This window comes from Podarcis pityusensis (genome assembly GCF_964106645.2).
Source record: "Podarcis pityusensis genome assembly, chromosome: 4".
Lineage (NCBI taxonomy): Eukaryota > Metazoa > Chordata > Lepidosauria > Squamata > Lacertidae > Podarcis > Podarcis pityusensis.
Window position 1 is genome coordinate 44,009,960 of NC_138027.1, and position 72,089 is coordinate 44,082,048.

Genomic DNA, 72,089 nt, shown 5'->3' on the forward strand with positions numbered 1-72,089 from the left:
ACGATGGTGGCATGTTGAGTATAAAAGGATCCATGCTTTGAGAATGAGCTCACTATGAATGCATATGATACTTTACTGATTTTAAATTCTAAGTTACCTTTTTTGGGAGGGGGTGTTAAAGATTAAAAAGTGGGACATGAATTATTAACATAAAAATAAAATAAATTGTATTTGACATGTATATTCCATTCGATAATATTCAAGATGGAAGCAGAGTCTGACCCAGACACGGGGCCAGATTCAGATAAATAATTGTGCTAGTAGGAGCCAAACACAATGAGTCTCACTAACACAGCAGGGCTTTCCCCATTTTCATCCACCTATTCACCCTCAAATTAGCTTTTTGAGGGTTGGGAGAACCCCCAGAACAGTTCATGGGATGGGAGAAGATTGCTCTGTCAGGCAAGAGGAAATGTGTTCCATTGAGTTTAACCCTTCAATTCAATACGCAGAATGTGTTTTAAGAAGTCAGGATGGGATTGAGTTACCCTATTATGTCTCCATCCATGCAGATCACAATATATCAGAATTACGGCTAAAGTTTCCCATATTATACTTTCCCCCCATTTTCTAAATAAAAAAGGCAGTTACAATTCAATGCTTGTCACTTGCTACTCAATTTAGAAACTCAGCTGACAATATCATTTCTCTTAAATATTGTGTCCAGATCCTGTTTTCCTGATTACTAGTACAGTTTGGCTGTTGTGTCACAGAAAGCATACATTTTTGCTCCGTAGGATAATGTAGTATGTGTTTTTTGGGCACATTCCAGATAATAAAACTCACTTGAAAACATCCATGTCTATTTGGGAACAATGTGTGAACAGCAGTGAAAGTGACACCTTCCATGTTATCATACTGGCTCATGGGATTAATCTCAGGAGATATACAGTGACTGCTAAAACTTGGGCCTGAGAGAATTTTCTCAGAGAAACAGCCCCTTTGTGGTGCTCATTTGCATCCCTACTGCTCCCCAAGGTGAAGATGCTTCTTCTCTGACTGACTGGCACTCAACACTTGTTATGTACTTAGCTCTTTACACAGCAAAGCAATATGAACAGCCCACATGGGCACAGTTGTGTCCAAACAACTGTGTGTGTACTCAACATAAACTAGCATATGCTCTGTAGTGCTCCTAAGTTCTATAACAAGTGAAGGGCCTCCAGTTATGGAGCTTTCAAACTACCACGGGTGCTGAATTTATTTCTGGAGTGTTCACAAATAGCTAATTTGACATGTGTAATACCCAACACTATTTGCCACTGGCAGCAGTTATTTAGTATTAAGAAGGCAGTTTATAATTATTACTTTTATACCCCACCTTTCCTCCAAGGTGAGGTACATGGTTCTCTAAACTGCATTTAAGGTCACAAAGCCTTGTAGGCAACAGCTACCACTATAGTCTAGCTCTTTCTGAAGCAAGGTGAGAAGCAGAATGGAGACAGAATGAAAGCATGGTGCAGTCATTTACTTTTTGGTCAGTCCAAAATACAATATTTCTATATTTGGTGGTTGTTTTTTACAGGAAGTGAGGTGGCTTTGCTTTTTTTCCTCCCTTGCACAAGATGAAATCTGTCTGAAAAAATCCAAAGAGACAGACATTGTGTTTTTAGAGCAGACTTGTCCTGACATTGTCCCTCTATTCTTAATGTACCTGCCAACACTGCTGTTCATTTTGCCTTGATGAAAAGGTAAACTCTCAGTCTCTTGACCAACCACTGACACAGCATAAATTCCCCAAATCATGGAAGGATTTATCTTCCTGGGTAATGGTGCTAGAGAGGACACCAGAAAGTTCAGTCAGAGCTGAACTTTGTAGGCACAGTGGAAAAAATATCATGCCATTTCAAGGAAAGTGCTAAAGACTTGGGGGGATGGGACCCTTGATATTATGTTCAGCCTTTGTGGAAGCAGAAATGGAACTATGTCACTTGCATTGGCTTAGAGATAGGTGGTGCCAATAATTATCATTGAAATTCATTTCATACGAAACAGGTGAGTAAAAATAACAAAGAAAATAAACCAAAATGTAGTTGCATTAGCCTAAGAGAGGAAGTTCCAAAAGTTAGTTCAAAGTAGAACATTTACAATTCAGAGTTTTAGGAATGTAGGAAGCTGCCTTATATTGAGTCAGGCCATCGGGTCATCTGCTTCAGAATTGTCTACACTGACTGGTTGCAACTTCCCAGCATTTCAGGCTTTCTCCCAGCTGTACCTGATGCCTTGGATAGAATCAGCATGAAAAGCAGGTGTTCTACCATGAAGCTGTGGCCCAAATTAGCAGGGTTCACATGACTAGTGCCCAAAATTTCTTTGCTACCAGCAAGGCAGGAAGCATTGCTCTCACTGCTTCAGGATGATAGTGGTGATTGATTTTGTGATTTGAAGAATTAAGAAGACCTACGTTGGATGATCTGAAAGTTACCCTTTCACATTGCTCCAGTTTTCTCCTCAACTTTTCTTAAGTTCTGCTTTGTCTTGTCACCATTTCCTCAAGGGTGTCTTCAACCTCCTATGTTCTCCTTTTCCTCTAAATGCCTTCATTTGATTTACCATCTGATGGAGCACTTTGGAGCCACTTTATTTCAACTCTCTGAATGACAGCTAATGTTTTCATTACTTACATATTCATTCAACTGATGAAGTATTCTGCAATCATAACGAATTAAAGTGTTGCGCTTTCACATTTGTTTGCTTTCTGATTGGCAATGCAGAAGCAGCTTGTACTATAAAAGTGAAATATATAAGCACAATAGCAGAAAGATAAGAGTTTAGATTCACTGTCTTTATTTTTCTCATGTCAGTATGCTGTCATTAAGGATGATGAAAAATTCAACTTACTTGGCACTTAAAAGTGAACCTACATAATTCAACATTAAAAAATTTCATTTATTTTTATTTATTAAATTTGTATACTGCCTCCCATCTGAAGGTTACAGAGTGGTTTACAACATAAAAATACAAAATGAAAACACAAAATATATAATAAAACAAAAATAAAACTATTTTTATTTATTAAATTTGTATATTTTCAAAGCTGCATAACTGAAACAGCCATTCTGCAAAATTCACATTTCTCCAGTTTTTTGGAATGCAGTTCTCCAGCAAGGTAATGTGTACAGAAATGCATATACCAGGGCATCCCCAGTTAATCACTACTATTTTCTCATAGTACTTTTTTTTCTTTTTAGAAAAGTAACCTTTGTATATGACAGAACGTAAGTGTGCTGCATTTAAAGTTCTCAGTGAAAGTACTCGTAAGAAAGTATAACTCAATCACAGTAGCTCTTAACAGCAAAGCAAATATAGCTTGTTCTAAAAACTGGATTACACAGAACACTGGGGCCTTTTGATATTCTGGTCAAGTTTCCTGTTGTGTTTGATGGATTATCATAAACAATAGAGGTCAGAGTAAAGTGCCCCTCTATCTAAAGTTTAGCAATAATGTCAAGATGTTGACTTCAGATGAAACATCATTACCTTTTGAAGCACAAGTGAGCAGCATGGTGAGAGAGGTACCCCAGTGTCGTTAGCAACATCATAAACAGTCGGTTTTGCATTTCTTTTAATTAGGCCCAGGAGTCTGTTTTAAGCTGATAAAGAAAAGTTCTGTGTATGGTTTCTACAAATCATACAAAATATAGGATGATCAATGTCTTAACAAATGAAACTGATTTGTAAAAATGTTACATGGGGGAAAAAATATACGAGAGAGAGACATTACACACACTTTTGTAAGAAAATCTTTAATAATAATAATAAGAAGAAGAAGAATGTTAAGAAGAGCTTCCAGGATCAGGCCAATGGCCCATCTAGTCCAGCTTTCCTGTTCTCCCAGTGGCTGGGAAGCTCACAAGCAGCACCCGAATGCAGCAACAACTCTCCACACTTGTTACTCCCTGAAACTGGTACCCAGAGGCACATCCTGCCTTATTTCCACCCATGAACTTGTACAATCCTCTTGAAAAGCCCATGCAAGTTGGAGCAAATTCCTAACTATACGCTGTGTGCATATTACTTTGGAAGATGCTTTTAAAGACCACACTAAATTTTGCCATTATTTTATTTCACTTTCCCATGTCTGTTGCAAGAGAAGGGCCATATAAATGCTATATGTATGTATCAGATGTGGTTTAGTTTTACATGGGAGAATTGTTCTTATATATGGAAATTGTATGTAATTGTTTTTATCATTGGTGTTTTTCTGTGGGGGAGGGTACCGCAAAATGACCGAGAGACATTTTATGAGGAGCGGGTCTTAAAGATGAAATCAAATATAGTCAAAGTATAAATAAATGCACCAAGAGCTGTAAAAGGCTGTGTGTGTGTGTGTGTGTGTGTGTGTGATGAGGCAATATTTGGTAACAATTCAAGAAGGTCTAATATTGTGATTCACAAAAACAGACTGAATTAGGTACACACATTACACACAGAATTGGGTCCCAAACTCCTTTCCCCCCACAGAAACCCATGTTACTTTTGAAAAACTCTAAAGGTATGATATCACTTAATATGAGCAGCGCCAATTCAAGGTTTGCAGAGGCCCTTAAGCAGATCACATGCTTGAGTCATATCGTGGGACCACAACATGTGTATCTTGGTCAGAATCATTTCTCCTGATTGGAGCAAATTCAGTGCCAGAGTGGGCCCTAAGAAAAGCAATGGGCACTGACCTCACACCCGGCAGAAAAGGTTGAGAAGTGCATGGATACAGTATTGTCCAGGCTGCTCACTACAACCAGCTCCATTGCCTAAAGGTCAACAGTACTCTCGCTGCCCTGGCACTTCAGAGATTTTCTAATGGCTAGCAAAAGAGCAAGCATGGCTCAAAGGACCATCATTGGATTTGTTGGGTAAGGTGAGGATACTGTTGCCCACTTTAGCAAGAAAAAGCTCCAGGCACAAAGGGAGGAATGGCAGTGCCTAGTGGAGGCCTCCCAAAGGAAAGATTCTGCCACGTTTTGGAAAATAATTGCAAAAAGCTGGAGAGACTCCCCGATTGAAATCGAATACTCTATACCCGCTGGAGCATGGGAGGCCTATTTCCTCTCATTATATTCATCAAATCAACTGGCCCCAGCTCTGCTTCCTGCTTCAAGTGAATTTGGTAAGGAATGGCCCCCTGTAACTACAGAAGAAATTACTGGCCTTATTCAAGCTCTTAAATCAGGGAAAGCCCCGGGTGCTGACAATATCCCACCAGAAATTCTTAAGGCAAATGTCGAATGGTGGGCCCCAGTGCTAGCCGCCTTGTTCACTAGTATAAATCAAGCGGCTATTATCCCCGAGGACTGGGGTTTAGCCATCATCATTCCAATATTTAAGAAAGGAAACAGAACTGAGCCAGCTAACTATAGACCAATCAGTCTATTAAGTATTATTAGCAAACTGTATGCTGCTCATTTATGTGATAAATTAGTGGAGTGGATGGAAAGAGAGCATATTCTATCAGAAGCTCAAGCTTGTTTTAGAGCAAAGCGTTCAACTATAGACCAGGCCCTTACCCTTCAACACCTGGCAGACAAATACTCTAGAAAAGGGGGGTCTTTATATGCAGCATTCGTGGATTTTAAATCGGCGTTTGATCTAATACCAAGGGATAGACTCTGGGAAAAGCTTGGCGCTACAAACATAGATAAACGCTTATTACGCCTTATCCGTGGTCTATACGAAAACACCAGGGTGAGGGTAAGATGCGATCGGTCAGGCCATATAACTAAAGAAATTCAAACGCACTATGGGGCTAAACAAGGATGTGTCCTCGCGCCAACGCTATTTAATTTCTATATCAACTCTCTAGCAGTAAATATGGCGAAAGAAAATGCCCACCCTCCCAAACTGGCAGGTATTCCCATCCCGGTGCTTCTGTATGCGGACGACGCAGTCCTACTCTCCTTTTCCTGCGTTGGCCTGAGGAAGCTTTTGAGATCACTTGCTGACTATTGTCAAGCGGAACAACTATCAATAAATTACAGCAAATCTAAAATTATGGTGTTTTCAAAAAAAAGAAGGAAACACAAATGGAGAATTAATGGTCAACCTATTGACCAGGTAGCAACTTTCAAATACCTGGGAATAACTTTTCAGGAAAGGGTCTCGTGGCACCAACAGATGAAAAACGCCATTGCCAACGCAGGAAGGGCTAATAAAGCCCTTACAAGATTTTTTCACGGGAAAGGGGGTAAATACGTTCCGGCGGCCTCCCAGGTTTTTGCTGCAAAAATACTCCCACAACTCACTTATGGATCCCAGGTTTGCAGTTTTAAAAATTTTGCGCCTATGGAGGCATTTCAAACAAAATTCTATCGGTGTTTATTGGGGATCCCCCCCTGTGTATCTAATATAGCTGTCCGCTTAGAAGTTGGACAACCACCCGTTAATGCGCGGCTGTGGATTCTAAAGATACACTACTGGTTAAAACTTATTTTTTCCCCGGCCGGTTTGGCTCCTTTAACACTCTTAGACACCTTTCATTCCACCTGGAAAGCTTCCCTGTTTGAAAAGATAAGAAGCTTGGGATTCTCCCCGCAGATCTTGATAGCGGCAGGATATGAGAGAGCCAGAAGTCAAGTGCTCCAACGCATTAGGGACATAGAGCTGCAATGTCATATGGGCAAAATGGATAAACATGCCATAATTAGAGACTTTGGGAGAGGGTTCTCACCCGCAAATTATTTGGCTGATTTACAAATACCTAAGTACAGACACTCCTTTACCCTGGCCAGATTTAACGTTCTGCCCTCTGCCCTGCTGCTAGGCAGATATGAGGGCAAACCATATGAGTCACGTGTTTGCCCGTGTGGCTCATCGGAAGTGGAAACAAGTCTGCATGTATTGCTGCGCTGTAGTTACTACGAGGATCTACGTTTGACCTTTATTGCCCCAGTTCTACAAAAGCTTAAAAATGAACCAGAACTCCAACGTATGAGAGCCTTGGTAGAAGATAAGGTTCCTGAAATTACGATCAATGTGGCCAAATTTTGTGTAGCCGCTATTAGGCGCAGGAAACAAGAGCTTTCCAATGTCAATATGCAGGCGAAGGCAAATACTTAATTTTATTTATGCTGTCTAATTTTAAATTGCAGTTATGTATCGAAATTGTCCTTTGTTTTTTCCGGTGTTATGCTTCGCTGACTAGCTGTACGAGTTAATCTGGTCTGTGACCGTTTAATAAAATTTGATTTGATTTGACTGTTGCCCACTTGACACACTGGAGATCATGGCAAATGTGAGTTTCTGATGCATTGGTGAGGATAGTAGTGTCATCCCCACACTGAAACACTATAAGCTCTGGAGCATGTTTGATGCATAACATCTATGTGAATACTGCAGTGGATTGCACCATCTATTTCAAATGCTACAATCTACTTCATACTTATGGCAGAACAGAATGATTTCAATCCACAGTCTGTACAAACTTTCTGGAAGAAAGCCTAATGGTCCCACTCACTCCTAGTTTAAGAGTTCAGAGGATGATACTGGTCCTCGTGCCAAAAAATAGCATACTAGCATCTTGAACCTTGCCATTAGCATGTCTAAATGGTTGTGTGAGACAAACATTGTACTAGAACACTGTTCTGGGATATCTGCAGCTGCAACAAATCTTCAACTAATATATTAATACAAACTTTTGTTAGCTGCAAAGATTTGGCACAAACAAGGTTTGATGGAAGGCATGCATGACTTGGATCATATTAACAACTCTGAAATCAATACGGTCTGCTGGAATGCTGAGAAACAGATTATTTGCCCGCTTAACTAAAATCTGTATCTGCAATGTAAGAAGGTTCATTAATGCACATTTTGATAAGGAAACTATCCTGTATTGATTTCATTGTGTTTATGCTCAGAATGAAATATATTTTCCTCTACAACATGCTAAATTAGATGGCAGTAGGGGAAATGGCTGGCCATTTACACAACTGCCTTTCTTTGTAAGTGATATGATACATTTCAAGTCAATTACACCTGTGAGCAAAATCTGAAATCAGTCAGCAAACCAAGGTATTTTGAAAACATTTTTAATGATCTCCCTGCAGCAGTTCTAGTAACGATGAAAGTCTTGAAGGAATGTAGCAGAAGAAAAATGGGGGGGGGGGGATTACATACTGACAGTTACTGACAAATTCCTTATTGACATATTAACATGGTAGACATTTGGGTCATTTCCAAGGAAAATCTTCATTATTGCATAACACAATGGGGAAACAGAATCCGTGAATGAATATGCTCATTTCACTAGTTGATGATCACAATACAAAGCATGTTCTCCTTCATGGAGAGCACATGTTGCGGTGGGGTCTGCTGAGCCACCCCTCTGTTACCAGGCAGGGTCTCTAAAGATGGCCTGGGGCAGTAATTGGTTCACTGGGTTGCTGGGGTAAAAGTTATGTTGCAATTTTGGTGGGAGGGGTAAAATGTTTAAATACTCTGCACGCAGCCTGGAGCTTTCTCTTTGCTGCGTGCAACGGATCACCCGCCCACCCGCCCTTGAGTAAGGGGTTGTTGCATTGACCTTGCTATGCCTGTCATGGGGTCGTCTGCTGTTGGGGCAGGGGCCTGGTAGGAATTTTGTCCATCTGGCTGATTGGCTGGGTCATTTGGTTTTTGCCTACTGCGTAGCAAATCGTCACAACTTGTAAGGTTGTGGTTAGGCATTGGTTATTAATTGGTGGAGGAGGGGTTAGGATAGGCTGGGCCTGCCCCTCCATGGTTGCTGCGGAAAGGGAATTCCGTTAAAGGAATCCTGGGGCTTGCCATCTTTTCGTCCAATCCCTGGAATGGGACTAGGGCCGGCAAGCCTTCGGGGAGCATGCGGATGAGAATTGAGGGTCTGTGACTCAGCTCCATTTCTCCCCGACTTGCTTTCCCCCGCACTGTCTTTCGGTGGTGCCCGGAAGTCAGTTCTGTCCCCAGGCGGGGGGACAGATAGTCTTAACCAATGCCTAAACAACCACTCACGGTTTTGTATTTAAATAAAGTTGTGGCCAAAATTATGCCAAAAACCTTAAACAAAAATTAAGTGTGCGTTGTGAGTTATTTGGGGGGTGGCTTGGGGACCTCGACACGCAATAAGTGTATTGACGTACAGTGGTACCTCAGGTTAAGTACTTAATTCGTTCCAGAAGTCCGTTCTTAACCTGAAACTGTTCTTAACCTGAAGCACCACTTTAGCTAATGGGGCCTCCTGCTGCTGCCGCTCCGCCAGAGCCCGATTTCTGTTCTTATCCTGAAGCAAAGTTCTTAACCTGAAGAACTATTTCTGGGTTAGCGGAGTCTGTAACCTGAAGCATATGTAACCTGAAGCGTATGTAACCTGAGGTACCACTGTATAAATATCAGGAGAAGATCTTATAACAAGATATACAGATTAGGGGGAAAATCAAAGCATTGGAAGCAGGGCTTTCCATTTTTCCTTATTGTATTAAATAACTTTTTTTAAGGGAGATTTTTTTTTCACCCATCATGTTGTAAAATATAATCAGGCATACATTCCACAGATCTCTAAGCCTAGTCCATTGGTCAGTCCTTCACTTGTCAACATATTTCACCTTGAAACTTCTCCTTTCTACTGTGGTATTCCAAACCCATGCTTGCAAGAAGTCCAGTTGTGGAATGCATATTCCATTCCAGTTAAATCTCCCAGGGTTCTATAATGCATGGAGATTCCGCAAATGAAATGGTCTCCATTTCAGCCTTTCTCCTCACATATTTACTTTTCTCTAACTTTAACCTGAAGAGAGAGAGAGCACGCACAACCTATTACCGGTATGTGTCTGGATTGCTGCCACCTTCTGGTTTCTTTCTTTTTTCTTTAATAGTAGTTCATCTCTAACTTTGATTATTGTAAAGGTAAAGGTAAAGGTTCTGCTAAGATTTCTCTTTCTCTTTCCAATCAGTGTTTCAAATCCTTATCTCTCCACACCCCTGCCCATTAGCCAACTTTGATAGGTGTGCAGAACTACTCACCTGTCAATCCCCTCACATCATAATGATGATTTTTAAAATTTGTGTACCACCCTTCATCCGAAGCTCACTGGGTGGTTCACCACTTAAAAATATGAAACGAGAGCACAAAATACTAACAAAGCAAAAAAGATATCAGGCAATTGACCACTGCCAAAGTTCAAAGTGGGTCAGCTGATTGGTGATTACAGGGAGTGTGGGATGTAAAACTACAGTCAAGTACAACATTCCTACAGTGGACATGTTAGGGGATGTTTTGTACCATTCAGGAGAAGACTTCCTATTTCCTCCTGAGCTGGGACAGACTTCCACTACATGTGACTTGAAGAGGGTGTGGTCTGTTGTACTAGCATGGAGGAGCACATGGCCTCCATGTCCTGATCAGTGTGTGTTCTCCATTTTGTATGTTGCTGTGTGTTTGGAGAAGTGAAGAAGAAGAAGAGTTTGGATTTGATATCCCGCCTTTCACTCCCCTTCAGGAATCTCAAAGCGGCTAACATTCTCCTTTCCCTTCCTCCCCCACAACAAACACTGTGAGGTGAGTGGGGCTGAGAGACTTCAAAGAAGTGTGACTGGCCCAAGGTCGCCCAGCAGCTGCATGTGGAGGACTAACTTCTTTATGGAATAGTTCTAGTTGTTATGTAACGCTGGAGGAAACACTTTGAATTCAAGTCCAGTCCCAAAAGTGACACCCTAGTGAAGCCATCCCATCTGATGTCAGCTGATCATCAGTACTTGCAGGAGCCCTGCACCCCCCTTCAGGCCCCCAAGAATCAGTGGCAACTGCAAACTCCTTCTTGGGCCAGTTGGAACTTTACCTGTCCCCACACCTGATGTCGTGCATGACATCCAGGATGTGGCTATGGCCAAATGGCCAGGTGGCTGAGATGTGGGGAGGCCTAGCTCACCTAAATAGTACCACAGGCCAGATATCCCCCACATTTGCTTTAAGCTTTTAGGTTTCATTTTCTTCTTAAAGTTTCCTGGGTTGAGCTTTTGAGGCCTCTGTTACCTTTTGAACCTCCTGGTCAGAAAAGTCTCCAAAACAAGTGCCAACCATTTCACAGCAAAGAATAGGACACAAAATTGCCAGAATCGGTTCATTTTTTCACAATAAATTTCAAACTCAATATACTAACAATAATTTGAAAAGCATTTATTTTTGTTGCATAAACAACCTAAAGTTTTAATTAAATATATATTTGTAACATCTATATTTGCCATCTATATTAATGGCAACCCTAAATACATTCCGACTTAATGCAAAACATATACATTAAGGTAACCCTGATGGAAAATTGAAATTCATAACAGCATACATTTCTGCAAGTAGATCAGATAACTTTCAACATTCTTGTTCCCACTGGAACATAGCTGTTCCTCTTCATGCATATTTTATAATTTATTAATGTGAACATTTTTGCTGAGTGAATCATTTGCCAGCAATAATGTGTCTGACGAGTTTAGCTCCCCACGCTTGCCCCAATCCCAAATTATCCATAGAAAGAAATCAACTTTGTTAAATCCATTTTTCTTCCCAATATATGCCAGAATGCTGTGGTATGAGATACAAAATATCAATAACTTTGGCCAATTCACATGTTACATTTATGCAGACTTGTGTAGACTTTTATCGATATGATGGTGTCAACTGGTTGCACGTGGAAACCATGTGAGGATTTTGAGTAGTACAGATGTCAGACTTGGCCCACTGGCAGGACAGAGCCAGCCCATAGGAGGACCCTGAAGGTGAAGTCCTAAGCGACCACAGCAGTCCCAGAATCTCTCCTGTTTAATGGACAGGAGAAGAGTTATCAATACAACAGGTATCTTCTTACCTCCATCAACAGAGGCAGTATGCCCCTGAATACCAGCTGCTGGAAATCACAAGTCGAGAGAGCATTGCTGCAGTTAAGTCCTGCTTGAGGGTTAATTAATTAATATACTGCCCTATACCTGGAGGTTTCAGGGCGGTTCGCAGAACAAAAAAATAAATAAAAACCACAAATATATAATCAAAATTAAACAACTCAATCACACCCCCCCAAAAAACACCCCACATTTTAAAAGGGCATAGAATGTCAATCAAATCAACCAAAGGCCTGGTTAAAAAGGAATGTTTCTGCCTGAAGCCTAAACATGTATAATGTACGCGCCAGGCAAACTTCCCTGGGGAGAGCATTCCACAGACAGGGAGCGACTGCAGAGAAGGCCCGTTCTCGTGTTGTCACCCACTGGACTGCTTGAGGAGGCAGCACACAAAGAAGGGCCTCAAAGATGATCTCAGAGTCCAGGTAGGTTCATACTGAAAGAGGTGGTCCTTGAGGTATTGTGGTAGCCAGTGCAGTCGGACCAGGATTGGTGTAATATGATCAAACCATCTTGCTCCAGTGAGCCGCTGAATTCTGCACTAGCTGAAGTTTCTGAACCGTCTTCAGAGGCAGCCCTACGTATAATGCATTCCAGAAATCTAACCTTGAGGTTGCCAGAGCATAGACAACAGTAGTTAGGCTATTCCTGTCCAGACAGGGGCATAGCTGGGCCACCAGCCAAAACTGATAGAAGGCACTCTGGGCCACTGAAGCCACCTGAGCCTCGAGCAACAGCAAAGGATCCGGGAGTACCCCCAAGCTATGGACCTGCTCCTTCAGAGAGATGAGCACCGCAACCCCAGAGTCAGTCTCGACTGGACCTAATGGTCAGGGGTCCCTTTACCTTTAAATAATAAAACATGGGGTTCTAAAGCCATGAGGCTGAATGAGATCCAAGAAAGAAAGAAAGAAAGAAAGAAAGAAAGAAAGAAAGAAAGAAAGACTTCTTCACAAAATGCATAGTTAAATGATGGTCTTACTCTGAATATTCTAGCAAATTACCAAGCATTTTAAAAACTTAATTATCTGACTAAAGAAATGCTCCATGGATTTGCCAGATTATATATCAGTCTTCTCCACTACACTACCACCACCCTGAGTGGTGAGTCAGGGGTAATAATATGGTACTTTCACTGATTTTTGCTTTCTTAGAAACAAATAGCAGCATGCTGTTTTTGCAAAAATAAGAATATTAATGGTTAAATGCTTGTGCTATTCATTCTTTTCAAGAACAGACAGACACACATTTATTAGTCGTGGAATCACTATAGCTGTGGGAATCATTCATTCTAATTTTCTGACTTTTGTGCATTTAAATTCCCAATTATGGTGATGATGCCTATTAACATAACTTTCCTGCACAATGTTTCTTGGGAAATGTAAAAGAAAATGGTCATATATCATCATATTACATTCCTATTCAGTAATTCCTGCTTATTCCTTCCATCAGTTCCTGAAGGTAAACTGCTACAGATTATTAAGAAGGAAGAAATTGAATTTTTAATGGAAGTTACTGACAAACCCACCCACAAAACAACACACAAATATACACACCATTGTGTGTCATGATGCCCCATTGAAGGAGTGCATGATCAGCTGCTACATGACCACCCAGTCTCTTCATTAGAGTTTTTCAAATGCTACAGTTCACCCTCTCTCCCTTAATCTCACAGTGAATACATTAAATTTAAACTCCAAGTGTGGGTCAAGAAGAACGTTTCCCCATATCTAAAACTGGCTGTTATATATGATGCCTATTTTGCACTTTCTTTTCTATGGCCAGATTTTGCTACATGAAGAGAAAGATAATATAAGGAGAAAGTGCTGGATTAGGTCAAAGGTCCATCTAGTGTGGTCTTATTTTCAATCCCTTGTGTAATCATCCCTAAAATGGAATTTGCCTTTTTCACAGTTGCCAAACACTGAGCCAAATCTTCATTTAGCTCTCCAAGGTCTTGTTCCTGGTCAGTCACTGCCAGTTCAGAACCAATTAGCACATATGCGAAATTAGGACCTTTTTTGCTTTGGTGTCCATCACCTTACAAATGTTTATATTGAACTGCATTTGTCATTTGAACAGATCCTTTATAAAATCCTTGCAATCCCTCTTTGTTTTGATCATCAATTTGGTATTATCAGCAAATAAGGTCACCTCACACTCACCCCGAATTCTAGATCATTAATGAACAAGTTAAAAAGCATGCATATCTTGGAGGAACTAGTGACTGGCCAATAAGAGGAATCTTTGGTGGGCTACTTTACCCAAATCATTTTGAAAGTCTAAGCACCCAGTGTCAACAGGATACTATCTATCTATATGTTTGTTGATATTCTCACAGATAGATTTAGAATGGCAGATTAATAATTCTGCCAAGTTTAAATAAGATTGGCATAAGCAGCATGAAATTGTGATATCAGTTCACAACTTAATCAACTGCAGTAAACAATATTTAATGAACCCTTTCCATTGTAGCCATTCTTTCTAAAGAACCTTCTCTATAATCAAGGCGTTTTTCCTCTTCCATGAGTTTATCTTGGGTAAAGAAGACACATTTTTCTAAACTCCAAAGAATCTTTCTCTATAATGATGCTGAGTGGACCTTCTCCTTCCAAGTAGCTGAAGAAAGAAATGCACATCCAAAATCAATAAACCCGGAGGAGGATCCTTCAATCTCAGGAAATCATTCACAGCATGTTGAAATCACAGCATATTAATGCTTCTCCATTCAGTCCATTGTAAAAATTGAAGGACACATTAGTCAAAGAGAAAACATTAGGACGCTGCTTATTGCATCAATACAAAGAAATGGTCTTTGCCACTTTCTCCAGTCACTCACAAAAAGTGAGCTCAGCACTTTCCCATGGATAAGCCCAAATAAACCTTTTTAATTTCTTGTGGCACATTTGGACATTTCCTATTCAGAGGGCCTATAGAATTCTGACTTCTTCTTCATCGTCGTCTTCTTCTTCTTCTATACTAATGAAGTATATATTATCCATGGCATAAAGCAATACACTACTTGAGTTGGAATAGGTATCCTCTTGGCACAATATAAGTTTTCCATTTCTCTGACTTTTTTAAAAAAGACATGTCATTAATTCACATTTTCATCCTTGAAGTAAGATCCTGAGTGAGCTCTGTTCGTCTTTTAGAATTTGGATGTATTAGTAGCTGAGACACAATAAATCCAGCCTGTTTTGTTGTCTCAGGTTTATCCCTTTAGGATTTCACCTACTCCAAACCTTGCTCCAGAAAAGTTAGCCTTTCCACCATATGTGGTGTTAATGAGTCACCATTTGCTCTAGTTAGGCATTAGGATTCCACAAGCTTTGTGCAGGTTCTGACACCTACTGGATGGGTGTGTCAAAAGAAGAGCATCGCCACCTGCTTGCAGTTCTGCTTGGCAGACTTTGTATCATCTCTGTTTACACTTCACTCAATTATAATTGGCAGTTCTGTCACCATTTCTTCATCAGTTTTGGAGTGTATTGTTATAGCTGAATACATATAATAGCTGTCACTTTTCTCTTCTCAGCATTTAGTTCTATTTGTTATTTTCTCCTGCTTTTAGTAGCTTAAGTCGTGTCACTTATATTGCATATGCACTGACAGATTTTTGACTGATGCACAAATTAATTCAGAGGAAAAGAAAGGAGAAAAAAGAACAGGAGGTTTTTTTTGTCCTGACACTTTTATTTTTATCTTTGCATGCTGTCTTTGACAGGCTTTAAAAAGGTGCTTTCTTTTCTTTTTTAAAGCATTTTTAAATAAAGAGTGATTTGCTACATCAGAAGCATGTTGCTCATGCTTTTAATTCACCTGTTTGCTCATGGTTATGCGGAAAAGATGGCAGTCATGAAAAGTGAGTCTTAATGCCCAGGTTTTTGAGTTATTACTACTTGTTATGTATCAGAAGCCATTAAAGAAAAATGCCATAATTTCATATCTTAAGATACTTGTAACTGATTACATTCTTTCAAACAATGCACACCAGCTACATTATCTGAAGAATACAAAATGCACACAGTGAAAGCACAACTATACAATATGTACTGTATGTCCCTAAGCCTGGCTAAAGAGATAAGTCACCAGACTCTGGGTTACAATAGAGGGCAGAAACTTATCTTAAGGGATCTGCAACTTGATGGGTTTCTCATACTTGAAACGCTGTCACCTAGAAGAAGGCGAAGCACAGCTCTATTAAATGGGCTGCAGTTTCAGTTGATGGTACAGTATTAGCAGTTTAACAATGGAGCAAATAAACATACAAATCTTCAGGCAGAGATTGGAAAGCCATCCATGGCAGATGTTTTAGCTCAGGAACTCCTATATCAAACAGAGGACTAAACTAGATGGCCTACAAGGCCCCTTCAGTGTGATCCTATTTTTTATATTTAACCATCTTCCATCATCCAGTGTGCATGTTCCCCTTGGTATCAATTTATCAGGCTTCCACAACTCAGTACCCTCCAGATGTTTTAGACTACAATTCCCATCATTGCTGACCATTTATTATGTTGACAGTGGTTCATTGGAGTCGAATGTCTGCAGGGCACCACATTGGGGAAGACTGATACAGATGCTGGAGCCCTGTCAACTCCATTTCAAGCCTTCTTCTCTGTTGCTTTGCCTTCAGAGCAACAGAGAATTTGCGCCTTGTGCCTCCCCATGACCCACACATCACACACTGTTGTGAAAAGAAGCAGACACCAATAAATGAAGCTCCACGGGGCATATATGCATCATTTAAAACCAGTGTGAAGGAGGTAGACCTAATCCCATTTTATGAGAAGCAACGGGAGACGGGCTTGAATTGACATTCAAGATGTCCCTCGTCAGAACTCAAGTCAAACCTCATGGTGGACTTTGAATGGAGACACTGGTAAAGCCATTACCCCTATAAAAAATTTTCCCCATATTTCACAGAATCACAGAATTGTAGGGTTGAAAGGGATCCCAAGGGCCATCTAGTCCAAACCCCTGCAATTTCCCCATCCCAAAACTGTAACCATAAGTGTCATCAAGCTATCAGCCTTTGGTTGCAATAACTTCCTCACCCTTCTGTCTTAACAGGTAACAAACTTCATCTTCTTGGTCCAAAAACACTTCCTGCTCCTCTGGTCAGCAAATTTAATAAGAATAAATGACTGTCATATCACATAGAAAAAATCGCAAAAAAAATCCCAGGTGAAAACAAATGTGGGTGGTGTCCTCATAGCACCCTGAAGTGATAACCTAAAGGGACTATCCATCATCCCATGGCTCATTGTATATTTGGATGGCATTGAGCAGAAGTACTAAAGAAATATTCCTCAGATGAACACATAAATGAGAGTTATCTGGAGGTACTTTATGTATGAGAACTGCTTTTTTATTAGTGAGTCTCACAAGCTTGGAGTAATGCTTAAATGGCTCTCAACCACATGGGCTGCAGCAGATGACAGCATGAGCCCTGACCACAGAATTGGCACCCCATAGCTAGGGTAAAATTTAAAGGGCCCATAGATGCTACCATACCTCTTGAACAGGTACATAACAGGGCAAGACTGAGATGTTCAGTTTCTAAAAGTGTGTCCCCCTCCCCAGGAGAATATAGGGCTAGTACTTGAAGCTTGTGCTTCAGGTGTTTAAATTAGCATCTTATTTTTATTTTAATTGAAACATTTCTTGAATGCCTTGGAGACACCCTAATGAGTTACCACCTGCCTGAAGGAACTATTTGACCCTTTCAGATCATACTTCTGTTACTCTGGCAGCTCTCCAGCAGATGTGTCTTTTGTATGAGATAGTTCTTAGGATGTAAATCTAAATGATAAAGATATTCTACTAGTTGCCCATGTATATACTTTTCCAATGCATATATTCCAAGGCAAATTTATTTATTTCCAGTCAAGTTTATTTTATTTTATTTTTTTGGGGGGGGAGAACCAATTAACCCGGCCAGCCTCTCATTGTGCAAGGTATCTTTTTCACATTGTAGTGAGTAACCCTTTTCAACTCACTACAATGTGAAAAAGATACCTTGCACAATGAGAGGCTGGCCGGGCTAATTGGCTTTTGGTATGTTTATTTCCAAAATAAACTTGACTGGAAAGAAATAAATTTGCCTTGGATTTCCTATTCAGTGGCTTTGTTTGGCATTTATATCCCTTCAACATCCTTTCTAGTCAATATTTCCAACACAAATCAAAGTTGTTTGGAGTCCTGCTGCACACCTTCACAATGAAAAAATATCTATATTGCTGTCCACAAATCTTAGCTCAGCGTTATTCTGATCATCAGAGCCAAAACCAGGATCTATTTGTGACAAAATTGCTACCACCACTCTGCCCTGTAGTTCTAGTTCTTTGCTGTCTTTTTCTAGAATATAATAAGGCATGGCAATCCACAAGGCAATCCCTATAAACCTATTTATTATAGGCAAGGACCACTGGCCAATGTAGAACGCAGGGGAAAGAAACTCTCTGATGGTATCAGGATTGCTGGTTTGAGTTCCTTTCAAAAAAATGCTGCATTTGAAACCTTATTCTTTCATGCTAGCACATATCCCCCAAGGACTATCTTCACAAATCACACAGGATTTAGTCCCTGTGCCAAAAAGGCTAGAAATGAAAACCTTGGTTTGGGTTTTGTTTTGTTCCCTACATCTTTTGAACTTAATCTAAGGTTCCTGCTGTTCTTTTGGAAACTTCATCATACTGCCATTGATATGGGCCTTGACCTAAATGTACATAGCTGCTTGTCACTTTTTGATGATATAAAGCACAGCTGTCACAATCTTTTATCCCCTGTTGCTGTAGACCTGTTGGTGTTTACAAAAGACCATACTAAAAAAATGTATTAACTCTCTTTACTTTCCAGTTTTTCTTATCAGTGTTGTCCCGCACTAGACTCCCATTTTCCAGCCTCCCCCCCCTTTAAACAAACTTTCTTTTCAAAGAAAGCAGGACAGATGCAAGGAACTTTCATCTGTACAGTCAACGTGTGCCAAATTAGGGTGAAGTCCTTTGCATACTTACCTGAGAGCAAGTTTATTTGGTTCAGGTGTTCATATTTCCCAGGATTAGGATTTGATTTGCAGTTGAATTAAAATCAGTCTTTGCCAGGACACAACTTATTTCAGTCCTTTTTCTAAATGGTCACATGACTACTGAAACTGCATAGTTGTGACATATGTGAAGCAATTGAAACCAAATATTCTCCCGGATGAAATGAGTCTTGAACAGATTCACCCTTGGGTGCAGCCAGAGCTATGCCAATTGAAGTCCCTCAAACCAGCAACCAGCTCACAATTTATGGTGGTATAGTTACTGTTTTCCCAGATTTGGGGGCATGCTGCCACACAACATCATCATCATTCAGCTAGTATTCCAGAATAATGTATTAAGAAAAGAAAAAAAACTGCCTTTTCTTCTACCCCAAAATTCTGACCTTTGTGAAAAATCTGGACTGGATCTTCAGTATATTCATTTGTGCAATATGTGTGCAAGCATTGCCTCCCCTTCTGTGTGCTGGGTGTGGGTATTAGTGGGTGTGGTTTGAGAGAAATTGTTTCACACCTCTTCCCACTCACCAGCATGAGCTGCCAGTTTGCAAGCTCAGTTCAGAGATGTGGCAGATAGAGGCAATGGGACTGAGACAAAGTACTGCCCTGAGAGCAAGCATTAGCGGCAGACAAACTTCCATCACAATAACAAGGCAGACATGTTGCTTCCACAAGTATAAAATTCTGGAATACTACAATATTCTCCTCCCCCACCCTTCCCACAGTGTCACATGTCCAGCTGACTCAGAAGTAAGAATCGCTGTCTTCATATCATTAAAAACATTAGGCAGTGAGTGATGAGATTGCCTTGAACACTAGTTTTTGAGACCCATAGAAGGGTAGCAAGTTGTTAATTATTTAATTTATCATGTGCTTAAATATATACATATTATTTTGATTTTACTGCCTTGAAGGCACAGGTGGGCTTGTCTGATTGTCTGCCTCAAGTGCTGAAATCACCTGAGTGGCCTTGGGTACTATACTGATCTAAGATAGCTTCAACTTTTAACACAACTTTGGGGACAGGAAACATGACTACATTATAGCCAAGCAAAGCAAAATTAATGAGTAAAAGAATCATAGGTTTATTTTCTATCCACTGCTGTATGTCAGATCTTTATTGAAGACACATTTTATGCCCCTAATCTGCTAATATAAGCAGTGTGATAGACAGGGGCTACAATATTACCTGTTTTCATTTAGCAAATATAATTTATTTAGTGAAGGCACACAACTGGAATAGGAAGGAGACACATATCACCTATATCCATACCAATCACTCAATTCATTTCACATCCAGGGCATCACAGTCCATGCATTCAAATTTCAAACATGCATACTATACTCGTGTGACACTTCAGTTGCAATGATGCCTTCTCAGGTTAACTTGCCAACTGTGTCCAATTTGCAAGTAAAATATGCCTTGCTCCTTAATAATATTTGGTAGCAAGTCGTCATTTCCCATTCATTTAATAATGTATGCCCAGAACCTTCCAAATGTCTTTGTCCGTATACTTTCCTATCACCTTTATGTATTAGTAGTAGCACTTGTTTGTTAAAGTGATTTGTGACTGCAGGAGCCTCACTGTCTTGACAGGAGATACATTTTCAGGATGCAAGTCAAAGCCGTCCAAAATCCTATTGGTACACAAGCCAGAATACAGATGAAGCAGCATTTGGGGAATCTTGATTTACCAAAGAGGATTTTAAACAATATCTATAATTTATGAATGGGATAATAAGGAATGTGTTACCATAGAGATGGCAGTTAAGAAGGCTCAGTTACTGTAATACTAATTAAGACTGATAGTTTAAACTCCAAACCTTTTTTTGTTTAAAAAACAACAACAGGAAAGCTGTAGTCTTTCTTTTTTTATCCACTATTCCACCACCCACCCAACCCCAGAAACAATTATTGTGGATAAACTTGAGAGACCATTCAGGCCAATGGAGTAAAGCAGTGTTAGTTTGGAGACTCTACAATTTCAACAGACCAAGGGACAGCCACCTATGTGATGGGTGCATGATCTAAAACCAATAGCAGGGCTTATGTGGATTTAAGAAGCAAACAGCAGAGAATGTCAGAGCCCTCACACCTCCTTCCCAAAGCCTAGCACAGTGCAAAGGCGGGCGGGCAGGCATCAAATGTTGTTGAGCCTTGCCAAAAGGCCTCAAGGACTGCATGTGGACCTTGGGCTCTGTTTTAAACAATGCAACTGGTGGTTTTACTGGTGCACAAAAGCAACTGAACTTCCCTGATGCACCTCCTGTACCAACCAAATCTGCTCCAAAGAATGCCACTTGCATGGCACTGGATATTATCTGTAGAAGAGACAGGGAAATGGGAAGTTGAGTTATATGGAGTCCATATGTGACTTGTGGTTTTAGCAGTACAGTGGGACCTCTGGTTGCGAACGGGATCCATTCCAGAGGCCCGTTCGCAACATGAAAAGAGTGCAACCTGAAAAGAGTGCAGCCTGAAGCACCATATCTGCACAGGTGTGCGGCGCAATTTGGCCTTCTGCACATGCACGAAGCGCAATTTAGTGCTTCTGCGCATGTGCAAGCAGCGAAACCCAGAAGTAACCCTTTCCGGTAGTTCCGGGTCGCTGTGGGACGTATCCTGAAAGAACGAAACATGAAGCAAACGTAACATGAGGTATGACTGCAGTAGTAACAAATATAATGAATCATCCTCAACAACAGCAATATTTACTAGCAGCAGCTCTCTGTGGTTTCAGATATTCCCAGTCAAACGTGGAAAAACCAAAATGAACCTGGGGCATTGTGCATGCAAAGCAGACGCTCTACTACTGAACTATGGCTCTTTCCCAAAAGAACAGTGTTTCTTTAAGAAAGTCCCTTTATACCATTATCAACTTTTGAAGAAAAAACATATGCACACCCACATGCACCTTTTTTCTATCCCTTCTCAGAATGGATAATAAACTTTACAAAAGATGCTAAAACTTGTCATTTGAATAATAGCTGAAGAGGCAATTCAGGTGTTCTGTGGAACAGTGTTTTGTAAGAAAAGAAAAATAATGAATGAATACAGCTCAAAAGATTTTGTCCTTAAGAATGTAATTCAGAAGTATAAGATGGCATTCTTTGTGTATGTATGAGTGTATCTATGATATTCATATAAATTGGTTCTGTCTTGAGTCTTGCAAAGGTTACATTCGTCAAACAAGATACACACTTTTCCAGCTTTTGTATATTTGAAAGGCTGAAAGCTACCAGCCCAAAGAGCACGAGATACTGGCATCATTAAACTCAAGCTTTGTATTTAATAAATAAATGATAGTCTCATCCTTTTTGGTTTGGTTGATGTTCAGTTGCTGCAGTATGAGGATACAGACAAGGTGCTTGGAGAAGTTTGGCTTGCCACCTGTTTAATTGCCTACTTTGCACACTGATAATTGTTTCTAACCGTTGGCTGAGCAGAAACATCCCCTCAAGTGGATGATAGCAGTTGAACTCTAGGTCCATATCCATTTCTAGTATATTTGTTCTCAGTACATTCCATTTCATAAACTTTTCTCCATTTCTTTTTTTCTGTGGCTGCCTGTAGCTGTTACAGCAACATGAAAGCTGCTATCAGCATCTGCCTATTGAAAATCACCATTTCCTTATCTCATATGCTGTTTTATTCTTGGACTTCCTGCAACCAACACACACACACACACACACACACACACACAGCCCTGTTTCCATCTTCCTGGGGTGGGGAGCTGCCAAAATAAGCAGCTGCCTAAAGAGAAAGGTAAAAGTCCATCCTTTCCCCAAATAAGCAATGAGTGGATAAGAGCAGGATAGTGAAAACAGCCCACTAGCTTCAAAGATGTTTTCTTCTTTTTCTCTGTACTAGGTGACCATGCTGCTTTCTTTAAATCCCAGAACAGGAATACCTTTTTCTCACTCCTTACTTTTGGACTTCCATCTGAGCACCTAGGTGGTTCATATTGTTATTTTTATATCCAAGTGGTAATTTATTTATTTATTTATTTATTTATTTATTTATTGCATATTTTCCATAACATGTGCCAACTTCCCTGTGCCATGTGTGAAGCAGCAACCATTCGTTGTTTCAGACATCTTGCGGAGACTTTTATCTTTTGGCACAGGCTTTCCTGAACCCATCAGGTTGGGCTCTATTTTAGGTGTTTGAATCTTCTGGAATTCTGTTTTCTTTTCTTTTCTTTTTAAAATTGCTGTCTTGATGGTCTTAGATTGCATTTTTAAAAGTGTTTTAGGACTGCATTGTTCATTTTTAGACAGCATGCTACTTAGAGATTTTTGAAATATTAAGTAATATATAAATGCATTCAAATAAATAAATAAAAACATTACACGGTGAAGTCGTATTATGTGTGCATGCAATTTAATGCCAATTCAGCTATATGTATGCGGAAACTAAAAAAAACTCTCTACAGCAGGATGTCTGCCACTTTTGCTTTCCTTGTTTCTCCTTCCCGATCCTAGCAGCCTATCCACCAGTCAGAGGATCTGCTTCAGGCTTTTCCTTCTGTATGTCTTTGTCTCTTTCATTAATAATAATAATAATAATAATATGCCAGCGTTGCCCATGGCAGTTGCACTCTTGAGGGGGGAGGGGCGCACTCCCGAGGGGGGCACGGCGTGGAGGGTGCCCTCCCATGCGCCACAGTTCAGAGTAGGAGGGGGGCGGGGAAGCTGCTACTCACTCTACTCCTGGTCCCTGCAGGCGGGTCAGACATGACTCAGCAACAGAGCTGCTGCCGCCGGGTGCACCTCACCATGGCTGAGGGCTGTTCTCTTCTGCCTGGTCAAAAGAGCTGCGCCACCAGGAGTGAGGTGCGCCACCCACTCGCCTGCCATTTTGTCACCCCTCTCAGTCATGACACCCAGGGCGGCCTGTACCCACCACACACCCCTTCCTATGCCTCTGTCTCAGTGTCCGGGCTGAACGATGGGGGTGGAGATGCTCCTTCAAGTATACTGGGCCGAGGCCGTTTAGGGCTTTAAAGGTCAGCACCAACACTTTGAATTGTGCTCGGAAACGTCTCCCTCCCAGTTCCTTGTTTTTTATCCACCTCCCACTTACCAACCAGAAGTCATTGCCTACCATGGCCCTATCAACCAGAAGAGAAGGCTCACAAACAAGCAATGCCTCATAGATAGAAGAGAAAGAATGAGTTTGAAGATTTTGACTATATATGATGTTCACCTTACATGAAGACTTTAGAATCTAACCCCGCATAAGATGTGATTCCACTGTATTTTTAAAAAAATTATGTTGATTGTAAAAAAGTAAAGTTTCTTAAAGGAAAAGTTGCACTCAAGGCTTGCAAGAATTCATAGTCTCACCCATAAACAAATTTTCCTTTTCCAACCATGCAGAATGGGTGGGAGGAAGGAGTGGCAATATTCCCGAAAGTACATACTGTGAGCTTCATAGTGCTCCACACAGATTCTCTGTTTATGACACAGAAGCATCTAACTTTCAAGAAATAGATTTAATTGCAGAGATCTTCAAACAAATTGAAGAATAACCAGAAGCTAAGTGAAATATTCATTTAATAATCTCAATGAGAACAATCAGAAAGCACTGAAGGGCTTTAACAAGGACTAATGAGGGCACCTGAGGGAAATGTCTGGCTCTGGTTAGCAATGTTATTAATTTTTGTGGGGAAGAGAGAGTTCAAAGTCCATGCTCATTACAGTGTTAAGGTAGAACTTAGTCAATATACTATGGCAAAATTAGCCTCTAATGCAGACTTTGGGTTCTTTCCAATGGCAGCTTTGTCTGAGAGAAAAGTGCTTTCACCAGTCAGAGCTTGAGATTAGACTTCTGCTTCCTCTCCCCTTCTGTTTGATAGGGTTCCCCAGCCCTCAGGACCAGCTTTGAGCTGTAGATAGGTAATTTCAGTTAAAAATAGTAGACTGCAACCAGTGCAAGCAGAAGAGCTTTCATATTATACTGTAGACATATTGCTTATGATCAACAAAAACATTATTGGATGTCTTTGATTGTTACTATACTGTACCTTGCACTGATTGATAGTCTGTTTAAGATTACTTTTCACATACATACTAGTTTGCATTTCCCCAAGATGAATCTCAATTTGATATTTTCTGCCTACCATTCCATTTTCACTGGGTCCCATTTATATAATTTCTTCACCCTTTTTGTGTTCTCCTTGCCTTCTAATTTATCATCTGCAAATTTCATTAACATGCTTTTCACTCCCACTTGCGGATTGTTAATAAAGATCTTACATAAAATGAATCTCTTCAGGATCCTCGTAGACATTTCCCACCACTTCAAAATCAGTAGTTTATCTGATTTTATTTTATTTTTTATTTTATTTTAGACTTCCCCTAGTGCACATATCCAAATGAGTGCAAATAGCATTGAACAGACAATATATAATAGGATTTTTTTAAAAAGTAAACATAATCTAATACCTCAATGCTTTTTTTGTATAGGCCAAGTAAATTCCAGTCTATATATCAAATTTGCTTGTTCATGTATTCATCAGTAAGGAGTTGGAAACAAGTAAATTCTAAGCTACATACTGTGAAGTTGGCAGCATGCTCCACAAGATCATTTTCATTACACGCATCATATCCTAGATCTCCTTTTGCTCCATGTAGTGTCCCACATCCTGTTCCCAGGGCAGGATGGCAGGTCAAGAGAGACTTCCAAGAATGTCCCACCCTCTGAGCTGCAACAAAGCTTACCAGCAGGCTTTGCTGTAAACACCAAGGAAAGGTGCGCTCTGCAATATTTCCTACAAACAACCAAGTCAATGGTTATTTTTTTTCCTTTCCTGTTTGGAAAGCTGCTGTGACATTTTCCTTTGGGAGAACAGTCCTCATTCAGCCTTCTGAACCAGAGAGGGCAGAATGGCACCCCCCACTGCTAAAGCACCGTTTTGTTTTGCACTCCTTGGATTCTTCTTTTGACACTGTTTTCTTTCTGGGGGTGCGGGGTGTTGAATTTTTCACTGGGTTAAAGCACTTCCTTCCCTAGCAATTTTCTTGCAGCTACTTAGGGCACTTTCAGATAACACTTTATTGCTATACTCTGTGATAAATACAGGACAATAAACACGGTTATCTGTAAACGATTGCTTCTTGATAACTACTTGACTGATGCTGGTCAGATGCTCTAAGAAAATATGTAGCAAATGTCCAGGGCCATTCAGTTCGCTATCAAGCAACAATTGGGTAAATAAAGTCATACCCCCTAGAATTATCATTGTATGTGTATCTTCTGCTTCTATTCTGTGATCACTCTATAGAGTATTATGCATTTTCTTTTAGGTTTTCAGTATTAGGAACTTTATGTCCAGATTTATATACAGCAACTCATTCCCCCCCCCCACCCCACAATACAGTGTCCCAGGAAGTGATTAATTAGCTATTCATCCAGTGGGAGAAAATAGGACTCCCAAAATACTGCAATTTTCCCTCTGTTTCTCACCTCTTCAATGTCCACTCTAGCCACAAATGGAGCCTAATGGATTTCATTCAGCTCAGTTTTCTGCTTTTCCAATATGAATGCACCCCCACCCCAACTTTTAAAAAATTCTGTTGTTTATATCCTAATACTTTAAACCAGGGTCGTAACCTTTCAAACCTGAAGCCTACGCCAATGATTAGATCTGGAATGACTGCCGATGCACACTTAAAAGAAGAAAAGAAAAAAGCTCACTGCCTCTCATGCCTGCAAATATATGGCAAAAGAGTCTGGATGTGTTTAATTCTTGGTGGAGTTCCCTATTAATACTTGAATTATTAAAATATACAATTCTTCTGCAGAACAAGATTTGAGCTTTAATATCAGGAAAGGTTAACGCTGTTGATGGAACTGTAGGGAAAAGCTGGTGAGTCAAACTCACTGTATCAGCACAGATAAGATCAAATTACCTGTGGGTATCTGGTACCTTGATGTTGTAATTGTTTAAGAAAGCTAGAAAGTTTTATCAGGTAGCATTTTTAATTGGACTGGTGCAGGATTGCGAAAAGGTTGACAAGTCATATTTAAGGGGGGGGGGACTCAGCCACTGAGTTTACTGTAAACAAGGGATGGTGTCAGAATTCACTAGAACCATCACATTGGCCCGTAGTCCATTTGTCTGCTTTCTGCAGATTTCCCCAATACCAGGTGTGTGTGTGTGTGTGTGTGTGTGTGTGTGTGTGATGTTTCTTGGGTGTATATGGAGATAGCTCATTTTAGAAACTGAAAAATAAAGTTAAGAAGAATTTTTTAAAAGATCTTTAATGTTTGTTAGCTGGGTACTGCTGAAATGTGCATTCACTTTAACTTCTGTCTCATTGATTCACTGTTGAGAATGATCCAGATGGGATTTGTCAATCAGAGCATACCACTGAAAATCCACTCAGTTGCCCTTCTTATCTGAGTGATCTGGAATCAGACTGACTTTGACCATGACTTCTTCCTTTGGCATTTTGAGCTTCAGTTTGCCTGCACCAGAATTATCACCAGAGGTGGTTGAAGGGTAATGTGGCTAGTTCAGCTGCACTGGGTGCTGGCGCCACAAGGAAGCATCACAGCAAATATAGTGAATAGAGAACAAAAGGCTAGTGGCACCATATTTTAGCATCACACAGGGAGCTGCTGAAATTTGAGCTGCTGGCCCCAAGCAGCAGCCTGTCTTTAACCCTGCTCAAGCCCTGAGGGAGATTCACCTTGATCACTTCACTACAGAGAACCCATAATTATCAAGCATATCCAAGGACATTCCTTAGGAGAAGTTTGTATGACTTCCAAACCTGTTTATGGATCTTCAGGGTGAACACAGAAGTTAATCACAGCATAAAGGCAATGAATAAGATACAGAAGTTCACAAGGAATGATTTGAAAGCATTTTAGATACTTTCTCTCCCTGCTCATCAGAGTTAAAAGGCAAAATGATGTTCTTCTACACCTGGCAAGCACAGAAGCCCTTGTGAAGTGTTTCTTTGCGAAGTTATCATCAAAATTAGGCTCATTTGCTCTCACTTCAAAGCAGCACCTGCCCCCCCTCAAAAAAACAGTGTAACATAAGGTTTGGCTTAATATAATTTTTTGTATCAACACTGGAAATATGCAATCACATGATCTTAGCAGAGCACATCTGAGTTGGAAATTGAAAGCGTTTCTCATGGTTGTGGGACTAAAACAATTCATCTACTGTGAGCCACCCACACCTTTCTTTGCTTTCTAAACATGATTGGTCTGTTGAATGTTTGTCCAAGAAATTTGTGTCAATCCATCTACATTAGACACATTCCATTGTCCCTCACTTACACTTGCTATGAAGGTTGCAGAACTTCGATCACTTGCTGTTTATGAGATAGCATGGCATGAGCTGGAATGTTTGTTCCTGTTTAGGGTGCAGTAAGACACAGGCAGCAGAACCCACTGAAATAAATAGTGACAGATTGATGTATTGATTGTTTCAATGTTCTGAGAAATAAAAAATAGATTAGTGTCTTGTCTTGAGCTTTTCATGTATGATTCTTGCATTTTTCTCTAGTCATAAATTTCAAGTAACATCAGTGTTTTCTTTAACATGATGCCCATTATATTTACTTATCTGTTTCATAGATTTAAGATCTTGTACAATGACCAAACACTTAAATGTATTGCGTGTTTTGGGCATGCTGCACTATGGGTGCCATTGTTCTGTTATACCTGCTGCACAAACATCTGGACAATGGAGCATAGACTTATATGTAAAAGAAAATAAAAACTGACAGAAAGGATTGGGGTTTTTTGTTTAAAAGAATGTATCACATTTATTAATCATTTTGAAACAGTGCTTTCAATTTTAACAAATAATCAGAACAGAATTGTATCTGTGCTTGCACTAAATCCCACTGACATTAGGGAGCCAGGTAAATAAGTACAATAGTAGTACTTTTTCTTCTACCTCCGATATTATTATGATAATGACGCAGTTGTTCTAGTTATCTTGATTGTAGTGCTTAATTTACGTGATAATCAATTTCAGTGGGACACCCTTCCGCTGACTATCTGCATTGATTACAGGGTCTTCATACATCGGTAACAGAAAACTTCTTCAGTGGTACCTCGGGTTAAGTACTTAATTCGTTCCGGAGGTCTGTTCTTAACCTGAAACTGTTCCTAACCTGAAGCACCACTTTAGCTAATGGGGCCTCCGCGCCACCAGAGCACGATTTCTGTTCTCATCCTGAAACAAAGTTCTTAACCCGAGGTACTATTCCTGGTTTAGCAGAGTCTGTATCCTGAAGCGTATGCAACCTGAAGCATATGTAACCCAAGGTACCACATGCCACTGTATTTCGATGGCATGTATTGTTTCATTTCAGTATGGGCTTATGGACCATACTCTTTAATCTGCAGTGCAGACTGATTTTTCATCTGCCTTGCTATGCTCCTCAGTGACATTCAGAATACTGTAGCTAGTTCTTCTTTCTGCATATGGTAAATGATGAATAAATGCAGTACATTTTCACTAGGGTTGCTCCCTATCCCATATGTGTGTTGCGCCCCTTACACTCATTCCCGTTGTCTGTCCCAAAGTGTACTAGACCTTGTACTTACATGAGATTTAAGATCCCTGCCCAAGATACTTCATTTAATTAATTGCAGCAATGATTATTATTATTATCTCTCAGAGTCTACAATTAGAGTTTCTATCTTATCAAGCTACTTGAGCAGCCTTATATTCAAGTATGCTGGGCTGGAATCCTCATTTCCCCTGTGCTTGCTGAAAAAAGTATAGACTCGATTCATGGGAACTGAATAGAAGTTTCCATTGCATCCAAAGGACTTTGGATGAATGGACAGGTGTTTTGTATACTTTAGCTAGTTCTCTCTCTCTCTGTCTGTCTCATGCTTTGCAACCTTTATCTAACTCATGTTTCCAAAAATCCCACAAGACTGATACTATTCATTTTACAGAAAGGGAACTGAGCACATAAAACTTAAAAGTTATTGTGAGCAGATGCTGGCTGAGGCATTTGGCAAGGGAGGACACAGCATGCAATTTATAAGGGGAGGGCAGCTGTGGAAGGGGGAGACTGAGGCTCAATGTAACTCAGAGCAACTGACTTTGAATGCAAAAGGTAAGAAGACATTGTAACATAACATACCCTGATATTAACCTTGAAGAGGGGACTGATTGCATGATAAGTGGGAAATCTACTGATAAGAGAAGTGAACTGCATAACAGAATTGTGAGGGGTTCCGTAACAAGGACCATGTAAACGACTTTAAACAGCCATGGCTTCCCCCACTGAATCCTGGGAAATGTAGTTTGTGAAGAGTGCTTAGAGTTGTTAGGAGACCCCTAGTTCCCTCACAGAACTACAGCTCCCAGAGTGGTTTAAGAATCATTCCATCTTCCCAGGGATCTATGAAGATTGTAGATTTGTGAGGGAAATAGGCGTCTCCCAAGAACTTGAGGCTCCCTTAACAAACCACAGTTCCCAGGACTCTCTGGGGGAAGCACTGACTGTGAAAGTAGTATGAGAATGGTTTAAATGTCTGGTGTGGAGGTGGCCTAGAAAGGAGGAGACAAACACAAAAGATTGATACATGGGTTAGTGGCCTGTGGTAAGAAGTCTTGAATTTTCTCCTGGAGGAATAAAGGATTCAGCAGAGCGTATTTGTGAATGATAGAGAATTATGGGACTCTAAGGGTATGTTGAGCCTAAATAATACGTTTATACTGAGGGAAGGCAGTGAGTAAGCTCACTAGTCTTTTTCTTCTTTAATCAATGACAATCTTTCCTTCTCCACTACTTTAATAAACAGACATTCATTTTGACCCAGTAGACCTGTTTTTAGGGCTAGAGATTGAATCTGAAAGATTTTATGTAATAAAAGGGAGTGCCCCATGTCATTTGCAGAATGTATTTACCTCACTACCTGGCAGCCATAATCACTGCCATAATACTGGGCTTCTACATCAAGAGCATGGCTTTTTAAAGTTAATTCATGTCTCCTTTGAGAAATTATTTCTACAAGACCGTTCAATATCATATGTTGACTGTAAGCTTATCTAATTACAGATTTCTGAATGTCAATATTCAGAACATTTTATAATATATTTGAACAATGTAAGCTTAAAGGTTAAAAAGCCCCAGCATAAATCCTGTGGAGGTGTGTGTCCAAATATTATATTTAATTTTTTGTTTAAAAATAAGAAACAGTGGGTGGCTTTCAGTGCAATCAAAGTACTTTGTCAGTTATTCATCTGTACCAGAGGATGGAAATTATGCTACATGTTGGATACTTTTGTGCTTTTTAATGATGTGCCTTTCTTTCTATCAGTCATAAGAAAGTCAGAAAATGATACTCAGCAGCTTTTAAAGTGGTCCATAAGGATCAGAACTTGTAGACATTTGGCACAGGGATATACTAAGCAATAAAACAGAGTATTATTATTTTTTAGATATATTGTCATTGCTGGTCTCTGTGCTTGCAGCTTGGTACAACATAATGCATTTTACATTCATATCTGCATTAAGAATTATTTCTGTTCAGTTTCCCAGAATACATATGTTAGCTATGTTAATGGTATTAATATTATTCCTTACTTCCTTTCCCACCTTAGAGATCCTTAGCCTAAAAGGCTCTTGTTCTGGAATTTGAAATCAGTTCATTGAAATTAACAGGCCACACTGCCAAATAGTTAAACTTCTTAGGACAAACACACACACACATACACCCTACATCCTCTGCTTTTTGGCATGGGATTCAGCTTGGTGCAATTTGGGGAGCTATGTCTTCTGCATCACTTCAGCTCAGCTATAATGCTCAGGAAATATTGTCAGAACCAAACAATGATCTATAGTCAACATTGCAAGTGGTGTTGTTGATACCAGCTAAGGAATTAGTCAAGAAAAAAATGTTGCCATGAGCCAAATATTGCTGTTACCCAAAGTCAGAGGTATCACTGGTACTTTTTGTGCACCTAAGTCTCCTGTGAAACACCAGGCAGATCTGACCTAATTATTTGGTGTGACTTTTCCAACTGCCAAACAAGGTAAACATTGCCTGGCTACTCACAACTAATCATGTCCAATTTCATCTCAAATGAGACCTTTACAGATTTGATTCTCAAAATGTGATGTGTTCTCTAGACGGTATTAAGATAATTGACACTACTATTTAATTAATAACTGGCAGTTTTGCTGCATAAATGTGCTTGCTTCTAAATAGCTCTCCAAATGTTTTCATGAAACCCATTTTGAGAGAAAACTACATGAAATTTCTTCTATTCCAGTTCTGGAGGAGCCTATTATTCATAGTTACGGCAAGAGTAAAATCTAACACCCCCCCCCTCTTAAAAAGGATAGTGCTCATTTCAATACTTCTAATTTTAGAAAGGGGTAGGCTTAGCGTGCTATATTTTCGATGCTATCAGCAATTTTAAACATTGCACATCATCAAACCTGTGTTTGTCACCAAATTGGATAGGGTGTCTTAGCCAATCCCAACTCCCTGTTGAGTGTACCTGTATGATGTATGTATTTGAAACCACATGAATTTTATATTCACAATTTACATTTTTTTAGGTGCACTTGATACCATCTTAGGCATATACCCCCCAAAACACCTTGCATTCTAGTAGAACACACATTTCACATGCAGAATTTTCCAGATTCCTGCCATCTCTAATTTGCAATGTCTGTTTCCAGGTGATGGAAAAGAACTCTCCCTGACCCCCCTGGAGTGTTACTGCCAGCCAAAATATAGCTAGAATCTAGCCATCAGGTGGACAAAGTTTGACTTTCCTATGTTCCCTAAGAGGGTTTTTTCTGCAGTAGCTATTGCTGAATAGCTTCATTGATCACATGAAAGGCATGGACATACAAATTGACTCTGGACCCTTTGAGCCTAACTGAAGGCAAGTGTTAGACGTTACATAAAAGTTTTTTGCAAGATTGAAACTGTTCTTTCCAAAGCATTTAAGGAAGCAATACGACTTGTACGTTGATGAGACAAAAGATGCTGTCCTTGGACAGTTCCTAGTGTTTAGCTATAGCATAAGGCAGCCCAAAACTGCCTTTATGTTTTGTCATTCCATTGTTGTGACAGCTATGCCGCTTCTTGTTAAAGGCAGCAATTTAAAAGAAGAGTGTTAGAGTAGGAAAGATTGCCATGTGTGGCCCAAACACACTTGGCAATTGAGGATATTGGTCACTGTCTCCTGCTAATTTCATTTCACTACATCACAACAAGCTGTGTGCCGCCACTATTCCATCTCATCATATATAACCAAACAAATGCTATTCCTGCACTTCTGTCAGAATTACATAGACATCCCCCCCCCCCATAATTTCATATGGTTTTGATTTGTTACATTTCCACATGCAAGTTTTCTTCTACAGAAATGGAATAATATGCTGCACAAGCATTTTTTCTTTAAAATATTGCTGTTTATTTCTTCTTTAATTGCATGCAACAAATGTGCCAAATCCAGATGATAGCATTCAACTTTGCACCTCAATATAAAGAAGGGAATCATTCATTGTAGAGCCTAAATTTAGAACCAATCACAGGTAACAGCTTGTTCTGCTGTGCTAGAATCAAGATCAGAGCACAGCGGTCATCCCTTCTTACTCTATGACTTGGGAACTGTGAAGGGCCATTAATAATCCCATATTCACAATGGTCAGGTTTTGGCCCTATCATTTTCCTGTAGGAATGGGTTCACACAATGCATAATTTGTTAATGTTGCATACAAAGAAGATGTGGCGATGGACACTTTGATAGACTCAAGACCTTAGGGCAGTGAAAAGAAAGTAGTTCTTCATTCAGCACATACTGAAACTATGGAACTTGTTCCAACAGGATGAAGTGATGGCTCCAGCAGGATGCACTTGGGTGGCTTTAGAAGAGGCTTAGAAAAATTCATGGAAGACAACATTTACCAGCGATGATGGCTATGTTCCACCTCCACTGTCAGAGGCAGTATGCCTCTGGATACCAATTACTGAGAATTTCTGTAGTGCTCATGTCCTGCTTGTCAACTTCCCACATGGTGAGTTCAGGATGCTAGACTAGCTGGGTCTTTGGCCCAGTTCAGCAGACTCCTCTTACATCCTTATCAGACTAAGGCTGAGTTTGCACAGCCACTCTGGCTGATTCAGTAAGATACTGTATCTGTGCACCTTCTAACTGGGACATGTGAAAAATTGGGATCACATCTCGCGCAAGTCACGTGACCCGTGCCCAAAGATTGTGGTGCCCAAAGATTGTGGTGCCCAAAGATAGGCTTTCCTTTGGGCAATGCTCTCTTGCAGTCATGGCACCACATCACTGCCCGCCCTTGCTTCATCAAGTTGAAATGACACTGCTATTGGGAAGGTGGCTCTGTGACTATCTCCCACAGCACTGCTGCAAATAAGGGAGGCCAGGTAAACCTAATAGAGATATTATTAATTATGGTGCAAAATGAATGCTTATTAGCTGTGCAATATTTAGTGGGTAGGATTACATCATAAACCGTCCATGTTCAGTCACATTTAATAAATAATTCCCAACCATGAAGCCGTTGGCTGAACCTGGGCAAATTGTTGTCGTTTTCTAGCGCTTTGTGCAAACATGAAATAAAGATATGGCATCATCACTCAGATTCTTTGGGAAAGAACATGAACTGAAACATAAATGTTGTTATTATAAATAGATTCCCTCCTCGTTTCTCTTTAAATGTCAAGTGTAATTGTGTTTCTAAGATGCAGAAGATTTTATATATCTTATGCTGGAGATGAAAGCGTTCTTGGAAGTCACACTACAAGGCACAGTACTTGCCTGATTTACAGTTATGACAATTCTCTGAGCACCTGTTCATAGGTATTCTCAGCACGGGATGTGGGGGCGGGAAACAAAACAAAAGACCAAAATTTGCCACCCACATAAAGAATTAATATTCTCCTAAAAGTCATAATCAGGTTAAAGACAAAAATACCTCACCTGAATTCACAGACCTATAGTTCTGTATGTCACATTAATACATAGTTATTTTGGCTGACTATATTTTAATACATTTTAGCCTACCTTTTCACAGGAGGCCAAAAGAGTAACGTGTTTATGTCTTTCCTTCTAAATCATTAATTTTGTTGCACTGTATGGTGACATTTTATTGGGAAATTCTTTTTTTGCCCCTCCGGTAAGGATATATTGTTTGAGAATTCAGATAACTTGAATGCTTTTCCTGGTAGTAACACATGTTTGCCTCCCTAAAGGCATAGTTTATATTTCTTAGATTTGTTTTCCCTAAACCATACATCTACTACATTACTTTCAGTGTCATTTATAAATGGATTTAAATGCTCACGTTCAGTTCTATTTAATGTGTCATTTTGGGTTTGATTAGCTATAGATTACTAAACAGCTGTCTCACTTTCATTACCTAGGGGTGGGGTGGTCTGTCTCTTGCTGGAGGTCTTTAAGCCATCTGTTGGAGATGTTCTAGTTCTGAATTGCCTACATAGAGCAGAGATGTGGATGGGATAGCTTTCAAGTAAGGTCCACTCCAACTCTAGGACCATCTACACTATACAGTGGTACCGTGGGTTAAGTACTTAATTCGTTCTGGAGGTCTGTTCTTACAGCGGCGTAGCGTGGGTTATCAGCACCCGGGGCAAGGCAAGTAATTTGCGCCCCCTAACCCGGGGCAAGGCAAATAATTTGCGCCCCCTAACCCGGGGCAAAGCAAGTACAGTAATTTACTCTCCCAAGCAGCAGCAGCAGTGAGGCTTCTCTTTCCCCCGCGCTCTCCTGGAGCTGCCTCTTTTCTTTCCTTTTTTCCCTTTCTCCAAGGCTTTTCGCTTTCTCTCCTTAATTGATTCCTCCTCCACACCGCAGCGTTTCCTAGCTGCTTCCCCCCCCTTCCCCTCTCTCTCCTCCTCGCTCTGCTTGCCTTGCCCTGCACCGGCAGCAGCAGGCGCAGCCAGACCCCCGCCAGCCAGCCCGCCCGCCCGCCCACCCGGCTTCCTCTCCTTTTTTTGCCCGCGGCAGAAGGCTTCGCTCTCCCCCTTCCGCGACCTCCTCGCCAAGCCGAGCGAGCGCGGGCTCCCTAACCCGTGGATTTTAGTAGGGGCAGAGAGCTGCTAGTGCGAGCGCGCCCCCCGCCCATGTTGCGCCCGGTGCGGCCGGCCCCCCTGGCACCCCCCACGCTACGCCACTGTGTTCTTAACCTGAAACTATTCTTAACCTGAAGCACCATTTTAGCTAATGGGGCCTCCTGCTGCTGCCGCACTGCCAGCGCATGATTTCTGTTCTCATCCTGAAGCAAAGTTCTTAACCTGGAGCACTATTTCTAGGTTAGCAGAGTCTGTAACCTGAAGCATATGTAACCTGAAGTGTATGTAACCTGAGGTACCACTGTACATGGAAATCAGTATTATGCTACTTTAACAGTCACAGCTTCCCCCAATGAATCCTGGGAGCTGTAGTTTGCTAAGCGTGCTGAGATACCAATCACTTCCTCTTTATAGGGAATTCTAGGAATTATGGCTCTGTGAAGGGAACAGGAGTCTCCTTTCAGCACACTGAAGTCCCAAACATTTTGTCGGGGAAACAAAACACCTAACTTAAGATTGCATTTTGTACCTACTGACTCCATGGGACATGTTTTTTGATCAGATAACTACAAGATTTCCTGTAGCGTGTGGTGTCATGGGGATGGAGGGCAGAGCTGATGAGTTGCCCTCTCATCACCAGCATCACTGCAGATTATTAAGATGGTGCATGGCAGCAAGGCTGGGGCTGTGTGGGCACACTAGCAGTAGCACCAGGTTGGCGCTGCTGATTGTCCACACAGCCCTGCCCTCGCTGCTTCCTGGCCTCATCCCAGTAACCTGCCGCAAAGCTAGAGACAAGAGGTTGGCTCTGCCCCAGCAGAGAATTGTGTTGTAAAGCTCTCGCATTGAAAACCATGGAACCTAACCTTGGCCTGGATGATGACTGAAAGTGAGACTATTAAACTGGTGACAGACAGACAATTATTTCTATGTATTCTTCATTCTGTGGCATGATTGCTGACAGCAGCGAGACCCTGTCAGCACATGTTGACTGTGCTCAGACAAATGCAGTGTTTGCCAATTTGCTACAGGGTGTAGCAAGTTCAAGGTGAAAAACTTGGAACCATTTTACCTACGAGATCACCTTAACCCGTGTGTACCCACTTGACCACTTCAATCTGCAGAACAATATTCATTTCACATTTGTAAGAAATTGATTGTTTTGGTGTGACAGCACCCACACTTTGGAACTCCATGCCAATTGACATCAGGCAAATATGTAAAATGATGACATATGTTTTATCCAGGCTTTAAGCTTATTTAATTAAAATTACTTTTGAATATTTTAGAAGTTTTCAACTTTTTTTTTACTGATAATTTCATCAGTTTATTCTTTTTGTAAACGCCTTTGAGGTTGGGTAATCCCTCCCCTGCCCCGCAACAACCAATACATATATACATTTTGTGAAATAAATAAACACAATTATTTAATGTTGCCTTCTCATCCTGTCATATCATACTCATAAGGCAGAAATCTTTGCCCATTGGAGCTTTGATCATGAATCTGCCACTCTTAATCTGGCATCTGCCTTGGGGTTTGAGAAAGGCATGATGGAGGATTTGCCTCCCATCTATTATTGTTTAACTGAGCTTCACTGCCAAGCAACAAACAATCTGAGAATTGCATACAATTAAGTTTCTACAAATAAGAAAAGGTCAGTTTGTTTCCCCCATAGGGAATGCATTTGCCTTAGTTATGGAATGTGGAATGTGTCTGATATAGTAGGTGATTAAAAAGCATTTATTTACATAGCAGCAAAAGTATCAATAACATCCAGAAAGAAGAGACCTATAATCAGAGAAATCTTATTGTATTGACATCCTTTGACTTTATGCAAATGTGTGTCGGGGAATGAGCAGATCTTTTGTGTCGTTATTTACTAGACACCAAATCCCTCCATGCTCCAACTTCCCATGAAGTTAAAGGAAACTAATGAAGCTTGCAATGACAAAGTACAGTGAGATTCAGGCAGTGAACTTGTAGCCATAGCTTTACGGGCAATCTGAAAGTCATATCCCCTAAATATATCTGTAGGCTGCAGCATGTTCCGGACAGAGTTCCTGGTAAAAGAGATAGGGGGGGAGAAAAAAACAACACAGATCACAAGCTGTGATGAGGGTTGTTTTCATCCGTCTACAGTTACAGTTATTTCCTTTCATAAATACATCCTGTTTAAGCTACACTTTGGCTCCATAATGCATGAGAGTGAAAGGCACAGAATAAACTTGGTATGGAAATAGACCAGATGTCCCCATTTCATTTCCATGACAATATGCAGCAGCATTTGAATTTATTTATTTATTTATTTATTCACCCTGCCTCTGCATGCAAGCCTTCACAATGCAGCTTTTCTGAGCACAATAAAAACCTTAAAAGCAAAACAGTTGAACGTACACAATGAAAAGACAAGTTTTCAGTCACGTATAAGGGGATGGCAATTGACAACAAAGTTTGGTAGGATTTTAAAAAGTGTTCAGGGACTGCTTAAAGGTCACAAAACAGGTAAGCAAGGAGAGTTCTCAGGAGAGAATGACAGGTGTAGGGCCACCAGTGAAAAGACTCTGTCCCTGATCTCTAGAATGATTAACCTGAGTGACGGGTCAGACAGTGTGTTTATATGGGGTGGGGGGTGCGGGGGTGAACATCATCATTTCAGAATTCTGAAACAGTCATAAAACTTTAATACAAAGGCATTTTTAACAATATTTTCATACCTGTAGCTTAATCAAAATAATTTTAACAATTATTTTTTCTCTCTTTTTTGGGGCCAAACCAGGACAATAAGTGCAAGGGTCTGTTAGGCTGTTCTAAGGGTCAATGGGGGAGCTATTTGCCAGTAATTTCTTTGTAAAGCAAGAAAATCAATACCCAAGCTGCCATGTATTCAAACCAATGGTGCTTAGGGAATACAGTGGTACCTCGGGTTAAGAACTTAATTCGTTCTGGAGGTCCGTTCTTAACCTGAAACTGTTCTTAACCTGAGGTACCACTTTAGCTAATGGGGGCCCCCGCTGCCGCAGCACCGCCACCATACAATTTCTGTTCTCATCCTGAAGCAAAGTTCTTAACCTGAGGTACTATTTTTGGGTTAGCAGAATCTGTAACCTGAAGCGTCTATAACCTGAAGCGTATGTAACCCGAGGTACCACTGTAATGCAACCAAACTGGATAAAAGCGACTGCTCTTGTGGACAACAGAGGAAATTACAAACATCTTCTGTCTTGCCCTATCTTAAGCTGAGTCAAACTGTTGTTCCATCTAGTAGACACTTAACTAGCAATGGCATTCAGAAAGCAACTTGCCCCAGCTATGTCTGGAAATGTCAGAAACCTTTTGCACCCAACTTTACACAGCACATGCAATAAAGTAGTACAAAATAGCATCCCTTCTTTGACAGTCCCCATGTTGCCTTGCACTCATTGGCCAAAATATTTTAACTCTGGAGTATTGCATTTCAGTATTGTGTTTTTTATGTTGCACACCACCTTTTATATTTTCGGCAAAAGTACATTTTCTAAATATTTAAATAAATGAATAAAAACTATATTTTTACATACTCCCACTAGTCAATGGTGTTAGGCTGTGACCCTAAGGAAATCCACTTTGAAGTTAGCTCCACTGAAACCAATAGACTCCCAAGTTAATGTGTGGTGTACATACAGTATTAAAAGAATTCTTACTGAGACCTCAGCATCTGAATATGACACAAAGTTTTGTAGATCCCATTACAGATCAAATACACCATGCATACTTATACAAAATGCTTTTTTAAGCTGTTGTATAAGGGTATGATTATTCTGTAACAATTCAAGTGAAGTCTGTTGTAATGGAACCAGTTATACTTAATTACCACTTACATCCCCATCCAATATATATTACCAAATGCTTAACAAAAACGGGATATTTTTGGATAGCTTTAGAGAATGAGAGAATTTAAAGAGCTAGGATAATACCATCAAATTGTAATGGAAATATAATCTATCATGTCGAGAATGCAATATAGGATTTGCTTATATTTTGTACAGATGCATTGAAACTCAGATAAAAGATAAGAAAATCAGGAATAAAACTGACATTTGTCAAGCTGAAATGCTGATTTTTACATCTGATTTAGATGGTCGTCTTTGATACAGACCCAAATACACATCTGATGAAATTGAAAGAATAATGTGTGGTAAGTGTTCAAAACACTATCATTAAAATGCTATTTTTTAAACAAATGTCACATAATGTTCATGTGCATATGTATGGATGTGCTATTTCCATGTGGCAATCCCTGCATACTGCAACATCCCTGCTCACTCACATTAGGTAACTGCCTTTCCTGTATTATTTTGGTGCCTACTTTTGCTGTTGTTGAGGTAAACGTACCCAAACGTGTAAAGTTGATGGGTGGCTTAATCTGTAATTTTAGTTGAGCATGTAATTTTAGCTTAGAATGTATCCTTTTAGCTGTTGATTTCAATCATATTGCAGTTTTATAAACTTGTTTTCAACACCAATTTTTTATTGAGAATATTAATGTATCTTTGATCATCTTTGTAAGCCACTTAGAGGTTTTATTTACACTTAAGCATTATACTAATTTTGTTTTGTCTTCTTCTTGTTGTTATTTTTAAAAAGGCCAATAAGATTTTCTTAAACATAGAACTCCCAAAAGAGTTGTGAATTTGTTCATAAACCGTACAGCACTAAGTGAAACACACCATTACTGAATGTAAAGTGATCATTTTTAGTAGGGTTTTCTTTTTCATGCAGCTTCTTTGAAACTGGCTATTTGCCAGTTATATGCAAGTGCAATGTGGCTAGTTGAACTTCATGAAGTTCAGCACCTCATTGATCGGCAAAGCACCATTATAAGATTGGAGCTTCCTTATTAAATCCTGTTTTGACTGAGCACTGGGTCGTCCCCCCCCCACTCTGCCAAAGCCCATTACATTACTATTCTGCTTTTACTTGAGGCAATGTAACGTAACTTAACAGTTAAACTGCAGAAATGTGTTATGATTTTATTATGGTATATTTGATTTTGTTAAAAAGATACATGCCTCGCCTGAAGAAATGAAAGAATGTCTATTAAAAAAAGCTAATTATGAATATTTTTCAAACGTGTCTATGCAGTTCATAGAACTGCCCAGAGGCAGAGCTAATCTCTACTTTGTGCATTGTGATATGATGCTTCACAACTATTCTCGCTTGGGTTCCCACTCCCCTCCCCAAATAACACATTGTTTCTACAGGTGTGATGGGTGCATATGCTGGACTTTCACATGTCATATAGCTCTTATTTCATGGAAGTGCACTTTTCAACAAATGTGATTTCATAGCGCCGTTTGTTACTGATAATAGTTGGAGGTAGGCTTTTGTACTGTAGCATGACATTGGGACATGTTCAATGCTACAGTTAGTTAGCCATGTTCTCCACAGTTCCCCTTTCCACCCAGGGGTCTGTCCTCTCAGCAAAACAAGCTGCAAATGTGCTCTGCCAGACAGTACTGAGGTACCTGCCTGCAGAATGGGCCTAAAATAGAACAACCCCACAGGAGCTGTTAAACTTCATAAAAGTTTGCAAGGTTAAAGAATACAAAATAGCAATTGTTGTACTGCTTTCAGGGCTGGCTAAAAAGTGTGTGTGTTTGTGTGTGTGTGTGTGTGTGTGTGTGTGTGTGTGTTTGTGTGTGTGTGTGTTTCAGCATGTAATGGAATGATGGGAGCTGCAGTCCAGCAACCCCTGGAGGGCTGCAGGTTCATCACCCCTTAAATAAGTGAATTTAATATGCTGAAGGGCAATATATAAATGCTTTAAATACACAAGCCAATTTTAGCGTCTATATGTACAATCTGCAAATGGTGCTTACACCATTCCTTCCTTATCTAGCACTGCACAGAAATGGATACCAGGCACCCACAGGTGCAAACTTAATTGCCATTGTCAAAATAAATTAAAAAATTATCCAGTAGCGCCTTAGAGAACAACTAAGTTTGTTCTGGGTATAAGCTTTTGTGTGCATGCACACTTCTTCAGAAAGCTTATATCCAGAACAAGCTTAGTTGGTCTCTAAGGTGCTACTGGACAATTTTATTTTTTTTATTTCATTTCGACTGTGTCAGACCAACACAGCTACCTATCTGAATCTTGTTATTGTCAGTTAACGCTGAAACTAAAGTTGAAAGAATGGCGACATTCTGCTTGGAGAATGACTTCTCTCTAGCAGCGTAAATGCAAAATTTTATCCCGAACAACAGGAAAATATATATGCAGCTGTCCGTAAAGGAAAATAAAAGTAACCACAGGCTTTGTTCCAACCAGTAATACTGGAAACAATGTTTAACTCTTATCATCATTAGCCATTGCTGCACTATAGTCCTGTCCTTAACTTGACAAGGAGACTGTGGACCACATTGAGGCAAGACAGCCACACAAGCTACAAGTTATTGACATTCTGTGGTGTAAGAAACAGCAGCAGTTACTGCAGCATCCTGTATCTGGCAAGGAAGGCGTGTCTGGCTCTGCTTGTATTTGAGGCAAATGTTTTCACACTCCCTTTCTCTTACTGCAGACAGCATAATGTTGCATCAGATAGAACAGCCTCAAGACTCCTAGGATTTTAAACAGGAGCGGGAGAATAGAACCTGCTGGATTCACCAGCGGCATGCAGTTTTCTTGCCTCTCATGCTAGCTAGTCCATGTTACACTGCTGTCTATTAACAACGTGGCTGAAATATGAAGACTATGGAAATACATCTGAATTATGTAATAGTCGCTGTTCAAATTGCCATTCATAATGCGACATTAAAATTGATTTTGTCTAAAATGGCTATGGGTTGTTTAAAGCAAAACAACAGAAAGCCTTTTTAAAATGCCATATGAATGATCACAAATTCAAATTAAAAAAGCTTAGGATTCACAATGAAAAAGCAAATGTATTTATTTTAATGTGGGAATGTGTTTATTTCAATGTCTGCACCATTGCACTTTCAAATAAACTAAATTCAATTTGCCTGGATGTAAGATCTCAGATTGAAATAAATGCTACATTGAATGTATTTAATGGAAATTCTTTGAGATTCCATGTACAGTGTGTAGCATTCCTATTGATGCTTACCATTCACAGCAAGCATATTTAATGCAGAAAATCTGATATTCCAATTTTAACAATCAAAAGTCTCACAAATATAATATCAATTGCAACAAATATTGCTGTTTAGTCAGGGTTGTAAGTATGCTACGATATGGTGGGAGCACTCAGAAATGCTTACAACTGGCAGCAGTTTAACTGTGTTGTTGTTTTCTGAGGTGTGTTTCTAGCTCTCATTGTCATGATGATATATGACTGAAAGTGTGTGGGCGTAGCTTAGCAAAGTTGCAAACTGTTGTACAATATTTCAGTAGTCAGATAGTTAGCTTCCAGCTCCTAGGCCCTCTCAGGACTAGCATTAATAATAATAACAGGCCTTTTCTGTGATGGCTCCGTTTGTGGGCTACTCTCCCCAAAGAAGCTTGCCTGGTGCCTTCATTACATATCTCTGTTGTAGGGCGGTATTGTTTCATTTCTTACTATGTTTTGCATCTCCCTGTGATTCTCAGATGAAGGGAAATATATTTTTTAAAAAATAACAAGAACAATCTTTAAAAATTGTAAACAATGGCAAGCAAATTCCATGAAATAAGAGAAATCTTGTAGATTTGCTTAGCTTTTGTAATGTATTCATGTCAAAGAATTTAAATTTTTGTAGGATCTGGCTTGTCTTGGAACAGCGTTGTTGTTATTTTAAGTGTAGAGATCTCCATATGACCAAGTCTATTTGTATGGTAGGTAATTTTGAATGGATGTGGTGACAATCATATACAAGTGCTTTTTTTTCATTAGGGAAAGTATATAAAGTTTCAAGCTGGCTCTTATTAACCATTGGCAATGAAGTATATCATCACTGACTGAGGGGGGAAATGTTATCCTTCTTTTGAAAAATACCAGGGCTTCCAGTCAGGTGTAAACAACCATAATTTTTTTACATACAAAAGTCATTGGACTTTATCCAATGCTAGTCCTACTCAAAGTAGACCCACTAAGTTTGTCATGTTACTTCATTTTGATGGGTCTGCTCTGAGTTGGACAGGCATTGGATACAGTGCATCAAATCTTTCTTTTGGGTATGCGTCTTTCCTTTGGAATAATAAGACAATTCTGCAATAGAAAGGCAGCCTAAAGTGGTTCTACTCAGAAAGCTATGATAGGTTTGTCAACAAATGCATGATCCCCTCTCAACCATATAAACAGGATATGTTTGTAATGAAGCTAGATTTTATCCAAATACTGACATGGGAATTGCAAAATGCAACCTTTTAGAAAGAAATGATGAACAAAAAGCTTAATTCAAAGAGCTGAGAGGGCTTTAACTGCCTGTGGAATTCATTCTTTCTTTAGAACATCAGGTTTAAAGGTTTGTTCACACTTACCTCTTAATTCCATTGTTTTCAAAGTAAAATCAACTGCACTATTCAGAGATAAGGGGAAAGTTCTTTTCCCATGGCAAGACCATGATATCTTAATTTCATTCCCTCGCCTTGTCCCCAAAGCTCAGTTCTTGAATAAAATGTCATTCAACAATTGATTGAAACAGGCCTCATTTTCCCTGTTAGTTGTTTCCTGCCTGCTACATCTCCTTCTCTTCTTACACATTCCCCTTCATTTTTAAATCTAAGTCAGGGCTTCCCTCAATGTTGTGGATGCTGATGACTGTCAGTATATATAACTCATTCTTCTATCACGTAAGGTATGTGGCATGTGATGGAAACCAATTAGGATCAATGTCAACAAACAGTTTTCCTACGACTGACATGGAAAAACCATGACAGAATAATAACGTACATTAGACAGCAATCTCTGAAGAGAAACACATCTCCAGGCAGCCATTTTTGTATGCTACAGTGTCTTAATATGGTGGCTGGCCTTCTCTCAACTGAGCACACATTAAAGCTTCCAGGAGACACGTCTATCTGTCTATCTAATTACACCTGATATTGAGAGCAGCTCAGCTTAACATGTGTTGTGATCTGAATGTGAAAGAGTGACAGGGAAACAAAACAAAACTGAAACGGGCTCATGTCTTGTATGAAATCTGTACAGTAAAGGTTCGCTTTTCACTTACACTGCCTGGGTATTTTACAGCTTTGTCAGTGCTTATAATGTTCAGATCCTCCAAGTATCCCTATTTTCCAGGGACAATCTCAAATTCACAGAAGCCGTCCCAGTTTCTGATTTGATCCTGGAATGTCATGTTTTTCCTTAGGACATCCCTATTTTCATCAGATAAAAGTTGGAGGGCATGGAGTTATGCAACCCCCGAGCCAGAAGATAAGAAACTATACAACCTTTAGAAGACATCAGAAGGCAGCTCTGTATAGGGAAGGTATTTATTATTTAATGTTTTATTATGTTTTTCTGTATCTTGGAATCCACCCAGAGTGGCTGGGGCAACCCAGTCAGATGAGTGGAGCATCATCATAATAATAATAACAATAATAATAATATAGGACATCCCTATTTTGATCAGAGAAATGTTGGAGGGTATAAATGTTCACAGACACCCTCAACAAATAAATATATAACATTCCATTCTTTGGGTTTCACTCAAGATGCTCCTTCCAATGTTCTTCATGCTAGTATCACTGTGGACAATTCGTATTTTGTAAAGATGATCTAAACTTGGAATTCTAAAGAACAACTGTAGCCGTGTCAAAAGCCATATTGTAGGTTATCCTAGCAGCACTTTTGACATCTTTTTTTACACAAACCATTGTGTAAACTCTTCTCAGTTTTAAAACTGCCTGTGCCAGGAAGCACTGCTGTTCCAGAACATACAGAACTAGCTGCATGGTTCTTTGAATCACAAGCCATATGCTTTTGCCCTTAAGTCCATTCAGGGAAAATAAATTCTACAGTATCTAACCTGATGTCATTTTAGTTGTATTGGTGCTCTCTGAAACACATATTTCCAGTCTTCCTAATTTCATTTTATAGCAACAATGTTTGCCATCCTCTTCTTTCTTTTCTTTCTTTCTTTCTTTCTTCTTTCTCTATCTCCTCTCCCCCTTTCCTTAATTTGTTCTAAAATCCATTCTTATCCATCTCTTCTACTCATGACTATGACTGTATTAATTTAATACTAAACTGTTTAGGACAATTTCTGTTGTTTACTTACTTTCTACTCTAAATTAATTCTGTCTCTAAATCTGCAGCTGTCCAGAAAGAGAAGCTCCTGGATGATACATGTAAAAATGCTGCTTAGATTCCTCAAAAAGATAATTTTGATGACAACCTGATTAAGCCAGTATAAATCACTTTGTCTACTGAACGCTGCCAGCTTAAGCTATACTAGTGCATACCTTTCCCCGCTGCTTCGCCATTATTTTCAATTAACTTAGAGAATGGACTTTTATCTCTTGGTGTATGCCTGCCTGTTTGCAGCATCTCAACCCCAATTGCCTTCTCTGTGCCAATTATTCTTTCCCATTAGCTATTAGCATTATCATAATTACTGAAAAACCCACCTGTTCTCTGAAGGTGAATCACTGCAGCTATAAATACCTCATCCCACTCTTTGCTCATATGGCACTTTCTCCTCAGTATGCTATTGCTTCTGGCCTTTGGATTGCAATTTCTTTATATAATTGTTGTTCAGCGCCATCTTGCTCTTAGGTTAATATCATGATACACCTATGAACACAGCATACATTTTCAAAAACATATACTTGATTGAAATGTTCTTGCCCTAACTTTTAGGCAGCTAGGAAGGTGTGCCACTTTCCAGTAAAAGACTCTTGATCAAGCAAGGTCCCCCCCCCCCCAAGTATTAATTCTTTCCTGTCTGGAACATGATTATGGTGATGGTGCTGATTATTTCTTACCTTCCTTTCAGCCAAAAGTGCCAGGGTGGGCTACAAGAAAGGATAGGGAAGAAATTTGATTCACATTGCACATAAAGATGAACATACACTTTCTGAAAGAGTATGCAAAAAAAGTCATCTTTTGGAATTCACCCTTGTCCTATTTTGCACTACCATGCTCCAGCCAAGTAATGTGTACATAATGCATATGCTAGGGTAAAGTGTGCACATAAGTGCATATACTAGTGAAAATACCATACAGTAAGTAATGCATTATATTAGGGGAAATTGCTTCACAAAAATGTGTGTCTTTGACAAAATTGCGTACAAACATACGTATATTAGGAGAAATTTGCACACAAAAAATCTGCTGAATTTTCATGCATATTTTTTTAAAAAAATGCAAACTGATGTGGAAATGTGGAGCTTGAAAAAACGAGAAAGGGAGAGAAATAAAAATTGGCAGAATTGAGAATCTTGAGTTACAATGATGGGGGGAAATCAATATTCAACATCAATATTCAGAAAAAAAATTATAATCAGAACTACAGGAGGGTTCATTAAAATAAATGTGTCACACTTACAGGCCAGCGTAAAGTGCTTTGTCTTTGGTATATAATGGAAACTATACAATGAAAGTGTCAGATACACCTCTGTGGGAGGCTGAAGGGGTTGTTGCAGATGAAACACCAGAGACTGCATGTGAATCATCTCACATTCCCTCAAATGCAATGCTTTACAAGGGATTCATTTCACACTTTTAGCTGCCAATCATGAAGGGTACAGTAAGCAAGCACAGAGAAATGAAGCGTAGGAAGCAGGCCCAGGGCTGCTCATCTGATCAGCATTAATAAGATGCTTGAAGCCACTTGGCATACAAACATACCAGCATTCTTTATTTTAACCAAAGGTTACCCATTGATCTCAGAAAGTTGCATCCGTGATTTCCCCAATGTTCTTTTAAAAAAAGCAGCTGTGTGGACCAGCAGCAGCTGAGGAAATAGCAGCCATAAGGTCTGGCATATGGACAGACTACTTGGTTGCAAGAGTATTACAGACCTCACTGTTCAGCAGAGGTCCTGTTGAAGCCCCAAGTGAATTGAAGATGCTAATCAAGCTTTGTTGGGTTTTTGGATTTGTTTGACATGAGTAAGGGAACATTAAGAAGACTATCATGCAGAATGCAATTAGAGGAGAGCCTACGGGTTGTTACTGAAGGCACCTGAATGTCAGTCTCAGCCCAACATTTTGAAGACCCTAAACTAGACTCTGTTTTTTAAAACATGCAATTGATTGAGACAGTTAGCCTTGTGCTGTATGGAATTTATTCTTTTATACATTTTTTCACTTATATATTTGTTAAAGTATGGAACTGGAAGACAAATCTTTATGATGCACTGTATGAACTTGTGTAATTATATCCCAAGCTGGAAAGAACTTTCAAAATGATAGGGTTGCTTAAAGCATGATTATAGTACACCCTATAAGTGTTAGCAAGGTGTAGAAAAATGCAATTGTGACCATGCTTTGGTAATAAAAATTCTAGCAGTGTGCTATTGCCTAAAAGAGATTTTTCATTACCTGCAATATTGACCCCTTTGATATTGATGAAAATATAGCTGCTGTCTACCGTACAAGCAGTACTTCATCCTTAGTAATAAATAACAAGAACATTCAAGTATAAAATATAGTAATGTACATGCAGATCAGCTTAAAGAACTAGATACACTTGGAAAGCTATTGGTAGTCACAGATTTTAATAAATGTTGAGTTAAGGTGATATTAGTGGAAAATTTATAGTTACTTTCCACCATATTCATCCGTCCACATCAGATGTAAGAAGAGCAAGAAGTAAATCACCTGAGTTAAATAAGATTATTGCTAAAATATAATGGGCAGGCACTAAGGTCAGCCAACTGTATAACCAAGAAGCAAAGCTTACAAACTAGTCCTAGCTGAAAAAATGCAACAGAAATGGTGATTTATAGTGCAAATAATTTTGAGGGGGGAAATAGCATGAAATCTCATTTTAGGCTACATATCTCAGAGTAGAATAGTACTGGAGAGCCATGCTCAAGCAAGAAACATAAAGTACCTACAAAGCTCTCAAAGATGTCTTCTGCAAAGAATGAAAACAACAATTACACCCAGCACTCAATGTTTAGATGTCTGTAAACCATTTGCTAAGGTAGTGCACATTGGTGATAAGAGTAGACATTTTGTTGTACTGAATACCAGCTCTATCAAGTAAGAGAATGAATTGTCCCGTAAGATTACATACCATGTAGAATTGCTTTAATATAATGTAACATTCCAGTTAAAAGCAATGTTATCAGGTCCCCTGGAATAAATACCTCTGAGAATAGTGTATATAGTTGAGTAGAACACACAGTGGATTTCAGCTGAGGAATAATTTGCTCACATCCCAATGCCAGCGCAAATTGCAGATCACTTATAATTTGTATGGCTCAAAGACCACATTGGGACGATGAAAGAGTGATAGCCTACGTCAGCTGCAACAAAGAGCTAGGGACCGAATATAGCAGTAGATGGACGCTTCCTTTCTTGGACAAACTGCATAAAACCTTCCATCCTTGATGCAGGCAAATTCCTATCCTAAAGACATCTTTTTCTTAATGTTTGGCAGTGCCACAGTCTGCTGCCTTCCAAACCAATGGATAAGGGAGGAATTAGGACAGTGTGGGCCAAATTCTTGCACATCTGCTGTAATAATGTGAACATAGGGGGATTTGAAAGATGAGTAGGTGGCCTCATGGCCACTGATTATCCCTTTCAATTGCTCCCCAGGGCTAGTCCTGAAAGTGCTTTAATTTCACCAGATTTGGATCTATATTTGTAAGACTTTTAAAAGAGAGATTATAGAGCCCTTTGAACAATTTTCTGTGGAAATCTGGCTCATGCCTGGTGTAATATTTGAACCCTATATGGGTGGCGTCTTTCCCACAGAATCAGCATTGATGTATTGATCTGGTGTGAGAAACTCACACAATCAAACCAGCCTTTTGACTGGATCACTAAAACTGGATCACTCAGCTATGCCAGAAATGCTCACAGTGGGGCAGGGGGAGAGAAAATATCTCACTGAAGGTAGGTGATGTGTAAAGGGTCCTGGTGTCATACCCAGATGACCCAGGGTAGTCAGATCCAGTGGATATGATAGATGCAAACGCCATAATAACTCTTCAGTTCAGCTGCCTCTAATCTATATCTGAAGTAGTGATGAGAACAGAACCTGATTTCTCTGAAGAGCATGGGCACAAGGTGAAATAGCACCAAAGATTTCAACATTGTCATTATTTCAAGCAAAATGGCTCAAAGTGACTGGAGTGATTATAGAAATATCTCTTAACTGTCAGCTACAGGCAAACTATTGGCAGGCACTCTTCACTGCTGAATGCTAAACTTAAGAGTCACTCTGCATCTATTGACACTGGAGCTTTAATTATGACATAGAGCTATTGGCATCTTCTCTGCCGCTTGACAACTACAGAAAATGTCCAGGCAAGAAAATCAAAAACAAAATAGACACAGCCTCATAGTCTTCATCAGCCTGACAGAAGCATTTAGAATCATAGATGTGAAAGAGTCTTCGGGTTTCTCTAATCCATCTGAGGCAGGATTGCTGCGTCTAAACTTGGAATGAGACAGAATGACTTTCGTAGCTTTGCATTTATCTTCTCAATGGCCCCAAAACATAACCTTATTCTGACACTTGTTGTAAACATTTAAACATTGTTCTCTTGTACTATTCAGTTTTGTATTGCACTGTTCTTTTGTATTGCTTACATTGCACTATTGGGAGACATCTGTACCTATTACTACTTGCTACTGCAAATGACTGTCTTGGGTCCTGTCAAAATAGGGAGGGACCTTGTCACATAATCCTGTGGGATATGCCCAGTGAAGGAGCATAATGTTCTCCCTGGTTATTGACTCCACTATAGATGAACATGTACTTACTAGAACAGGGGTGGATCTACACCGCTATAAATAAGTAAAAAATTAAATCATTATAACAAAAGGGGGGAGGAATATGGAAAATCGCTTAGAATTTTTATTTTGCACCAGTGGCATCTGGTGTTGCATGTTTATAACACATTCAAAACACAGTTTTTTGACTCATGTAGCTGAGTCCCAGGAGTCATCATCCTTTTTAGGCCTATGGGCACATTTGACCATGCGGGTGGAGAGGGAAAACTCAGTGGATTCAGGGTCATCAAGTTACTCCTCCAGCCCAGAGCCATGTTGATGACTCCTGAGATGTTCAAGTATTGATCTAGGGCAGGTTGCTACTCTTCAATAACCAGTCTCACTTTCTTGGTACTCCTCACTCCTCTTTCATTGCCACACTCATTTGACTTCTCTCTCATTTTATATTTGCACCTGTACTCCTCTCACCCCCCAAAAAGAGACAAGACACATAAGCTTGCTGCTTTAATGAGCAAGAATGTTATTTCAATATAAGTAATAGACAATGGGCTTACTTAATAGCTTACTTAATAAGTACAGAACTCCTTATCTCCAGAGTAAGCGCCATATCAGACTTACATAAAGGAGATTTCCTTCTCCTGTGTCAATCCTTTTTGGGCAAGCTGCCTTGGGACAATGGCTAGTATTTCAGCTATTCATAGTCCCTGGTGGCAGTAGCAGTGAGGTTTCCCGCAGGCTTCACTGCTTTTCGTGGGTTAGCCTGGCAAACTCTAAGTAGATGTCCTGTCCCTTTATCTTCAGTTACAATACTTGGGACTTTTTAGTTGTGTAGGGGTGGGGGAATAAGGGTGCATATGATAGAGAACTATGCATGGTGTGAAGGAGGGGGATAAAGATAAGTCCCCCCCCCCTTTCACATAATAAAAGAATTTGGGCCCATGCAATGAATCAGAAAGTTGGATTATTCAGGACAGGGTAAAGAAGGTACTTTTATACAGAGAACATTGTTAAACTGAGAAATTCACTTCCACAAGCTGTAGTGATGAACACTAATCCTTAAAAGAGTATTCAGGAAATTCCCCACTCCTGGTTTACATAGGAGATAGATAGATATATCTCCCCCTAACCTAGCTATATAGATTTATCTTGTTTTGAGGATTTTTAACTTAACAAATATATGCCTATATCTATAGATACAGACAGGTAAATAGACGGAGATAAAGACTTTGAACCACACCCTTCCAAATCATCTTTTGCCTGTCCTGTTGGGGCAGAGTGTTGTACCTGAGCAGCCATGGTGTCCCTCCTAACCCCGTGATCTCATAACAATAGAATCCTGCTAATTTGAATCTACCTAACTGCTTCTTCATGCACTACACGGAGCAATCAATGTCTGGCAACTAAGACTGCTTATATACATGCAGGAGTTTTTTCTGTGTCATATGGCATGATGTAAAAGGGTTAATTGATCAATTTCTGTAATGCCATACCATCTGATATACAATAATAAGGGCTTAGTGTGAACTAGGTCATAAGTAGCATAAGTCTGATGGTTTTGGTCTATCATCCACAGGACACAGAAATGAACATATCACAAAAGCACCATATAATTTAGAATAATCAGCAGTCTCTGCCCAGTAGACGTCCTAGAATTTCTGCAATTTTCCCCTGGAGGAAAGCATCGGGGGAGGGGGAGGAGCAGTATAAATTTTAGAAAAGCTGTTCATGGTGTCAGGACTATTTTACAAACTTGCATTCTGGGAAATTTTGTATTGGCCCTTTCATGAATGTGCATAGCTTACCTAACAGCTAGAAACATTGACAGCTCAACATCTCTTTCATCATTCACAGCTCAGGGAAATAGAGTTGAAATTAAGTGCTGTTAAGTATTATGCTGTGAGAGTTTGAGGTTTGGTGGATCCAGATATTGGTACACCAGTCACTTTCCTCATATACAGTGAATCGCAGTCCAAAAAAGTGCCTAAGAAGTGATTAGGTGATTTGTGAACTGGGCTCTTGACATATTCAAAATTACTAAGGTGAATTACTTCTTGAATTGGGAGATAATTATATCACCAGTCTACTCTGCAGAAACAAAGTAGACCTCAAACAGGAACAATTGCAATGGAGTATTGCATTTTTCTCTGTGCCCCATACTCTAATTAGCACATTCTAATTTAAAGCTTAACAAGAAAGCCACACAAAGTATATAGTTTATAGCTTTATATTGTTAAGCTGGGTGGTTCACAGTGAGACAGAACCCCGTATTTTATTTGATTCAGTTTGTTGCTTCCTTCCCCCCCCCCCCCATCAGATAATTAAATAATCCAAACAAGATGAAATGAGTTGCTTAATTTCTTTAGGAATTAGAAGTCATTTAGGTTTGAGAAATTGCTTTTCAAAGCATCTGGATGTTTCTCTGTAAAAGACCAGATGAGCTGCTTTGTCCTCTAATTTCTTTCATCTTCAAAACTTTAAATCAAATCAATATTTTATTGCATTATTTCTCAATGGGAGAAGCATTTTTTCCCCTTTCAAAAGACTGCATCTAAGCCTACAATCCAAACCCTTTCTGGTTGAGGGGTGGGCAATGTAGAGGGGCGACCACCACAGATGTAGCCCTACTTCTCACACCAGCTGAGCAACAGCTTGGGGATAGGCAACTTACTGTGACAGCTTGGAGCTGACACATGATTGGACTCAGATTGGGCCTGATGCTGTCACCTGAGAGCAGTGATCTGCTGTGGATCTGGTGGATTCTGTGGTAGCCCTCCCCACTCTCAAAACTGGTTCTGCCAGTCCACATGTTTGGATGCTGAGTGTTCTGGGTGTATAGACACTTCTACCCAGTCCAACCCTCCCAGCCTGGTATAAAGGAGATTTGGATTGCAGCCTTCAATGTTTCATATTCTCTTTTCAACTTGTATTCCTTGGGCTACAATTAGCTGGATATATTAGCAAGGTGTGGTGGTGCTGTGGGTTAAACCACAGAGCCTAGGACTTGCCGATCAGAAGGTCGGCGGTTCAAATCCCCGCGACGGGGTGAGCTCCCGTTGCTCGGTCCCTGCTCCTGCCAACCTAGCAGTTCAAAAGCATGTTAAAGTGCAAGTAGATAAATAGGTACCACTCCGACGGGAAGGTAAACGGCATTTCCGTGCACTGCTCTGGTTTGCCAGAAGCGGCTTAGTCATGCTGGCCACATGACCCGGAAGCTGTACGCCGGCTCCCTTGGCAAATAAAGTGAGATGAGTGCCTCAACCCCAGAGTCGGCCACAACTGGACCTAATGGTCAGGGGTCCCTTTATCTTTTATTATGAAGATAGGACTATGGTTTCTGAACTTCACTTGCTTCAAGAAAAAGAGGAGAGGGAGCCTGTGGCCATTCCAATGTTGTTGGACTTCAACTCCCAAAGGCCCAGTGGCCAGATTTTGTAAGACTTGTAGCCCAGCATCAAGGCTGATAGAGGTTGCCCACAACTGCAATAAACCATAGTTTAAACTAGCTGCTTTTTCTGATCTTGAAATGTTTGCTTCCAGTCTCCTGTTTGGATTCATGCTGGACAGAGAGGGGGAAGCGATGGGCACTTGCGCCAGAGTCTTCAGCAGGCTATGGTCTCACATTTTTACAGACTCAATCACCACACTTTTCTAAAGCATCCGGATTATCACACTGAATTGTCTAACAAGCATCACACACTCGACTATAGTGGAGCATAGCAATGGGAAAACACATTGTTGTACTTACACTTGGGCTGTAAATATAATGGGGAAGGGACATGCTAGAAAATGCAAGCCAGATAACTAGTGTACTGACAGACCACATAGAAGGTTGGCACTGTGATCCCATTCAAAATCAGGAATGATAATTATAATAGTAATAATGCATATTCTTTATCTAGTTGCAGTCCTTACAACAGCCCTGTGTGGTGAGTCAGTATTATTGTACCCTATACTGCAGATGGGGGTACTTAGGTAGAGAGATACTTTCTAACACTCCCTGGAAAGTTCATAGCTGCGACAGCAATTTAAGTTGGGACTTTCTGGTTAGTAGAATTGTGACAATGATCTCATCTGAAATGGGTGAAAACTGAATGAACTAATGCTGGCAGTTCCAGAGAAAATGGCTTGTGTAGAAGCAATCTACATGTCAAATTGTATATTGATTTGTTTTTATTTGTTGCAAATAGTTGAGATGTTCGGTCCAGAGTCATGATAAAGGAAATGATAATTTTAGTGTGCCAGGGGAGTGGGGGCAGGTAACATGCCATTTCTGTCTTTTCTCCCCTCTCTTGGGAAAAAGCAAATTCATCAGAACTGAATGCAGTAAAGACGCTGTCCAATGACTCTTCGATGAGACAGGTCTAAGATCATCAAAGGCTGCCCTCTTATTTTTATCAAAAAAGTACAAGCCAGGCCTATAGAGACCACTGAGTAGGGTTGACGATAAGAGTAATTAGCCTCTATGATAGATAAATCTTCCTCCTCTGATGATCAAAGACTGCTGAAATTGCTAAATCATATGCAATGCTTCAGTGATATGAGTAAAATAAAGTAGAATTATAATCTCCACAATCGCATTACTTAGGATGTTAACTCTATTTTAAATACATTTGAATTTTATTTTGGTTGCTTCTTCTTTCTTTTTGAAGTTATTAGGCCTCTAGTGATATAATTATTAATATTTTCCAAATGATATTCTTCAGGTAGGTTAATAATTAATTGACAAATGACTGGGGAAGGAGGCTGCAAAAGGGAGGAGATGATTCTTCTAGTTTCTTTGTTTCTTCACTCAGAGATACCTATATAATTTTTCAGCTATTATGGTCATATGGCTATGGGTTATTGTCAATACTGGAGTACATCCTGGAAGGGTTAAGAATGGTGCTGCCCAGTAATGATGTCACTGCTTCTCTATCAGGTACATTTCATAGTGACCAATAATAGTGGGGGTTCTTGTTCTCAGGTCTACCTTAGCTCTGGCATGTCGGCTATCTGGTGCCAATTAGCTTTCAAATTAGCTTGCAGTGCAATATGGTGGGGGGAGGGGATCTGTTTTCAGACCAAGGGCCAGGGCTAGTGACATCATTAGGCCAACTAGGCAGCCATCTAGAGTGCAGTGAAGACCTCAGAGAGGCACAGTACTGACCTTTGAGGTGCACAGCATTATACGATTACTCTTTGCTTTATCTTAAAACCTGCTGAGAATATTGAACTTTTATTTTATATGCTAGACAACGGGCTACACCAATAACATTCATACAAAAGAAAAATGGGGAATGGAAAATGAATGGTATTAGTAAAGAAGGAAAAATACCAAAGTCGCAGCCCAGGAGCTTTTCCACTGAAGCTCTCATTTGCACTAATATTAGGTTTGATTAAAAAAACCATATCTACTCAGGTATTGTCTCACTAGACTGACCAGCATGAAATGATTTGAAATGATAATAGAAGAATAATTTTAATTCTTTATTACATTGTTGCTTTTCCCCAAAAATCAATTCAAAGTGACTTACAAAAACAAAGGTTAAAATAGATATAGACCAAGAATAAAACAACTTAAAATACTCACAATAATGTGCAGCAAATCCAACCCAACTAGTATCATTATCAGCTTAAAATTTCCCATTCCTGATATAATTTGAAAATCTCCAACCCAGGAGCGACTTCACTTCACTTTCAGCTACCTTATAATAATAGCAACGCATTATTATTTTAACAACAACTTTGGAGGGCGGTAGAAATACAATATGCTCTATAAGGGAATAATCCTTGTTGCCAAGGAAACTAAGTGGAGTACACGATTAATATATAAGCACTTTAAAGACTGGCATGGCAGATGGAGAAATAAAGTTGAAGATTTTCCCCCCATTGTTATGCACCATATAAAAAACATAATTGTTAATTGTTGACCTATTAAATGCTACAAGTGTGTGATACATTTCCTGCCAATTATCAAGTCACTTCTTATAATGTATATCCAATATTACAATTATAATACTTTCGTTTAAGGGTAAGGACAATTGAGATTTCTGTTATAGGGTGTGGTACCTGGCCTCAAAACTGTTCACATCTGCTATACTAAACATAGGGGCCATATTGAACAAATAAGTCCTGTTAGTGGAAATCCATACAATAATTTCTGCTAGTGCAACAACACTTTCCTCTTGTCCTTCCCCCATGCACCTCTGTGCCCCCACAATTGGTTTGGAATAGGTCAGAAGAATCTCCAGAACAGCATGCCAAATTTTTTGGGGGGATTTTCCATCTGCCAAGCAGTAATGGAACGATTACCATAGTACTACACCAAATATCTTCCATAGGAATTCAACTTAGTCATGTTCATTAATTTAATAGGCTTGCTCTTAGTGCAAAGTAGTTAAATGCCATGCATACTGTCAGAGTTGCTTCCAGATCCTAGCTCACAGAGGATCACGCTAGCCAGCGATCATTAAATAAAAGTCTTTATTGAGTTACAGTTTCCATTCTCAAGCTGCTGCGTGCAACTCTACGTCTAATGGTTAGATCGGCGAAGCTCCATCTGAGTCTCCGCCCCTTGTACACCAACTTAATATCCTAGCCTTGCTCCACCTTTTCCGCCTGACTGTTCTTCTCTGGGTCCCTCTGCCCCCCGGGGTCTCTTCCTTCCGGGATTCCTCTGACGCTGACGCTGACCCCCCTGACTCTTCTCCCTCCTTTCGGTGGGCTTTAGGACCTGGCTCCCTTTCCGGGCTGCCTACTGCGCCACCTTCCTGTGCATTTGAACTTGGCGCGCGCGCCCAACCTTCCACCTTCCGTCTGACCGTTTCTTCGCTCCCCGATGGAGGTGTGGCCACTCCTGACTCGTGCCCTCCCCCCTGTTGTGAGCTGCCAGCGCTTGATCCCTGGCACCCTTCCTCTTCCCTGCTCTCTGGCGGTGACGCTGGTCCCGATTTCCAACTGCTCCCCTCTGAGTCCCCTCTGGCTCTATCTTCCTGGGGTGTCCCCCTAGGCTCCCCCCTTGCCCTGGCCACTGGTGCTCCTTTCTGTGAATATTCTGATTCACTGGAAAGACTCGGAGATCTCGGGTCGTCGTCATCACTCATCTTTTCTTCTGCCTCCTCCCCCTCGCTCTCTGTTTCCTCCCTTGCCCTTGCCTCTGCTCCTGAACCCCTGACACATACGATCCATTATCCCCATTCATGCCTTAAGAGGCTGCCTGAATTCAAGTGGAAAGAATAGATTACCCTTGGAGATGGAGGTTAAGAAAGGATGTTAACATTCTAGATCCTAGTTAGTCACTCCACAGGGGTTAAGCTCTAACATCATTATGGACCAAAGAAAAGAGTTGTCACTTTCAGAGGGGAAACTCACTGCATTCCAGTTGTGAAGAAGACTATGTAAACCCATGCCACCTTTCTCTAGCTGCCAATAGTAACTGAGTTTTTCCTCAGAGAAAGCGATATTCATAACATTTCCTGCAGCTCCTAGAGTATTTTGCCTTCCTCAGGTGCAGTGGAGGGCACTGTCCCATAGCCAGTCTTGATGTAAGATTCAACTACAAGTCCACTTGGCTTCTGTTTATGGATTTGGAGGGATCAGCCTCTCATTGCTTGTTTATGGAGGAAACCTGATGTCTTGGGCTGCCCCTGCTGGTGTGCAAAGAATATCATGAAAAAGACATCTTTGAATTCTTAACAGGACCAGGAGGCTGGCTGTCTCAGATAAGTAGGGCCTAGCCATCCAAGACTTTTTAACATTATAAGCAGTATCTTCATTTGTTCTCAGAACAAAATAGGGAACTAGCACAGTGTAACTTTATGTTCTACTGACAACATGTGCAAACCTGAATGGACAATTCACTGCTGATTGCCTGGTCACTACTGTGAAACTCAGTATTCAGCCAAATCCAGTTGAATGTATTCATTGTCCTCTTCCCACTGTACACTCAAAACTGGTCTCCGTCATCCACTAAGACCATCAAGGTAGATATATTGTCTTGATAAAACATGTCCAGCCCTTTCAAATGGACATGGCCAATCATTTTACAGTTCGCCAATAACACAGCAATGAGCACAGCTTTACTAATAGGGCAGTGAAGTTAGGCAAAGCTACTGCCTTTCCAGGATCTGTAGATCACTTGGTGATGCTACTTTCAGTGATCAATTTTAGCACTTACCTCTTCCACATCTCTAGTATTGAATATAGTAGTTAGACAGCAATCTTTATCTTCTAACTCTCATTTATTTCTACAGTCTCTGTAATATCATTTCGTTTTCTTTTAAATTTGTCTAAAAATATTACCAGCAAAGAATCCTGAGATCATCAGATTAAAATTAAAAAAAGATTTCTTTGGGGTAATTATACATGCAAGAGGTATATGAATAGATACATGCCCTTTCCACACACTTGTATTATGTGCAAAAGAATTTCCCCCCAAGATATTTCAGGTTATTACCTTAATCCTTAGCTGGTAGACTGGGATTGCTGAGTCCTAGATAAGAGGGTTTTTAAAAAACATCCCTCCCTCCCCTCTCTCTCTCATATGAGAAAAAATTCTCATAAATTTTAACCTTGCTGCTGCTTCTATATTGCACATCTGGCTCTCAGGTACAACTGCTTCTTGAAACTGATATACTCTTTGAATTTTGGTGGGTCATGACCCCAGGTGAGGTAACCAGGGGGAAGAAGATGTAGAACACTCCTGTTTGTCACACATTTATTCCACTTATCTTATCTTGCTAATTGGCACAGTTGCTTGTCAGTCACACTTATATTGCTCACCTTGTACTAAAAATATAAGTCAATGTGTCAGATGTTACCACTTTACATAGGACGTGTGTCATGTTTTTCTTGCTTTTCTTGCTACCTTTTAAATTGTTTGAGTTTAAATCCATCTAAAGCATGAAGTGGTAACCAAAATCACCTTTAGCAAACACTATCAGTTCAATTCAAGCACTATACTGCACACAATTGGTTTCCCTGATAAAACACACACTTGTGTAGCAAAAAGGAAAACCTGTATACATTGTCACATATAAAAGTCATGCTGATGACCTTTGCACTCCCTTCCATGTCTTCAAGTCTATGATTCTATCGTTCTGCCTTCTCATGAGACAGCCTTGACTAAATGTGACCTCTGATGCAGATGTTGAAATTCCTGGGGTATCAGAGTCCGCTTTCAGATTACATGGTTTATTCTCCCCTTCTTTGGAAGAAATACGCAGGGGCACAATTGAGTTGCACCTTAAGCATTTCAGACCACATTTGGTAATGGCACAGGTGAGGAGGGGTCTAAAAGGTTTGGCAACTTTTCTATACCGTTTGACTTCTGTTAGCAATAGTTCTACATACTGAGTTATGGATTGCCATATTCCAGTCCCCACAACTAGGATGGCTTCTTTTTCATATTATACTAATTGTTTGGTGCAATACAGTAATGCATACATTACTCTTAGGTGGGAATATGTGGCTTGGGTGGTTTTGTTGTTGTTAATTGACTCTTTGTTGCTGTTGTCTTAATATAATATTGCAATGTGCAAGGTGTCTTCATATAACTCAAAGAAGCAATCTCAGTAGATCAGCCTTTGCTGCATTGTGGAGGAAGCTCTGTAGGGGAAAAAATTAGCTGGAAATCCAAAGCAGTCAAAGCTCAATTCTAACCTTCAATATTAACAGTGTTGCAATTTTGTCATAAGCCACTCTCAGCCTTAACAGCGCCGTCTAGAAAAATGAAGATAAAGGGCTGGGTTTGCACTGGCAGTGTGCGGGGTGTGTGTGTGTTAAAATACATTTTATATATAGTGCATGTTAGCAGTATATTAAATACTTGCTTTTCTGCTAACCTTTGCTGATGTGTGGGGGGGGGGGAGCAGTGTTGTTTAGCTACACTAAATCCAGGGAATCTCTACTGTTTTCTGTGGGCAGCTTTTACTTTTGCCCAGAAAGGGAAAATGATAGCTTCAAAACATGGGACTCCATCTCCAGATAATTGCACTGTGATTGTAGTATTTTGCCTGTCTTTATGGATATCACTGCTTTCTTTGCGCTACATTTTTACCTGTGACTTCCCTCACTGCCCAGAAGAACAGATGGCAGAAGCAAGCTTGTTTTTCGCAAAATGACTAGAAAGAATATTGTCTGCACATTTTGCCTTGTAGTGTTGATTCTACAAGAACTAGACATGTGAAAGAAAGAAAGAAAGAAAGAAAGAAAGAAAGAAAGACAGACAGACAACTGGGATCTGGGTCAGCTAAAGTTACTGAACACATAGTACCATGTCCGTAATCTTGGGAACCCAAACAACAAGGAAAATCTATCCCTTGTGCGGATGGCCACATGAAAAACAACAGCTCCATTTTTTTTAATTCACAAAGGGGAAGGTGGGTGAAGAGCAGTATTCTTATTTGTCCTGTCCTGGTAATATTATTTCTACAGCTAACAATCATGACAAGTAACAGCTCCTGGGTCAGCAGGCAGAGGCTTCACTGGGTTACCTGGTAAGGCAGGGGATCCTAGTTCTGCTAGATTATCCGAGGCAGCAAAAAGGCACCTGGGACACCTTGGCTGGTAAAGGAAAATATGGCAGGGGTGTCTCACCATTCCGCCTGCCTAGTGTCTGAGGTTCATAAAATAATGAGATTATTCCTATCATTTTTATTATTATTATTTGTACTTCAGTGACACTGTTGTGAAGAGTCTGTTTCAATAAGATCCAGGGCACAATGCTCCCTTGAAGATTGCTGTGGATATTAAGTATATGAGATGCAGAAAAGAATGCATTGTGTATTAAAATGGTTATGAAAAATAGATACGTCGAGGCTTTTTCGGAGTTTAATAACATGGCTATTTTATTGTGTCAGCAGATAACATTGTTTTGGTAAATATACAAAGTATTATGTATCCTCTCTAAAGATCTTGTAAGATATGGCTTCAACAGCAGTAGAGAATGAATACTAGCCGTCTCAAATTCAAACAGCTAACAATGGATGGGATAAAAAGCAGTCGCCTATTGCTTCACACGGCAGAGGAGTTATCTTCAGAGCCACGAGAAGCACATGACAGTTCCAGTTTGGGAAAGATGATAATCTGCTATAGGAATGACAGAAATCAGTCAGATGTGATGAAAAAGACATTTCTTACTAAGGGTGTCTCATCCTCCAGACTCTGCTTCATGCACCAGTTTGCAAGGGGAATGTGACAGTGGCAGCAAACTGTACTCGGTTCTTTCTTAAGACAGAAAGCTGCCTAATACCTTCTCTGACTATTTCTCCATCTAAACCCTGGCTGGGAATGACTCATCAGCCTCTCAGGAAGAGGTCTTTACTCTTAGCTGATCATTTATAAAAGAAACCCACAAAAACCTGGAGTTCAGAAAGATTGAGCTTGGGACCTTCTGCTTATGAAACATTGACTATCTCTAAGCTGTGGGGACTTGCAGAAGGGAACAGCAAATGTGTTAACATCTCTGTCTTGTCATATGCCCTATTAACGAAACTTAAGTTCTGAGAAATTTTCAGCTCCCTCCTGATTGCTAATCAAATCACAGGGGGTGAATATTGTGTACATCTATTCCTTTCGGTGCTTGAAGAAGACACTGAAGTCTGACAACATATTCAGGTTCAGGACAACTCACTAAGCTCTGGAATCAATTGTCTTTATTTATTGTCTTTATTCAGTGCTATCCACTAATGACCCTTAGAGTTATTCCCACCCACATGGCTGAAATCATGATTCTTTTGTAAGTCAGCCCTTATGGCTATCATTTGCAACTGTTGATATTCCAAAATACCAGTTCTGTTTTCACTCTCTGTGTGCGATATATATGTAGAAGTAATAAAGAGACTCTCTGGACAAAAATATAGCAACATTATTGTGGTCAATACATTTTAATGGCATGAGAAAAATGCACAACCTCTAGGAAGCTTCATCAGACTTATGGCTGAACTAGGCCAGGGTGGTTTATATTGACTGGCAGCAGCCTGCAGGCACCCCTATGAGACAAAACAACAACAAAACACCAGCTTTGTTGAACTTCTTCCACATGTTGCCAGACTAAAACTCCCCTCATCCCAGACCATTGGCCACACTGGTTGGGGCTGATGGGAGTTGCATTCAAACATCAGGAGGGTGACAGTTCCCCCATCCCTATTTTAAGTGGAAATGCCTTACATGAGCCAGTGAGCCATGGTAAAAGGTTTTAATATGTGGAAGCCATCTAGGAGCAGTTACATGGATGTGTAAAGTGCATACCAAATTAATAAGAGAATTAAGGACAATACTGTGCTCCTTTTTTCTAATAACATATTATGGTTATTGTGTGTTTATCTGAGGCAATGGTGCAGGAAGTGAGAGGTAATTTCATGAAAAATTGCCTATTTAGTATTTTATAGGCCAAAACCAATAGTTTAAAGTTAAACCAATGGCATGAAAGCCACAGGCAATTAGGGATGAATACAAGGAAGCTATACCATATAGAACACTTTCTATATATATGCTGATGCACAGCTCTGGCGGGATGTAACAAAAACAGAATGTCCAAAGAAAGAGAAAAAAGGCCAACAACAGCAACAACAAAAAACTCTTTCCATAATTAAATAACATATAGTGTTGTCCTCAACCAGCAAGAGAGTTTCACAGTCATAAGCAACATTCCACATGCATTGCCAATGGAGATCCAGATCTGCTCACCTGACTCATATTGATTGGTTTGGTGGAATGTTTGATGTTGCTGGGGATTATATCAGGAGACACAGTTGCTTCATGGGACTTAGTCTGGATCAGTGGCTGAATTGCAATAAGACTTGCATCAGAAGTTGATGCTTCCAGAAGGCTTGGGAAGTGACTCACCATCATTGTTCTGCCTAACATTTACCATTTGCTGCTGCCAGCCTCTTCTGGAGGAAGGATATGAGGACCAGCTGTATGTCATCTAATCTAGTGATAGGACCCTGTATCTAAGCCAGGCTCTTGGGAGTGCAGGAAGACCAAAGCCAGAAACTTTATTGTTAGTTAACTTTGTTTTGCTTTGTGTTTATCTATGTAATCCTAGTTTCTAAAAATTTTGAGGGTAAGGCTGAATTTATTCTGCATTTGTTACATTGTTGATTTCTGTCATTTTTGAATTTACTGAGATACTATGTATTTAATATACTTGTATTTTGATGTTTTGAATGTTTGCTATAAGATACTATTGGCAATAACAGCTCATTGTGGGACAGTGGCATAGAATCATGGAACTGTAGGATTGTAGATTTGGAAGGGACCACAAGGATCATCTAGTCCAACCTCCTGACATGCCAGAATATTGCCCCAATGTGGGGCTCAAACCCATGACCCTGAGATTAAGAGTCACTTACCGACGAAAGAAGAATGGCAGATGAAATTGATGGACTATGCAGAACTGGATAAATTAACAGAAAGGATTTGAAACCTACGGGACCAGAGATTCTTAGAAGACCGGAGTAAATATACAAACTATTTGAAAAGTAATTGTAATGAACAGATTACGCTAGTAGGACTGCAAGAAGTTTTGTAAGGATGAATATTTGAAATATTGCAAGAAAGACTATGAGGAGAACTATTAGTTAATGATAATTAAGAGTAATAGAGAAATTAAGAAATGCATAAGTGATAAAGAACGGAAAATCATCCGAGGGGTTGACGGAAGTCTAAAATATTGTATAAAATAAGAAGTTATGTTATATGATTGTTAGAAATGATATGTTAAAAAAACTAATAAAAATGTGTGTGTGTGTAGAGTCTCATGCTCTACTAACTGAGCTATCCTTAGTCATTGAAATGTGAGTATTTTGCGGGAAGAAACTCCATTATTACATAATTTTACAAAGCTGTTTATTTGTATATATTTCAAATTTTTATATATGGATGTTTATGGTTGCTATATTTGTAATGCCTAATAAAGGTTTGGCGAAATGGAGTATCCTAGCAAGGTTGACAAGGGGTTTTCTATTTCTTTCTAGTGGAGAATATAAATATAAAATATAAAATGGTTTTGCGTTCTCCTTCCTCGCTTTTCAGTGAAGTTTTTCAGTTGCCTGGACACACTATATGAAGATACAAGACACCACCAATGAGTCTAACTATGGGCCTGAGCTTTATTTACTTGTTTCATTTGCAATGCATTTTTATGGCTAACTGTTGCTTCTACCCTATTTCAAGTTTCATTTTATTTTTGCCCTTGAAAATACAGCAGGAACAAAATGTTTGTTAAACATGTGTTTAACAAGAGTTCTAATTTCTTTTCTACTCATAATATTTTTCTTACCAGAACAAATTTGGGGCTGTAAGGCCAAGTTTTGAAAATTATCAAGCAGTGCATTTATTTATTTTTATGGTAAAAATGAACCATAATACCATGAGTTTAGTTTTTGCCTTCTCCATGATGGAAACTGAATGGGAAAGTGATTGGAAAGAGTGTTGCAGCCTATAACAGATGTGCTCCCCATATATTCTTAACTTTCCCCATTTCAGTGCTTTAGCTTCCTCCGGCTGGAAGCTATGAAAATTGTCATCTATCCAAGGAGTGAGATTAAACAGTAGACAAAAAAATAAAATCTTCTTGTAGGCTTAAAAATGTTTGTTATATCCTTATCCGTTCTAGTATGATAAAATATTTCAGTGTGATATTGGCCCTAACCTTTTGGCTTGCATCTCAGGCAAAGCATGTCATTTTGCATAAGCTGACATTGTTTTTGCAGGTAGACATTTATTATTTTTGATGCACATATGCCAGATTCATCCAGCATTATAACACTTTCTGTCACTTCATCCAAACAACATCTGGCAGCTGTTGCCAGAATGACCTTTCAGACACAGTGGAAGGATGCATGCAAAGAATGGAAGAAAAAATATGTGGTGTCTGCTATTAAAGGAGCAAGGGACACCACACTTCCACAAATTATGAAACGATCCCTGTGAATTTCTCTAACATTTTAATGCACGGGTTACCTATGTGGGTGCCCTCTAGATATTGTTGAACCACACTGTCCATCTTCATTGCTCATACTGGCTAGGCCTGATGAGCTTTGTAGTAGAAACACATCTGGAGGGAACAGTGTTGGCTACTCTTGGTTGAATACATTCCTCTTCTTGGGGATATGCTGTGTTTTAAGTCAAATAAAACAAGCACTGATACTGGATAGGTGATAAGAGGATTCCTGTGGCATTCACCTTTCATTAATATCTGATCTCACCTATCCACTTGATATAATGTATTTCAGTAGGGTGCACAGGCTGAAAAGAGGTCACTTGTTCCACCTTCAGTCCACCACGCTCCAGTTAGGAATATATGGTATAAATTCTCATAAACCCAACATCAGAATGATCGACTTGCTCTCCATAGTTCAAAAGTACTATTCATTTTTCTTTTGTGTGCGAAAAAGGGCTTTGTACTGTTCTTACTAGGGACGTGGGTGGCACTGTGAGTTAAACCACAGAGCCTAGGGCTTGCCGATCAGAAGGTCGGTGGTTCAAATCCCTGCGACGGGGTGAGCTCCCGTTGTTTGGTCCCTGCTCCTGCCAACCTGGCAGTTCGAAAGCACATCAAGGTGCAAGTAGATAAAGAAGTACCACTCTGGCATGAAGGTAAACAGTGTTTCCGTGTGCTGCTCTGGTTCACCAGAAGTGGCTTAGTCATGCTGGCCACATGACCCGGAAGCTGTACGCCAGCTCCCTTGGCCAATAAAGCAAGATGAGCGCCGCAACCCCAGAGTCGGTCACGCCTGGACCGTAATGGTCAGGGGTCCCTTTACCTTTACTTTACTGTTCTTACTGGTGTTCCACTACATATTTTAACATTACTTCCAAAGGACATAGACAAAAATTGGAGGAAGAGGGTGGGAATCATAGAATTGTAGAGTTGGAAGCAATTCTAAGGTACAAACACCTGCAATGGAGGAATCTCAGCTAAAGCAACCATGACAGATGGCCATCATTTGCCACCATTTTGCAGATGACACCCCACAGCGAATAATGGCTGACTCACTGTGCAGTTGTTGCATGAAGATGAATTACATACCACGGGCCACATATTGCTATTTACATAATTCCTCCTTTTCATGTATATTTATATCTGGTCATGGTATTTTTGGACTGTTTGTAGGATTTATTTACTTTATTTGGGGGGTGGGAAAGGAACTATTATTATGAATTTTTTTAAAAAAGGAATGTACTCTGTAAGAGGAATTCTATCTCACTAATTTGGGAAATAAACCCAGAACACTGCCTTATATCGAGTCAGACCATTGATCCATCTAGCTCAGTATTTTTTACACTTAATGTAGGCAGCTCTTCGTGTTCTTATACAGATGTTTTTACAGACCTTCCTAGCGATGTCAGGGATTGATCCAGATACCTTTTTGATTCCGAACATGTGCTGTGCCACTGAGCCATTGTCCGTTACTAAAATAAGAACTAATATGGGACAGTGAATAATGTATTTTAAGAGTATACTTATCCAAGACTTTATATGTATGGTTCTTAATAATTAAGGCCTGTTACTTATTATCCTAAGTTATTATTTTAGGAAGAAAAGTTTTTCAGTTGGTGTTTTGTGCTTCTTTTTTACTAGGGGGCGGGGCCCAGACTCACCTTCGCCACAGCTTTAAGAGGCCTCACTGAGGCACTGGGACATCGCTGCTGCTGCACCGTGAGTGTTGGGGAAGGCCGCTCCCTCTTCAGGCTAACTCCATCAGGCCTAGGGGGCGGGGCCCAGACTCACCTTCGCCACAGCTTTAAGAGGCCTCACTGAGGCACTGGGACATCGCTGCTGCTGCACCGTGAGTGTTGGGGAAGGCCGCTCCCTCTTCAGGCTGATTCCACCAGGCCAAGGGGCGGGGCCCAGACTCACCTTCGCCACAGCTTTAAGAGGCCTCACTGAGGCACTGGGACATCGCTGCTGCTGCACCGTGAGTGTTGGGGAAGGCCGCTCCCTCTTCAGGCTGATTCCACCTGGCCTAGGGGCGGGGCCCAGACTCACCTCCGCTACAGTTTTAAGGACACTGGTGCTGCTGCAGCAAATGTTAAAAATGTTTTTATATATTTTAAAGTGTTTTAAAGGTGTTTTTACTTTTTACTTTATTGTACCACTGTGAACAGTGGTTTTTATCTATGTATTTTTATTTTGTTCCGTTTTATTGTGGTTTGGGGTGGGGATTGGTTTTGTTTAGATATAATTGTTTTCGGTTTGTTTTGTTTTTCTATTCTGTAAATGGAGGCTTGTATGAGGCTTGGGATTGCTACCGTAGTGGGGCGAGGGAGGTATGGTGGTGGGGGCAGATGTTATAGGCGAAGGGGATCGAGATACGGATATGCTCGTACCCCTTCCAATCTGCGCCCCATCCCGAGGGACGAGGGTAGGGTGAGCAAGGATTACTCACCTCCGTCACTGGTGTGCAATGCCAGGTCTATAGGCAACAAAACCGCCACTCTGCGAGATTTCTTTACCTCGCAGGGGGTCGACCTGGCTTGTGTGACGGAGACCTGGGTACGCGAAGGGGCAACAGTTACCTTACGAGAGAGGGCGCCCCCGGGTTTCTCCGTCCTCCACCAGTCACGGACTGTGGGCCGGGGGGGAGGGGTGGCATTATTAATCCGGGAAGATTGTCCTTTCAGGGCTCTTCCATCGCCATCGATCCCCGGCATTGAATGTGTTGGCCTAGTGTGGGGCTCTGAGGTGAGCTTGGCTGTCTGGCTGGTGTACCGGCCACCTAGCGCACCAGCAGCCACCCTGTCAGGCCTGCTGGAGGCGGTGGCCGGCTGGGCCTTGGAGTTCCCTAACCTATTGGTATTGGGGGACTTCAACATCCATGCTGATGCCACTCCCTCCTCACAGGCTCTGGACCTGGTGTCTTCCATGGCAACACTAGGGCTCTCCCAGTTTGTTTCAGGCCCCACACATCAAGCAGGCCACACGCTGGATTTGATCTTTGGCGTAGGTATAGATGTGATCATGTCTCCTTCAATTAAGGTGCCATGGTCTGATCACTACGCTCTGAAAGCCAGGATTGACTTTCCACCCCCACCCTGCTTAGGTGGCGAGCCGATTTGGGCTCGCCCGCAGAGGCTGATGAACCCTGATAGATTCCGTCAAGCCTTGCGGGACCTTGCTCCCCCTGGCAACTCATTGACTGAGCTTGTTGAGGGCTGGAATACCCAGCTCCTGGCAGCCATAGATGAGATCGCACCTAAGCGCCCTCTGCGACTCCGCAGAAACCGGGCTCCCTGGTTTACCGAGGAGCTTCGGAAAATGAAGCGGGACCTCAGACGGCTAGAGCGAGTATGGCGGGGTGCCCGTGACGGAGCCTCAAGAACATCTTATAGGGTTTTTATGAAAACCTATGAGATGGCGGTGAAGGCCGCTAAGAAGTCTTACTTCTCGGCCTCCATTGCATCCGCTAGCTCTCGCCCGGCGCAATTATTTAGTATAATTAGGTCTTTAACGTCCCTTGAAGGACAGCCAAATTTAAATAACAATCTGACACACAGCTGTGAGGCATTTGCGAGCTTTTTTGCGGAGAAGGTCCTGTTGCTCCGCCATGACCTCCCTGCCAATTTGGATACAATAAAGGAACTGGAGGCCCCTCGACTGTCCTCGGGTCCAGTATTGGACCACTTTGATCGGATATCCCCAGCCGATGTGGACAGACTCCTCCGAGCTGGAAGGTCCACCACCTGTCCTCTTGACCCATGCCCGTCTTGGCTGATTAGAGCGTGTCCAGACGAGGTGCGGGCCCCCCTGGGGGATATAATCAATTTGTCCCTTGGCACCGGGATATTTCCAGGGGAATTAAAGGAGGCAGTGGTGCGCCCGCTCTTAAAGAAAAGATCATTAGATCCCTTAGATCTATCCAATTACCGCCCGGTTTCGAATCTTCCATTCCTGGGTAAGGTGATTGAGAGAGCGGTTGCTGAACAGCTTGGTAGGTTTCTGGATGAAACATCGGCTCTGGATCCATTCCAGTCTGGCTTCTGCGCTGGTCATGGGACCGAGACGGCTCTGGTCGCCCTAACAGATGATCTCCGCAGGCAGCTGGATCGAGGCGGGTCGGGGCTGCTGATTCTTCTAGACCTGTCAGCAGCCTTCGACATGATTGATCACGAACTCCTGGACCACCGCCTTGCCGACGTGGGGATCCAGGGCACAGTCCTTCAATGGCTGCGCTCGTTTCTCTCCGGTCGGGGACAGAGGGTGGCGCTTGGGGGGGAATTGTCATCCCGCCACTCCTTGGTGTGTGGAGTGCCTCAGGGTGCGATACTCTCCCCGATGCTTTTTAACATCTTTATGCGCCCCCTCGCCCAGCTTGTCCGGAGTTTTGGGCTGGGTTGCCATCAGTATGCCGATGACACCCAACTCTATCTGTTGATGGATGGCCATCCTGACTCGGCCCCAGACACACTGACCAGATGTTTGGAAGCTGTGGCTGGATGGTTACGTGGAAGCCGGTTGAAGTTAAATCCTTCGAAGACAGAGGTCCTCTGGCTGGGACGGGACGATATGGGATTGGGGGGGCAACTCCCATCTCTTGCGGGGGTGCAATTAGTGCCAGCACCGTCCGTTAAGAGTTTGGGTGTAATCTTCGATACCTCCCTCTCTATGGAGGCGCAAATTACAGCTATAACAAAGGCGGCATTTTTTCATCTCCGCCAAGCTAAGCAGTTGGCCCCTTATCTCTCTCGCCCTGACCTAGCCACTGTGATCCACGCGACGGTCACCTCCAGACTGGATTATTGTAACTCGCTCTACGTGGGGCTGCCCTTGAGACTGACCCAGAAACTCCAGCGGGTGCAGAACGCCGCGGCGAGACTCCTTATGGGGTCTTCGCTGCGAGATCACATTCATCCGGTACTATACCAGCTGCACTGGCTCCCGGTGGAGTACAGGATCAGGTTTAAGGTGCTGGTTTTAACCTTTAAAGCCCTATACGGCCTAGGACCCTCGTACCTACGGGACCGCCTCTCCTGGTATGCCCCACAGAGGAACCTACGGTCTGCAAATAAAAACATCCTGAAGGTCCCAGGCCTCAGAGAGGTTAGGCTGGCCTCAACTAGAGCCAGGGCTTTCTCGGCTGCGGCTCCAATCTGGTGGAACGCTCTGTCACAAGAGACTAGGGCCCTGCGGGACCTGACATCTTTCCGCAAGGCCTGCAAGACAGAGTTGTTCCACCAGGCCTTTGGTCAGGGCCCAGCCTGACTCCCTCCTCTGGCAACCTGCACAGAACTTTGCTTAACGGTTGCCATTAAATTGATTTTAATTAATTTTATAATGAAATGTTTTAGAATGTTGGATTATTTGATTGTTTGATTATTTGTTTGTTGTTAGCCGCCCTGAGCCTGGCTTTGGCTGGGGAGGGCGGGATATAAATAAAATTTATTATTATTATTATTATTATTGGTGTGTTTTATTAGCATGGCAGCAAGCTTAAATAAACTTGAATCTTTAATTTATCCTTCAGCAAAATATTTTTTCACCTTATCTTTATAAAGAATTTGACATGGAATCACAGTCTAAAGAAAAAGTTACATTTGGTGCCTCTCTCAAATGAACAAATACTAAGATGTGCTGTTCATTATGATGGAGCATGCCAATAGAAGTGTATTTGTACTGTCAAAAAGCATGTTTTTATGGTAGTGATACTATCCAGTGTATGAATAATGAAGACTGAATCCAGTATATAAGAAGCACCAGGTATATATCTGTACCCACTTGCATGGGAGTATGTTTCAATGAACACTATGGGATTTACTTCTTTGTAGACATCTACAGGGTTGAGATGTGAATGACTCTTTTTAACTACAAAAAAGGAGCACAGTTGTTGGCTCAGTTGCGCGTTGAGGTCCCCAAGACACCCCCCCAAGAAAAACACAATTGACACTTAATTTTTGTTTAAGGTTTTTGGCATAATTCTGGCCACAACTTTATTCAAATACAGCAATGTGAGTGGTTGCTTAGGCATTGGTAGCACTAACTGCCCCCGCACGGGGACAGCTCTGACATTCGCACCCCCCGTGAAGTCAGGAAGGGTAAGTCACCTGGGGAGAGAGACGGGACTGGGAACCATGCCTCACCTCTCCCCAGCATGCTCCCAGGGGCTTGCGTGGCCCTAGCCCCTTGCCAGGGGGTTTTGGACAAAAGCATGGGGGAGCCCCTGGGTTCCTTTAACGGTAAAACCCTTCAGCAGCAGCAGCAGCATTTTGGAGGGGCAGGCACAGCCGAATCCATACCCCTCCACCAGCAGCAGCATTTTGGGGGGCAGGCACAGCCAAATCCATACCCCCCAGCAACCAATTCCAG

The 72,089-nt window shown here is 40.8% G+C and overlaps 2 long non-coding RNA genes across 2 annotated transcripts; both read right to left on the reverse strand.

Moving 5' to 3' along the window:
- Positions 1-37,920: 37,920 nt before the first annotated feature.
- Positions 37,921-56,473, reverse strand: LOC308476022. Its single transcript, XR_013985646.1, has 3 exons — positions 56,370-56,473; positions 46,871-46,900; positions 37,921-38,021 (listed from the first exon to the last, which is right to left on the reverse strand). It is a non-coding gene; the product is annotated as an uncharacterized lncRNA (long non-coding RNA).
- A 5,125-nt stretch (positions 56,474-61,598) lies between these two features.
- LOC308476429 lies at positions 61,599-63,554 on the reverse strand. Its single transcript, XR_013985891.1, has 2 exons — positions 63,467-63,554; positions 61,599-61,867 (listed from the first exon to the last, which is right to left on the reverse strand). It is a non-coding gene; the product is annotated as an uncharacterized lncRNA (long non-coding RNA).
- Between the last annotated feature and the right edge of the window lie 8,535 nt (positions 63,555-72,089).